The sequence below is a fragment of the Tursiops truncatus genome, chromosome 13 (genome assembly GCF_011762595.2).
Source record: "Tursiops truncatus isolate mTurTru1 chromosome 13, mTurTru1.mat.Y, whole genome shotgun sequence".
NCBI classification, from domain to species: Eukaryota; Metazoa; Chordata; class Mammalia; order Artiodactyla; family Delphinidae; genus Tursiops; species Tursiops truncatus.
Genome location: NC_047046.1, coordinates 14052949 through 14124427, shown reverse-complemented (window position 1 = coordinate 14124427; position 71479 = coordinate 14052949). Strand labels below are relative to the sequence as shown.

Genomic DNA, 71479 nt, shown 5'->3' with positions numbered 1-71479 from the left:
AAGATTGCAACATCTGTTTTGCTAGCAGACTCTCTCCCTTGTTGGCTTTGATGAAGCAAATGGCCATGGTTGGGGGGGCCCACACGGCAAAGAACCAAAGGTGTCCTCCTGCCAACAGCCAACGAGAAACTGAGGCCCTCAGTCCTACAACCTGCAAGAAACTGAATTCTGCCAACAGCCACGTGACCTTAGAAGTGGATCCTTCCCCAGTTGAGCCTTGAGATGAGACCACAACCCTGTCCAGCATCTTGATTTTGACCATGCAAGAGACCTCGAATCAGAGGACAAGTGAAGCTGTGCTTGGACTCCTGACCCAAGGAAATGGTGAGATACTAAACGTGGGCTACTCTAAGCTGCTAAGTTTATAACTAATACGAGGTTCTCTGTAGGGTCATTTTTATTTTTGGCTTCATTGGGTCTTCGCTGCTGCACACAGGCTTTCTCTAGTTGCGGCGAGCGGGGGCCACTCTTTGTTGCAGTGCGCGGGCTTCTCCTTGCGGTGGCTTCTCTTGTTGCAGAGCACAGGCTCTAGGTACACGGGCTTCAGGAGTTGTGGCACGTGGGCTCAGTAGTTGTGGCTCACGGGTTCTAGAGCGCAGGCTCAGTAGTTGTGGCACACAGGCTTAGTTGCTCCGTGGCATGTGGGATCTTCCTGGACCAGGGCTCGAACCCCGGTCCCCTGCATTGGCAGGCAGATTCTTAACCACTGCGCCACCAGGGAAGTCCCCCTAATAAACTTCTCGCACACTAAACCCCACCTCAGGCCCTGCTTCTGGGAATCCAACCTGTGACATCTATCCAATACCCATGCGTTCCCTTTTCCACTTTGTTGACGAAACCCTGATTTTGTTGATTTGATCCTCCTCCAAGGGACCCTATGCTTCCAGGGAGGCAGATCTCAGCCCCTGGGCTGCATCCTGCTTAGACTAAGCCTATTGTGAAAATCCTCTTCTTGCCAGTGATCCTTTTAGGAAGAGACTCCTGAGCCAATTCTGACCAGTGAGATTTGAGGTGTGTGTCAGGGCTTCTAGGAAAGAGACACAGGAGGGGCAGCTCCTGCTCTGCTTACCCTGGACATTGTTAACTCATTGTAGAAACTGTAACTGCCGAAGTCAGCCGGCACCCACAATAGATCCTAGATTGGATTGACGTCACTGAGTTAATCAACCCCGGTGCTGCCCTGCCTTGAGACTGCTATGGGACAGGTTTTCTTTAGGACAGCCTAATGCATTCTAACTAAATCAGTTTAGGTTGCCACTTCAGAGGGGGCATTGGAGAACTGAATGAAATGATGCTGTGGTAGCCATGAGAATATACCTCACATACCCCCAAACTACAGGGAGAGTAATTGACCAAGGGTTCCAGCTGCTGCACTTTGAAATCCATCACCAGATTTGCACCAAAGCGACAATTCCCTTGAGCTGCTTCTCCAAGGACTGAGCACAGCGGAGATACTAAGGCAGATGTGTTCCTGGGAGATGTGGGATTCCTCTGATGAATGGCTTTCATTCACAGACTCCCCACTGACTTTGCTGAACCTTTCTTAGAACTTCATTGGAGGCATGGACGAATGTGTGTCTAGTTAGATAGATGATTGACAACACTTCCTTCCTTCCTGCCTGATGCCTTTACACCCAGATCTGATGTTTCTCAAACCCTGGCCCATAGACTTAAGCTAATATACATGGTTGTTTTAAAGACTTTTTATTTCCCCTATGTCAATGACAGCAAGAAACCTGAGACACCTCTGGCTTCTTCCCTAATGTACCTGACGTCTCTGTAAATGGGAAATGGAGTGAGAACGTACATTTCCTGAGTGTTCCTGTCATCCACTGAGACCTTCCCATGGAATCACAAACAAGAGTGCCAGGCTGGGATATCTTAGGTTTCCTTTTGGACCCGTGAGGCAGAAGTTCTGGCCTTCAGCTCTGCCAGTGATTTGCTATGCGACCTATACCAGCCCCTCCCCCTCTCTGAACCTTAGTTTTCTCCTGTGTCCAAGATGAGAATTGAATGAGACGGTCTCTGAGGCTCCTATCCTTCCTATCATGCTCTGTCATTCGGGATATGTTCAGCTGCAAGTAACAGACAAATAAACCATAACAGCATTAAAATATATTGTATATTACAATGTCACTTAACAAGAAATCTGAAGGTAAAAATTTCCAGAGCTGTTGTAGCTGCTCAATAATTTTATCAAAGCTACAGACTTTTTCAATCCTTTCTCTTCACCATATTTAACATGTTGGCTTTCAATCTCATCCTTGTTGTCTAACGGTCACGTGATAGCTGCCAGAGCACCAAACATCACACTTCACTCCAGTGTCTGACTCAGAGAGGAACGGGCCAACAGCAAAGTGTTTCCTTTTAAAAAGAAGGAAATTTTTCCCTAGCAGCGCCCCCAACAGGATTCCTCCACGATTTTTTGGCCAGGACTGAATCACATGGCCACTTCTTGCTGCAAGGGAAGCTGGGAAAGCTAGTACTTGAGCAAAAAAAAGAATGGGATTGCCATGGGCATATTGCTGCCTTGATCAGGGTAAAAAAAAAAAAAAAAAGGCAAGGAATGACAGTGTTTGCCTGAGAGGCCTCAAATGTGGGTATCCAGTGAGACAAGGCTGCCATGCATGAAACAATTTGAGGCCACATGTGGGCACATATCAGTAAACAGGGCAAACACAGAACACCTGAGTGCTGAGTGGGTGTAGATATTCCAGCAGTATTTGGGGAATGGGGTGGGGGGGAGTCAGAGGTGGCAGCTGGAAAGGAAGGAGCAGGAGACCCCGATGGGTGAAGGGTCCCCTCCTTCTGTAGACGCCTTCTCATTTACTGTACTGAAATGCCCCATGCCCTCCTCACTAGACCCAGAGTGAGCTTTTCATAAAGCTCCCCTGCTGGAAGTCCTGCCATGTTTCTCCATGTTCTGAAGAGTAAAGACCAAATTCCTTACCCTGCCTCCAGGCCCCCTGTACTCCAGCTGCACTGACTTTTTCTTCCTGTTCCAAGAATTGATTAAGCTCAGTCCCACCTCAGGACCTTTGCACATGCTGTTGTTCCCTCTGCCTAGACAACAATTGTCCCCCTATTTTGCTAGTTAACTCCTACTTACCTTTCAGATTGCAGCTGAACAAACTTCCTCAGAGTAGCCTTTGCTCCCGTCCCCACACCATGACATAAATCAACCTTTTTTCCAGGTGGTTAATCTGAGTCTGTCTAACTTTCCCACTTCCCAGCACACATACACTTGTCTTTTAGCTCCAAGAGGGCCAGGGATGGTGTCCACATTCCTTACCAAAATCATAATGGAGTGAAGAGCCAAGCTACATGGATGTAAATCACCGCTCTTCCACATATCAGCTGTGTGAACTTGAGCAAGTTCCTTAACCTCTCTGTGCCTCCTTTTCTTCACGTATATAAGGATAAGAATAAAATCTGCTTCATAAGGTTGTCTTAAAGATTAAATGACAACATATATTAAAAGCTGAACCCAGTGCCTGGCATATTGTGTATTAAGTATTGTGTAATATAAGTATTGCTATTAGAGTAATGGGAATGTGGATCCCCAGTACCTAGCAAAGGCTGGCACATAGTAGGTGCACAACAAATACTTGTTAAGGAGAGAAATGAATGTTTATTCATCTCCCAAAAGGCAGAGATGATTATATGCCTTTTCATTTTTTTAATCTTCATCACTCTGCACGGGACCTGGCGCTTAGTAGGTGTGCAAGAAATTCCTAGTCATCCCCACTGCCTGCCACTGCCATTTCAAGCCCTTCCCTTCTTCCTTCTCGAATCCAGGTGGAGCTCTTCCACTCCTTGCGGTAGGGCAGCCTCCCCAGCCCCCTCTGATCTTTCCCACTTTGCCCAGAGAGGCAGAACAGCTTTGATCGCTGACAGGTGCCTTCTAGGAAGAGAGAGAGAGAGAGAGAGAGAGAGAGAGAGAGAGAGAAATCCAGCAATTTAAGCTCCCTGGACATGACTTATTAATAAAATGAGCAGCTCTCAGCCTCTGCTCCAATCAGCTGTCCGTTGCTTGGGGCAGATGCGGAGGCTCAGGGCAGCTGCAAAGCTGGGGATAGAGGAAGGGGAGCTGGGGAGAAGCCGCTGCCTCCAGATATCAAATACGTAAGTAAGCCCAGGCCACAACTGAGAAAGGCCCGATGCCCTTGGCAATAATGGACCTCTCTGGATTTCGATGGTCTTAAGTGACTATAAACCCAATTCTCTCCTCTGATTTCCTATTATTAATGAAGTTTTACTTACACAATCATGAATACGTTCTCCTTGTTGAAAAAAGTTCACCTCGCAGATCAGGTCACGTGGACCTCACCTCATCTTGGTCCATTCAGCATCTCCCAAGAAGTAACCTCGGACCGCATTTCAGGATGTATGTATCTTTCTAAAACTCATCTGATGCTTGTTATACCCTGTACGTCATACAGTAGGTAGCCTTAGTTTGCATGTGTATATATTACTGGTATGTAGACTTTTCCAGTGGGGTGTGTTGATTTGCTGTGTTTTGTTTTTTTCTGAAGGACAGCACGTTGAACCTACGATTCTCTAACTGTTTTTTTTTTTCATTTAGTGACGTGTCTGGGAATGTTGCCATAGAGCTGCAAACACATCAACCTCACTCTTTTTCACTGCTGCACAGCACTCCTGAAGGTGGAGAGAACCTAGTTTATTCAGCGCTAGCTGCATGTTAAAATACCAAGGTGTGTGTGTTGGGGGGAGTCTTTTATATTATGAACGCCCGGGCCCCACCCCAGACAAATTGAATGAGATGTAAAGGCAGGAACTAGGTATCAGAATGTTACAATTCCAGCGATTTTAACTTGCAACCAGAGTCAAGATTGATTCATTTAGCTGGTCCCCTATTCATGCATATTTAAGCTATTTCCAAGCCCTTTGCTGATTTAAAAAAAAAAAAAAAAAAGCCTTCTGGGCGCTTCTTTGTACATCCTCTCTTACGCATCTGTGCTGGTATTTTTCCAGGACAGGGTTTCTCAGCCTCTGCACGGTTGACATTTGGGCTGGGTAATTCTTGGTTGGGGTGGGATGCTGTCCTGTGCACTGTAGGATGTTGAGCGACATCCCTGGCCCCCACCCCCTAGACACCAGGACATCACGCCGATCAAAAACGTCTCCAGATATTGCTAAATATCCCTTGGGGAGCCAGATCGCCCCTGGCTGAGAACCCAGAAGGGAAGGGTTCCAGAGGATATATACTTTTTCTTGGAGTCCACATGGCTCTAAAGTTCCGGCACTAATTCACAATTTCCAGGAATATCCTGCCAGCCAACAGCCTGCCCCTTTGTCTCTGTGAGTCTGGACTTAGAATTTGGGCTTGAACCCTGAGCGTCTCTCCCTTCAAATACCTCCTGCAGCCCCGAAATCCTATCATGTTTGGAACACAATTCTAGAATCTAGAATATGAGCCTAGAGGTCTGGAGTAGAAGGGACTATCAGATAAGGGTGAGAAGGAACCGATTTCTTTATTTTCTGTATATCTTTCCTTCCTCCTTCCTTTCCTCCTTCCTTCCTCCCTCCTTCCCTCCTTCCTTCTCCTTTTCTCTTTTATTGTTTTTTGGCGTTTTTTGCGGTACGCGGGCCTCTCACTGCTGTGGCCTCTCCCATTGCGAAGCACAGGCTCCGGACGCGCAGGCTCAGCAGCCATGGCTCACGGGCCCAGCCGCTCCGCGGCATGTGGGATCTTCCCGGACCGGGGCACGAACCCGTGTCCCCTGCGTCGGCAGGCGACTCCCAACCACTGCGCCACCAGGGAAGCCCCTCCTTTTCTCTTTTAAGGAAGTTCTGCTGAGGGGAGGGGAGGATACTTCTCTCATCCCCGTGCCCACCTCAAATTTCGAGCCTACACTTTTCAGGCTTTTGAAGACCACGGTCTGTGTCCGGGTGGCTCTCTGAGTTTTATAGGTCATGAAAAGGATGGACGAGAGGGAGGAAGACAAGGTAAGCGGTCCTAAGAAACAGAAAGAAGATTCCCAGAGGCTGTGTGCATGTGCGCTTGCATGTGCTTGCCTGTGTGTGCATGCGTGTGTGCGTGTGCGTGTAAGAAAATTAAATTCACAGGCTGGGGAGGAAGAGGAAGGGGAGAAGCAACAGACGCAGCCAGCTGTGTCTCTTTAAGCAAGATAAGCGGCAGCCCCATCTATCTCCTGGACACTATCAGCCCGTTGTCGAAAGTACTTACAGCCCCTCCTGGAGAGGAGTGCTAACCAGGCGATGCTGGGGGAGGGGAGGACGTGAGTGAGGCATTTAGGACCGGGCACCCTGGCGGCCAGCTTCCCCGAAGAGCAACACACAGCTTGCAGACGGGGAAGGTCACCCCACCCCAGGCCAGGCCTGTTTTTAGCTCAGCACTGGCTCCCTACCTGGGCCCCGTTCCCAGGGGAACCACTTGAAACTGAAACTTGTCTTTCTCAAGTGGCTGGGGGAGAGTGTGAAATCCAGGAAAGAGAGAGTGAGCAGAAGAGAAAGGCTTTTTGCTGCTGTTCAAAGGGACCTCAGCCATCCGGCCCCATGATCCTTTAACAACCAGCTGTGGCTCTTACTGCCCTGTGAAATGGGGGCTATGATTCTCCCTGTCTCAGAGATAAGGAAGCCAGGCTCAGAGACATTAAGTAACTCACCGAGGGCCACACCGCTAATCAGAGGTGTCGGGGGAATTTGAACGTGGATTTCTCTCGGCTCCAAAGCTGACGTCTTACCTCTTGAACCAGGGTATTTCCTGCAGCGCCTCTGGATGAAGGATTTGTTCTCTATTCATTCAACAAACACTTTTATCGCCTAGGTGCCAGATTCTGGGTACTGACAATAAAGACTTGACCCCAAGTGCTTACTGATCTCTACAACACATCCCTCTACATTAAGCCAGACCTGCAGAGACCTTAATAGCCAGATTTTTCTCATTTTGGCCCCTGTACCGCTTGATTTCGTCCAACTGTGATTGAGGGTGGCAGCACGTCCAGGGGACCCAAGAGAGACAGTCCTGTAATATTTGCTACTGGGCTCCATTAACGCGATGGTACCCTCAAGAAAATCACAAAACTACACAGCGCTACGTCATCTTTCTAAGAACCCAAGGAACATCTCCCTCCTTGTGTTTAGCAAACATCTCGATGTATTTGTCTTTTATGAACTCTTAGGCCTCTCGTAACTAACTATAATTCTCTCCTCGTTTTGGCAGCTCGAAAACTCAGTGCCAAATATATTTCTATTAACTACACAGGATGTTCCAGTTCCGAAGGCTGAGAAGCGACATATCCTAAAACTTAGTGATGTAAAACAACCTTTGCTTACATTCCTGGATCCCGTGGGTCAGTGATTCAGACAGGGCATGGTACAGGGCAGTCTCGGTACCGCGATGCTGGGAGCTGAGGGCAGAATGATCTGAAGGCTCTTCGCTCGCACGTCTGGGGCTGGGTGCTGGCCGTAGGGTTGGGGCTTCAGCTCTTCTCCACGTGGGCTTCTCCTCGTGGGCTGCTCCTCGTGGGCTCTCCCGATAAGCTCATTTGGGCTTCCTCACAGCATGGCAGCTGGGTTTCAAGAGTGAGTGTCCCAGTGCAGGGGCAAGTTAGGCAGAAATTGTATCACCTTTTATGACCTAGCCTTGGGAGGTCTTCCAACTGAAGGGGTCATCACTTGTCGCCTACCCTGGGCCTGGCCTGTGTTTAGCTCAGTCCTTAGTGCTGGGGAACATTACCCCACCACCATCTCATTCTATTGCCAGAAGTAAGTCCAGTCCAAAGTCAAGGGGAGAATCAGACTCCATCTCTTTTTTTTTTTTAATTAATTTTTATTGGAGTATGGTTGCCTTACAATGTGTGTTAGCCTCCACTGCACAACAAAATGCATCAGCCCAGACTCCATCTCTTGACGGGAGAAGCATCATGGCCCTGGAAGACAGCGTGGGACAAAACTATTGTGGTGGCCACTTTTGGAAAATACAGTCTATCACATGCGACCAAATGGAATTCACTGACATATACTCATCACTCTTGGCCTCGTTATTTTATTATTTGCCACCTGTGGATTGCGTGCATTTTTGCAGTCAAAGATTCTTGATGGAAATAGGCAGGAGATAGACAATGCCTGTCATCAGTGCCGTTTTCTGAGTGTTTGTTCTATGCCGAGAGCCGTGTCAATAGATCCTTCCTTACGCCTGCACTGCTTTAATTCACAAACAATCCTCTTGTCAATATTTTACAAGTAGAGAAGCCAGAGCGCAGGAAACTAAAGAGGTTTACCAGATCTGGCATGGTGGAGAAGGGGCAGAGGTGGGGCTCCATTCCGGGCAGTCTGACTCAGCTGTCGCAGGTAGAGTCCCCCCACGTGCCTCCATTCTCAGCCTTTTGAACCTCATCGCACACCAAGATCCTGACATGGTATTGTAGCATGAAGGCTCGACAAGATTCAGCTCTGTCCTCCCTCAACTGTCTCCTCCGACCACCGAGCGTTCTCGAGTGCAGCTTTCTCTGAGAAATAAGAGAGTATTCAACGACTTCTGCATATATATCAAGATTAACATTCTCTCCAAGTTAGATCAGCCAGGCTGTCGGGAATTGGGGAATTTGGCAGGAAGTCTAAGCACCCACTTCTTGCCAGGCTCTGAGCTAACTCTCAGGAATCTAGGCACGAGACATTTCATGTCACACTCGACTGAGATCTCTTGAAGGGCAGGGACTGTGCCATTTGGGCTTTGCAGTAGGTACACTGCAAGAGCCTGGCATCGGGGCTGGAGGAAGTAGAAGTGTTTGTCTAGTCCAGCTATGAAAACTTGGGCGAGTGACAGCCCCTCTGAGCCTCTATTTGTTCACCTGTAAAATGGGACTAAGAATGGTCCCTGCACACCTCCCAGGGCTATATCGGGAATCTTGTAACTGAGTAGGTCTCCCTTTTGGCCTTGACTTCTAAAACACTCCATAGCAAGTTTGGACCCTGTGCACGATAATCATATAAAATGCTTAGCATATAATGAACCCTCAATAATTGGGACTGTAAAGCACGCTAGGGCTTGAACGCCAAACTCAACTGAAGTTGATATCAAGAGGGAACAAGAGAATGGACGAAATCAAATGGAAATCTCCTAAAAACCTTTTTATAAACCTTAATCCTCCAAACCAAAGTTTTCGACCAAACGTCTGAGTTAGTATGTGTCGATCTAACGAAATGCTGTCAATGGCTCGGAGCTGGTAACTTCACTGGGGGTGTACCTGGCTGAGAAGCGTCAGGGGAGAGGGTAAGGTGGCAGCCTGTTTGGAGAATACAGGAAATTAGCCCAGCTGACCAGGTGTTGCTTTCTCTCTCTCTGCCCAATTAGCACCGACCTCTCATTTTTATTTTCCATGTAGGATGTGGCTGGTGAGTCAGAAAGAAAGGAGACCTTCATTATTTGCTCTTTGCTAAGTTCTTGGAAATATCGAGAATACTTGGCCCTCAAGACAAACCCAGCTCTGGGCCTAAAAGCTAAATCCAGATATGTTATATATTTATTCAAGGCAGCAATTGGCCAGGAAACGACTATAAAACACACATTTTGAATAAAAGAGAGAGATTTATGGTGCATTTTCGAATCTGAGTCATATCTCTCTGCCTCCCCCTAGGCCAGGAGTCCTTAATCACTAACATACCCCCAGCTTGTTCATTCGGTGGGCACAGAATTGCTTCCTTCTGGTCCTGTCCCAGTTAAAGATGTGATGGAGATCGTGCTACTTATCTGACAGTCAGTAAATGAATTGCCAATTCATTCTGAGCTTAGATGGGGCTGGTTTTTTCCTTGGGAAGGAAAGAAGGTGAGCTCCTTTCATATGTATCTTTGATCAGTCGCGACTTGACAAATTATTTTCCCAGGAATTTCTCTATCCTCAATGCCACAGGGAAAAAAAGGGATTTACTCTAAAAGAATAGTTTTTATGTTTCAGAAATTAGAGTAATGTAAAAACTTTTCTCAGGTTCCTTTATCTCTCTCTGTCTCTGTCTGTCTCTCTGTCTCTCTGTCATTCTCTCTGTCTCCCCTTCTCTTCCTACAAATGTTTTTTCCAGAGAAAGGAAGTAGATACCAGGCAGAGTTGGGAAAGGCTGCTGGCAACAGCTGGGCTTCGGGCTGGTTATTTCAACTTCACGAAAGTAACAGAAATAAGGCTCACTCCCTGAATACAGTTGGTATTGGGAAAGCAAAGTCAAATCTTCTATCCCCAGTTTCCCTTGTGACACCTGGTTCTTTCTCCTCTGGACTCTTGTTTTAGAGACAAACTTTAGCCTGAAGAATACCTGAATGCTGTTTCAACTATCGCATGCCCATAGTTTAGACATTCATTTACCTGAAGACAGGAGGCTACTTCCATATCAAGGTTTTATCCGCTATGGTACAATATTAAAGAAAAGCATGTATTGAAAGTATCAGTGGTACAGGGCCGCCATGAACAGTTGGGCAGGTGTGCACTGCACAACTTCAGGTGGCCCCATTTGGCTAGACTATCAACGTGAATGACGTGCTCTGAGGGGTGTTCCCTGATCAATCTTTACAAGAGTGGGTGGCAGCTTTGAAAGGGAACTAACAGAGGTGAAGGGAATATTGGAAAATCATAATTGTAATAAAGGGACAATCTGGGGGATCAAGGTGGAAAGAACTAAAAAAGAGTTTTGTTAGGGACTAAACTGAGTGTACGCTAGTAGTTTCAGTCTGTTTATTTCTCCACTCGAGATTCTCTTTCTGGGAGAAGGAGAGAGAGAGAGAGGCAATAAGACTTGCTTGGGTCAAGGGCTCCCACCCTCTTGTCTAAGGCCAGGGAGAGCTCTGGATTATACTGTTCCTCTCCTAGGGTAAGTTTTCTCCAAGCAGACCCTAAAAAAAGGATTTGAGTGCAGTGGTCTATTTGAGTGAGGGAGTGAGAAGCGAGATAAGGCAGGAAAGGAAACCAATGAAGGGCGTGGTAACGAGCAGGTCACCTCTGTGAGCCACTGGGACTCAGTCCTGCTAGGGACCCCGTAAGAGACTGCAGAACATACTCAAAAGAGTCCCGCCAAGGGGACAGAAAGCTGGGATATTTACAAGTTGGTACTCCGGTCCCTCATTACTTAATTCCCTGGCCAAGCACATTCCTAAGGCCAGAGAAAGACATCAAGCAAAGAGACCCCGAGGCAGGAAGCAGACAGTCACTGGTGTCTGGGAACCATTCGCCCAAGCTGCAGGTGACCCGGAGGATGGGCCCAGGAGACAGGGCTGGGCCCTGACAGCATCTGCTGGGCCCACACACAACGAGAATGATGTAAACCATCCCAAAGAACCAGGGTGCTATCTCCCAAAGAAGGAAGACCGATGCAGGAAGGTCACAGAACACCAAATACTCATCACACAAGGAATCCAGAACACATGCGGCTTTGTCCGGGCGCTGCCCCGTCTTCGCCATTAAGGAGCCTCCCGGCCTCCAGCAAGTCACCGCCTCCACTTTGGAGTTACCAACGCCTCACTTTCCTCTTCTCTAAAGGTCTGTAGGGTATTAATATCTCACATTTCCAGGACCCTAAAACTCAGGGTAAAAATGGGGCTCCTCGGTGCTTTGTGACCCCCTAGAGGGGGTGGGATGGGGGGTGTGGAAGGGAGACGCAAGAGGGAGGAGATCTGGGGATATATGTATATGTAAAGCTGATTCACTTTGTTATACAGCAGAAACTAACACACCATTGTAAAGCAATTATACACCAATAAAGATGTTTTAAAAACAATGGTTCTGAAGAACCGAGGGGCAGGACAGGAATAAAGGCACAGACATAGAGAATGGACTTGAGGACACGGGGAGGGGGAAGGGTAAGCTGGGACGAAGTGAGAGAGTGGCATGGACATATATACACTACCAAACGTAAAATAGATAGCTAGTGGGAAGCAGCCGCATAGCACAGGGAGATCAGCTCGGTGCTTTGTGACCACCTAGAGGGGTGGGATAGGGAGGATGGGAGGGAGGGAGACGCAAGAGGGAAGAGATATGGGAACATATGTATATGTATAACTGATTCACTTTGTTATAAAGCAGAAACTAACACACCATTGTAAAGCAATTATACTCCAGAAAAGATGTTAAAAAAAATGGGGTTCCTCTGGAAAAGAATATGAAAAATAATATACATATATATATATATATGATTATATAGAGAGAATATATAGTCTATATATACGGAATCACTTTGCTGTACACCTGAAACTAACACGACATTGTAAACCAACTCCAATTAAAAATAAATAAATAAGATTTTTTTAAACGGGGTTCTCCGGGTAGTGAGCTGGGGTTATAACACAAAGCACACCATGTTCTTGGTCTTCCCAGCCACCAGAAGCGTGAGAAAAGAAATTTCTGTCATTCAAGCCACTCAGTTACAGCAGCCTGAGCAGACTAATACACTGCCCTTCCTAATGGCCTGCCCTATGGATTTCAGACTTACCTACCAGCTTCCACAAACGCGAGCCAATTCCTTTCAATAAGGTTCTTAATACATATCTGTACATCTCTTACTGGTTCTGCCTGTCTGGTTGAAGCCCGGCTATAGAACTATTAAGGGGAGACCTGTAACTGACTTAAGGCACAGCATACACGCTCCTGGCTTTGGAGCAGAACCGAGTCACCCATCCAAGGACACCCTAGACCAACCTGCCCTCCGCCGACCCATCGGCTGATCACGGCACACAAGCCCAGGCAAGACTAGCGGAACTTGGCCATGATCCACAGAACCGCTCAGCTGATTCAACAGAACAACTCAGTCGCTCACTTAGTTCATGAGCGAAAATAAATGTTTTTCCACACATGCCTCTGAGGTTTTGTGGCCGATTGTCCTGCTTCCTTGATTGTGGCTAAAGACCTCAGGGGCTGTCTGAGGTGGCACACTGTCAGCGTGTGCTCAGCTGTCCCCCTTCACTGCATCGGCGACTTGAGGTGGGCAGGGAGGATGCAAAAGCGGGCACGAGAATCACCACCACAGAGTCCTTGACGTGCTGTCCTCCGAGATGCACATCTGTTGAGTCATTCATTAATTCACTCAGGACATAGACGACGAACACCTTCTCAACGAAAATACAGTCAGACGAGACTGGAATATTCCTGCCCTCACAAAGCTCTCCTGACCCCAGGAGAGAAAGCCTGCAGTGAACGAAGGAAGAAGGGTAAACTGTGATGAAAGTTAAAGAAAGAAGTCTCTCCTAGTGTGTCTCTCCTACAAACACATTAAACTCTCTCATCTAACCCCTACCCCAAGCCTGGAGGCAGATCTGATTGCCCCCATTTTACAGAGCTGTAGACTGAGGCTTGGGGAAGTGAGTACAACTTGCTCACAAACCAGAGGGTTAGCTGGGCATCCGATACCAGGAAGCCACCAAGTCACAAAACCTCCTTTACTTTCCCTGAGGTTGAAGGCTCCAAGGACACGCTATCTGAAGGTGGACACGCCATCTGAAGGCACACACGCCCTGGCACACTCCAGCTGCCCAACTTCTCCTGTTCCTGCAGGTCCTGCAGAGGTGGCTTGGATCCAACCATCACATAAGGGACTCTGGCAGCATCCAACGGTCACTCGTAAGCGGAGTGACCTTGGACATGTCACCTGAAGTCTCTGCTAAGGTGCTTTCTCATCTGTAAAACAGGAATCAGATTGGCCCCTACAATCCCAGTTATGGGACCATATAGGTATGCTGCTTGGTACAGGGACTGACACATACTATATGGTCAATAAATGAAAGCCACTCTTCCTATCGCTGGTACTAGTATCAACAGTAGCAGGGGTGTCAGTCTGATATGAAAATTCTGTCAGGAATAACCCTCAATCTACTCTCCAGGCTCTCTCTCACCCTCAGCCCTTACAGTTCCAGGAACAGGGACCAAGCATTCTTAAATTTGGACCTTCGGTAGGGTTAACATGCCTGACTGCTTTCTGAAGAGGTATAAGAATGCATTCTGAGGCCAGAAAAGGTGCTGGCTTGTCAGCCTTCTAAGATGTAGAAACTTCTGTTCCTTCTTTGTTGCCATAGAAGGTTCAGGGTTGATAACCACTTACAAAGCCAGCTACTTAGATAGTCTTCAATGTGGAGCCTGCTCGGGAAAGCTATGTTCTAATTATTGTTGAAGGCGATGATGGTGATGATGGTGATGATGGTGATGATGGTGGTGATGCCTTCCTAACCCCTAGTGAGCTTAAGTCTACTATAAAAATAGAAGAACATAGGGGTAGATTTCCCAGCAAGAGGAGGAAGAAGGGGCGGAGGAGAAGGACTCCTAACCATGATGATAATAATAATTAATACTCTTATTAGCTAAAAGTTATTGAGTATTTCCTCTACACCAGGTACTGTGCTCAGCATTTTACACTCATGTCTCATTGAATCATTACGAGAACAACTCTTTTGGGTAAGTACTCTTATCGTCGTTGATTCATAGATGATTAAATGGAGGGTCTAAGAGGTTAAGTGACTTGCCCAAGGTCACAGAAGCACTAAGCGATAAGGTGAATTTTATAAGCCGGGTCAGGTAGAGAACAAAGGTGAGATTCTTACAACTGCCTGATTCAACATACATGTGTGTGTGTGTGTGTGTGTGTGTGTGTGCTTGTGTGTGTATGTATGTACGTGTGTGTATGCTTGTGTGTTTGTGTGGGTGGGTGTTATGTGTGGGTGTGTATTTGTTAACAAGGACAGTTTTCCCAGGACAATAGTTTAACCCAATAAGAGGACCAAGCCTGCAAAAATCAATCCCAGAAAACAGAGCCAGAGATACATCCAGATGCCTCCTTGTTTCTGAAGGAGAACATTCCACGCCGAGCAGGCGGCCGACTGGTACCCAGCTCTGTCACTGCCAAGGCCAATATCACCCCCGATGGAGTCTCCAAACTTTCATCCTCAAAGCAGACACCGGTGCCTCACCTTCCTCACAAACTCGATTTGGTCAACAAACAAAAAATAAACTAGATTTTATTTTACTAATGCTATTCCTAATTATAAAGAGAATTCATCTTCATCACAGAAAGATGGAAAATATTCAAACACACAAAGAAATTTTAAACGCTCACAATTCCCACCACTGTTATTATTGTGTTACACATCCTGGGTTTTTTTTTCCTCTGAGCATGAATGAATGCTGTTGTATTTAATAAAACTGAGATGCTGGTGGGCATGCTTCTTGTAACCCGTTCTTTCACTCGCAATGGATCTTGACATTTTCAAATCGTCTTCACAAATGTGGTTTTTTGTTTTGTTTTGTTTTGTTTTGCAGTACATGGGCCTCTCACTGTTGTGGCCTCTCCCGTTGCGGAGCACAGGCTCCGGACGCGCAGGCTCAGCGGCCGTGGCTCACGGGCCCAGCCGCTCCGCGGCATGTGGGATCTTCCCGGACCGGCGCACGAACCCGTGTCCCCTGCATCGGCAGGCGGACTCTCAACCACTGCGCCACCAGGGAAGCCCACAAATGTGGTTTTTAATGGCAAAGTGATATTACACTGTCTGGGCAGACATTAAATTATTTACCCCAACTCCATATTGTATAATAAGGCTGTCTCCAGTTTTGTATGATTAAAAAAACATGATAAAAAAAATCGTGATGAACGTCCCAGAAAATAAATATTTATGCACACCTCAGATTATGACCTTAGGACCAATTCCTTAAAGCAGAATAAAGCCAATTAAATGACTGGCACCTTTTTAAGGCTTTTTAAGGCTTTTCATCTGTTTTGCTAAAGTCCCCTCCCAAAGAGTTTATCTATCTTCATTCCAGCCAGGAGTTTATGAAATTTCCTATTTCCGCATTAGCAACATGTATTATTCTTTTTTTTTGGCCATGGCAGGCAGCTTGTGGGATACTAGTTCCCCGACCAGGGATTGAACCTGGGCCCTCGGCAGGGAACGCTCCATGTCCTAACCACTGGACCGCCAGGGAATTCCCTGTATTATTATTTTTTAAATATGGATTTGCTAAATCAATGAATAAAAAGTTTTATGTAACTTGCATTTCATGGATCAAAGTCTTTCTTTTTAAGTGTTTATTGAGCACGTACTGTGTTAGGTACTTAACTGGACATTTCCAGAGATATTCTCTCATTTAAACCTCATGACAGCCCTTTGAAGCAGGTAAAATAGCTCCTTTCAGTAACCAAGGAAGCTAAGGCTTGGACAAACTTAGGTTCCATGCTGAGCTTTGCCACATACCAGCTGTGTGATGTTATGGGTGTTCCCAACCTCTCTGAGCTCAAGAATACTAATGATCAGAGTCTCCGATGGCTCTGGTGATCCTCTGCCCCATAATTTTGAGTCCGTCACTTGAGTACTCAGTGTTGGGCAAGGCAGCCAGAAGAATGCTGTAACACTCCTCTCCCAGGTATTATACAAAGAAGCCTACTGGCTCACAAATGCAGTCCGCCATATGCAGCAGTGGGAACAAACTGGGAAAGACCTCAACACCATTAGTAGGTCCTCAGCAAGTAAGGGTGTCTATCTGTCACACAGGCTGGGACTCCAACACATGCTTGTTGAACAAATGAATGAATGCAGACTCAGTGATTACTACCCATTCATGAATCTGTTTTCTCATTTCTCCATCACCATTTCTGCCTCAGCCCCTTTGCACAAACTGTTCCCTCTGCCTGAGATGTTTCCCTCCCAACTTTTCACCTGGCTAATTCCTATTCATCACTCAGGACTCAGCTCCCCTAACCCAGGTTAGGACTCCATGTCTTATCTCTTTCTGACATCATGAACGCTGCTTTCATAGTTCTCCCCGCCTCTGCAATCCTTTACTTACGCAGATGATTACCTAAGGGCTGTTTTTCTCAGTAAACCATAAGGTCCAGGAGGACACAACCTCTATCCCTGTGTCCTCAGTAATTATCACATGTCCAGTCCAGAGCAAACATCCACTAAACATATTATAGAAATACAGTAATTTGTGTTGTGTCTTTTGACATCTAAACGACGAAAAAACCACATGAATCTTTGGATATGACATCCTTAAACCTACCAGTTCCCTGAAAATCTCCTTTATTACCACTGTCTGGAGCACAAAGAGGTCAACCTGCATCTGTTATGGGAGGACAGTGTCCCTTTTTTGATTTATGAAACTTGCTGTGGACATGCTTTTTTTTTTTTTTTGCGGTACGCGGGCCTCTCACTGTTGTGGCCTCTCCCGTTGCAGAGCACAGGCTCCAGATGTGCAGACTCAGCGGCCATGGCTCACGGGCCCAGCTGCTCCATGGCATGTGGGATCTTCCCGGACCGGGGCACGAACCCGCATCCCCTGCATCGGCAGGCGGACTCTCAACCACTGCGCCACCAGGGAAGCCCTGGACTTGCTTTTAATGATTTTTCCTATGGGGCAATTGTTTGAGTGCTGGGGATGGGGACATGAATTCCTTATTCTTACGACAGAAAGAGAAAAAGTAAGACTGCCTATCTTGTATAGTTGGTAAATTAGTTTAGAAGGTAATTTTTTCAAAGATTTTTTTGAACCCATCAAAGTATGTATCTGTTTAGACAGTCAGAACTTATCCAGTGAAACTTTCCTCATTCATTCTCTGTGGGGACAGGAAGGCCATTGACCTAGTTTCTCCATTGTACTTGAAAGAAGCTGAATTGTCATTTCTGTATAATTAATTCACACTTCCTGGGAGTTCTTTGCCTAGGAAAAGTCCAGAGGGACCTGATGAAGTGAACAATTTGGAATTAACAAGCCAGTTGTTCCTGTTTTAAGGGGATGTGACATATTCAATGGTTCTAGATCATTTGAAAGGTGTGGGAGCTGAAATTATAAAAATAGGAAAGAAACTGCAGCACCGATTTACTTATCAATTTGCTGCTCTGTTCTGCCCTCCACGTGTTAGACAGGACAAACTCACACAGCCTAAATTCGTGGGTTTTAAGTAAATATCCACTGAAGGTCTGTAAAGTTGCCTATATCGGGACCTCCAAAACCCTTGCTTGCAGTAAATTAACTCAAAGAGGGAGATCCTTCAGAACACCAAGGATTAGGTGTTATGTCTAGCATGGCCGATATCATTTTTTGATCAGCTGGGATTCCTGATGATTTTTCCTTTCTGATGCCGACCCAAATTCAGTTAAAACAAATGTCTCCATTCCAGAGACCTAAACCAGTGGTGAACACACTCAGCTCCATTACACTCAAGTACAGGATTCCAAATACCCCTGAGAACAACCGGGGAGAGCAGTTTCCTCCACCACATTTCCTCTCAAATCAGTCCATCGAAAGAACAGGGGAGAAAAAATGGGTGTTCAAGTCCCTGTACTTTTTTAAGCACATGGCATTTATTAGGCTTTAACTGGTACACAAATATACGAAACGAGTACTTAATTCTCACCCGCCCCCCGCCTTAGCAACATAAAAAGACATCATCGCATAAAGACACTCACGTGACAAACAGACACACACGCTCACGTACTTGAACATACGCAGTCTCACGTATTACCCTGTTCTCTTTATTAGGGTCAGTTAAAAAACACACAAAACAACACTTTTTTAATCAAGAAAGCAAAGCACATTTGAAAGGAAAAAAAAAAACAAAAACAACGCAAACTTGGTTTTGAGTATCCATAAAATTAAAAGCTTTGGGCCAGATCCCATGCTGGGTTTCATTTCAGGTTATTACTTAATTAGACCTCCTATTTATAAATAAATAGTACCAGTAAACTATTACATCTGAAGAACCCTGCAATAACATTTTACTTACACACTTTTTTTCATTCTGTTTTCTGCCTTCAGTAACCACAGTTTGGGCCTGCATTTGGTGCTGGTGTGGTGTCTTTGGAGAACGTTCCTCAGTGAGCACGTCTGGCTGCTTCTTTAGGCTGGTGGCTTTTGCCTTTGTATCCAGATTGGGTCGTCAGTGATGGAGGTTTGGAAGCTGGGGGCTGGCTTTGTTTTTTTTATCAGGACGAATATTTATTTTGGCTTTTTCACAACTCTTGTCAGCACAGAGCTTGCGCCTTGCTTATCAACAGTTCTGCCCGCATGTAAACCGGGGCTTTTTAAGTTTTTCAAAGCAAGCTTTCCGGTCGGGAAGCTATAGGCCACGTTTTAGCGGGCAGGAAAAACACGGAGCCGGGAACACAGGGAGGGTCGAGTAAGATAGGATGCCAGATGGAGTCTGGTGTTACCCTGACTCCACTGGTTGGTAGCAGGCGAAACTGGACTTCGTGAGGATGGGGAAGGGAGGACAAAATCGGAGACACCACATGGCAGAGGTAGGTAATTTCTTAGTCAAGGCGGAGGGTTGCGGATTTAGGTTTCGGGGTGGAGGAGTATTTGAGGGCAACTGCACAAATACATATTTTGAAACATACTTGCCTCAGACCTCCCCCAAAATAAGGGACTGGGTCCCGTTAAGAAAATGGAAAGAAAAAAAATATATTATTATTTATTATATAACAACGTCAACATTAACACCAAGACAGGGAAGGACTCTAACTACGCATGAGGATCAAACACTCCAGGAGGCAGGACTTTCTGGAGACCAAAAGAAAAGAAATCAAGGAGGGCATCTGGAGGTGGTGTGAATGTGGCCGGTTGATGAGTGCGGTGGGGGGGAGGGGCGGGGGGAGGCAAAGACTCATCTCCTCTTGGCGGTTTTTTAAGTCTTGAGACAAAACAAAGTCACATTTTTTGAATTGTGGTTTCAAGCGACTGATTACATCAGTGTTGGGGCAGGGTGGGGGGTTCTCAAGTGCAGACGTGAACATGGGGTGAAATGAGACATCTCGTCCTTGGGGTTCTCCCTGCGACTGTCCCTCTCCCTCTCTCCCCTCCCTCTGGAAATGGCAGTGAAGGAGTAGGCCTCGCCTTAGCTGCTGTCATTCCACTCTGGAACCATGCCGACTCCGTGCACGGCCGAGTGGTACTGATGCGGGGACAGGGTCCTTGGCACGCCGTGAGGGTACAGGAACTCTGACGCTTGAAGGCTGCCGGGGGACTGGAGGCCAGTCTGAGGCCCACACTGCCTGACCACAGGCTGGTGGGCCATGGAGGTCTGGTGCTGGAACATTCCCTCTCCGAGCTGCGGGGAGCCGTGGTTCGCCATGCCAGCCAGCCGGGGGACCAGGGGCCCCGAGGTGAAGTGAGCAGAGAAGTGCTGATAGGGTAGCCTGTCCATGGGCTGCACGGTGGTGACCGTGCAGCTGCTGTACGAGGACATGCTGGGCCAGGCGTTGCAGCTAATGTCCTCCAGGCTGGGCACGGGCTCGCTGGGCGGCACGGAGCTGGCATACATGCAGGCCTGCCGCTGGGCTGACTCTGTCCTATATGAGGCACCCAGGCCCTGCTGCTGGGGGTAGCCGGAGCGGTAGAAAGGGTCCTCTTCACTGGGCGACGTCTCCATGTAGGGCTTCTTGTAGGGATGGTCTGTGGTGGAACATTCTTCATCTGCTGAGACAGGAGGACAGACACCCGTGAGGCCAGATCAGCTACCCCATAGCTCAAGGCAGAGACAGCCATTTGGCCCAAGGACAGAAGAATTAAGTCCGGAAGATGGTTGGCTCCAACCTCCATTCTGATAAAAAGAGGATGGACTGTCACGGCTAAGACTTTGGGCTACGGAGTTCTAAGCAAACAGTTTGACCTTTCCAAGCTCAGTTTCCTTTTTTTTTTTTTTTAATAATTTTCAGTATATTCCCCCAAGAGAACATTAATGCAATCATTAGAAAAGATGCTTTGTATAGTTTCTAGTAAACTGGGGAAATTGAGCTCAGTTTCTTCATCTGTAAAATGGAAAGGGTCATGACAGCACCTCCTAGAAAGGGAAGTGTTGACAATGAAATGGGAACATATAGATTAAGTACTTAGTCCAGAGCTTGGTACAAGGGAACACTCAGTAAATAACAATTATTATCTTCCATCCTCCCCAGCATGTGAACTTCATGAAGGCAAGACATGGTCTGGATTACCCATCACTGTATTCCCAGAACCTGGGACGTACCTAGTGACAAAAATAATAACAACAGCATCAACAGTAATAACATATACAGCATTTACTCTGCCTGGCACTGTTCTGAGTACTCTCCACGAGGTCACCCGTTTAATCCTCTCAACAACCCCATGAGGTGGGTTCTCTCAGTCTCCTCATTTTACAGATGAAAGGAGACACACAGAGGTCAGGAAACGTGCCCAAGGTCTTATATGGCTGATAAACAGTGGAGCTAAGATTAGAATCCTAGGAATCTCGTGACAAAATTCCTGTTCTTCCATGCCATGCTAGACAGAAAGATACGCAGCAACTACTTGTGCAATGGATGGAACAGTGGATGGAAAAGTGGATAAATGGACGGGAGCCCGAATGAATCCCCAAATCCTTTCCTGATGCCTTATGTGAACAAGGACCCAGTCATGATCTGTTGAGTTGGTACCAATTCATGTGTCACCGTTTCATCGCTGAACAAGTCACTTCCCTTCTGTAAGCACTAATTAATCCCTAGTGGAGAGCAGTAGAGAGAGTTCTGTCTCTGAAAGAGGGTCTTCCTTAACCACTTTGGGGTCACTGACCCCTCTGGGGACTAACAAAAGAGCTGGGCTCTTTTCTATCCCAGAAAAATAAACTGAAACACGAAGTTTTGAGAACTGTACGTATAAACCAAAGTGATGCACACAACTTCAGGGGGTCAAGGACTCCCTAAAATGCAGACCTCAGGTTAAGAAACTTAGACATGCGTGAGTCTGAATCCGGCTCTTGTACTTAATGTCGGTGTGACACTAGCAAGGCATCTGCCATCTCTGGGACTCATTTTTATCACCTTTGAATCAGAGTTAGCAATACTTACCTCACTGGGCAGCTAAGGAATAAAATCGAGCATGTAAATCTCCCGATACCCATCACCAAGGGCAGCTCTTGTTACCAGGGTAACACCGCCTGTGTCATGGCAGACCTCGTCTGTAATAACACACCTCCAGGTGTTTCCTTCAAGGGAAGCAATACTTGGGAGTTTCTACCAAGATGTAAACCTCATACAGATTCATTCCTTGGCTGGAATTTTACTCCCCAAACTGGAGATTTTTCTTTCCTCACTTCCAATCTCTTTCTAATGAATAACGTTAAGAAATATGCCTGGTTGGGCTTCCCTGGTGGTGCAGTGGTTAAGAATCCACCTGCCAATGCAGGGGACACGGGTTCGAGCCCTGGTCCGGGAAGATCCCACATGCCGCAGAGCAACGAAGCCTGTGCGCCACAACTACTGAGCCTGCGCTCTAGAGCCCATGAGCCACAACTACTGAGCCCACATGCTGCAGCTACTGAAGCCCGTGTGCCTAGAGCCCGTGCTCTGCAACAAGAGAAGCCACCGCAACGAGAAGCCCGCGCACCGCAACGAAGAGTAGCCCCCGCTCGCCACAACCAGAGAAAGCCTGCGCGCAGCAATAGAGACCCAATGCAGCCAAAATAAATAAATTTATTTAAAAAAAAAAAGAAAGAAAGACATATGCCTGCTCTTCCCTGGTGGCGCAGTGGTTAAGAATCCACCTGCCAATGCACAGGACACGGGTTCGAGCCCTAGTCCGGGAAAATCCCACATGCCGCAGGGCAACTCAGCCCGTGCGCCACAACTACTGAGCCTGCGCTCTAGAGCCCGCGAGCCACAGCTACTGAAGCCCACGTGCCTAGAGCCCGTGCTCCACACCAAGAGAAGCCACCGCAATGAGCAGCCCGCACACCGCAACGAAGAGTAGCCCCCGCTCGCCGCAACTAGAGAAAGCTCGTGTGCAGCAACGAAGACCCAACGCAGCCTAAAATAAATAAATTTATTTTAAAAAAAAAAGAAAAGAAAAGAAATACGCCTGAGTTTGGCAAGTATAAAGAAAAATGAAACACTGGGACACTCCCACAACTGTCACCACTGTGATGGTTGATGGCATGTGGGCAGGACGCAGGACTAAGTAAGGAAAGAAAGAAGAGCCATGCTTTCTTAAGCACCTACTAAGTGACCTGACTCTAATCTCCTAGAGTCATTCCTCAAGGCGGCTGCTCTCGTTCTCATCTCTTAGAGGCAAAAACTGAAGCTCAGAGAAGTGACTTGCTCAAGGCCACGAAGCTGGGAAGGAGCAGAGGCTGGAATCCAAGCTGGGTCTGCTTCACCTTGCCGACCACACCTTGCCTCCAAGCTCTCTCGATTTCTACTACGCAAGGCCACTCACTCAAGTCATCCAACAGATACTGACTGAGCCGTTACCGAGTGCCAGGTGCTGGTCAACTGGTAGCTGTGGTCCTGCTCCGCACACATCCTTGGCCCCTCTCCATCCTCCCCTGCACAAGGGCAGGACCTGTAAGGGCAGGAGGCTGACACTGTGTGAAGAGCAGGTGCTCCTTGGATGTAAAGCTCCAAGTCAGTCATTCTCCCCACAGGAAGTCCTACGGCTTCACCCCGGACTATAAACCAACAGGTGTGGGTTCCACCAAACCCCTCTACTCGCATCATTCTCCGAGTGATACCCCCAGGTAAGTCAAAAATCTCCCCAAATAACACCTATCTACACAAAGGTTGTACCCACCTAACAGCAAGCAAACTTATTTTTAACTAGACTCTTTCTGCGACACATCTGGGACCCATAGGATGCCCAAACATCGGTCTAAAAAAAAAGTGAAAAATGCAGTCATCACTCTTCCAGGTGTTCTAGCTACATGGTGCCAACCATCCCGATGTTTGAAGACATTCAGATGAGCAAGTGTCCACATTTTTTCACTTTTCAACCGGGCGTTTTGAGGGCGTCTTAAAGACACTGCTTCTCTTGACTTATTTCTTTGTTTATCCTGGCCACCTCCTCCCTTGATCCCTTCCCTCTATTCTTCCTTCCACCCACCCCCTAAGGTCCATAAATCTGAATGTTTCCATTGTTGCTGGAATCATAACCTTTGGGTTTTCCATTTAACCAGGGCGTTCCCCTCTTCAATAATAGAAAGTACAGCTGCAGGGTACCCTGGCAAGAGGAAAAAAAAAAAAAAAAACAAGGCAAACTAACCATTCCCGAGTTTCTGATCGCCTTCCAGACTGGTTACAAGTAAAGAAGGAAGAATAATATGAAAAAGGCCAGAGCACATTTTGGAAAATCGTAAAATTACACATTCCAATCCTTAATACCCCAAAGATCTGATGCAGAGTCCTGAGAAAAACTCAATGCTGGCTTATTGATGGAAACAGGACGTGAGCATTCTCCAGTGCCTCTTGGTTCTCATCTCACTGTAAAGAAATTCCAAAGCCAGGGTCCAAATTTCACGTCGATCGTGATAAATGCTTGGGATGTAATCTCTGTGTTTATTTTCGTGATGGTTTGGTTTCTATCTTTTTATTGGGAGCCTGATAACTGATCAACAGCAAAGACCTCTGTCCCAGACGAGTCCTGTTTCTCTTCCACGGTTGGGGAATGGGCTGTAGTCAAGGGTCAAGTCCTCAATCAGATGAGTCCACGGCTTGGTTTCAGAAAGTTGCGTAAGGGTGGTCAATTATACTGATATAATGTCCCGAGCCCAGAGGAGTCCCTTGGACAATAGTAAACCTCTTCGTGATTCTGACCACGGATCACCACACGGCAGTGTGAAAAACCCTGGTGCCTTGCGTGTTTCTGGATGTTGTCGATTCTGGATAAAGTGACTTTAATGATGAATCCAGAACACAGATCTCAGGGCACAGTTACGTCTCTGACTCACTGGCTACGTGACCTTGGGCGAACCATTGGACCATTCCAGTCTCAGTTCTTGTTTGTACGTGGGGATAATACCTACATTTCATGTAGGAATTGAGATAATAACAGTGCAGTCTAGTTTCTATCTTCCTTGTACCTAAAGTAAGTATTCAAATCTTATCTGCCCAAGTAATGTGGGTCGACTCTGTTTTCCCCCTTGGAAGATTGGACAGATGGCTCTGTGAAGGTCATCCAATACTTGAAGGTGTTCGGGTGGATTCCAGGCTAGAAAACTCCCAGAGCTGCTTGCAAATCACTGATGCCATTGAGTAAATATTGTCACCATTCCCAAATGGGTCATTTCCCTTGCTGCTGGAGTTCATTCAGATGAAAGACCGTGGTGGAGTCTTCACAGACAGACCCTGGAGGTAGAGCAGTGAGCAGCCACTCCTCAGCTGAGTGACCTTCAGCAAGTCAGAAGTAGGACTCTAATTCAGGCCTTTGGACTCCTCAAACAGTGCTCCTTCGGCCAGATGGCCCCAACCTTTCAGCCTTCACGCAGCCCACTGTGTTCAGAGAGTAGGACAAGGTGGTAACCTTGACACTTAAGGATGGATGGATGGATTTGTGTGTGTGTTTGTCCCCACGCTGTTAGCTCTTAACTTTAAAGTGCAAAGAACTAGGATGGTATCGTGGGCAGATCCTAGATTGGGAATCAAAAGACTCCAGTTCAGATCTCAGCCACTATCTGAAGCCATGAAAGGTACTGACTTGTTTACTATCTGTCTCCCACAGCGAGAATACAAGTTTCCTGGGATCAGGGACCTTTTCCATCGTGCTCTCCCCTTGTCTTCAGCACACAGCACAGTGCCCAGTACAACGTAAGTGTACTGTTATTATCTACTCGATGAACGCATCCCGGATCGGCCACTCACCGGCCACATAACCTTGGGAATCCAAGCTCTTAGTCCTCTATTTTCCCCCCTGCAAAATGGGGATGGGAGGGCATCTCCCATGGCTCAAAGACTGCAGTGAAGATCCAGTAAAGAAAAGGAGGTAGAATCGCTCTACAAACTACGGAGACTGAGAAGATGCAAAACCCTTTACTCTCTCCAATTCCCTCTCCGTACCAGCGCAGAAAATGGCTTTGCTGAAATCTTTATTTGGGTTGCCTTTGGTTTCTAATTGTGGGGAGGGTAGTCAGGGTGGGAGGGGGAAAGAAAGACAGACAAGTGCTCTCCCAGGCCCTGGGGTCCTGGATTTGATTGAGTGGCATTGATAAAAGACCTTCCCAGCTTTTTTGGCTCCAACCATCGAGAGAGATAGTTTGGAGACAGCCGGGTCCAAACACAAGGGGCCCTCTGGCCGGCCTGGCCCTTTGACATTTCATTGGGGCTGCCTCCTGGGCTGGTTGGAAAGGAGACAGACAATGAGGGGAAGTCAGATAGTGGGGCAGTCAGGGGCCGGGTCGGGGGAAGCCACCCATGGAGTTATCACTTAACGGGAGTCCCAAACTGGAAGGAAACCTCGGCTGATTCCTTATCACTTTACAATGGAGGTTGATGATGAATTGCTTTTTGTCGTCTCCGAGGCAGGCAGGCAGGACAGACCGAGCTTGGCTGGAATGTTCTCTGTCTCTGGGAGCTCCTTTTTGGGGGGTGGAGGGAGGTGAGAAGGGCAGAGGTTTCTGCAGAGGTGAAAAGAGCCTGGCACCCCGAGTGCACAGACCTCAGTATGTATGAATTTGGGGCGGAGCGGCTCACTAGCTGGGTGACTCTGGGCAAGTTTCTCAATCTCTCTGAGCCCCAGTGTACGCGTCCGTGAACGAGGGGCAATTCTTCACCCTGTTATCTTCAACCAGTCACGAGGTCCTGACTCTCCCGACATCGCCAGCTCTTCTCCACACACCCCGGCCTGAGCCACCGTCATCTCACACCTCAGAGCCTGCAACAGCCTCTGAACGGGGCCCTGGCATCTGTTCTATCACAGCAAAGTGACCGCCTCAAAGCACAACCTGAATCCTGCCACTCAGGGCTTCAGACCCCTCCAATGGCCGCCCATCGGCGTTAGGCTAAAATCCGAACCCCCCAAAATGGCTCACAAGGGCTGGCGTCGTGCTAGCCCCTGCCTTACTTGGCAACCTCCCCTCCCGTCACTTTCCCCTGCTCTGCGCTCCAGCCACCCTGGCCTCCCATCCACTGCCCCAGTGGGAGCGGGCTCCCCATCTTCCGAGGGGCTGCACGCGTGCTCTTCTCAACGCCTGGACACCCATTCGGCACCCCAATCTCCTATCCAACTCCCACTCTCCGCAGACCTCGGCTGAAATTCTCCCCTGATGCCCTAGCCTAGTCCAATCGATACCCCACTCAGCATTTTGTTAACACTTTCCGTATCTCCGTTACAGCATTCGAGCATTCGATCGCCACTGTCATCAAACAAATCTATAAGAAGTCATTGAATATGTGAGCTGCCTGCAGCCGTGTGAGTTTCCCAAGGGCAGGGCTAGCTCACGTTCAATAGAGGACTTACAGGTACCAGGCACTCTTTTAGGTGCTCTACCTGGATCATCTCATTTCATCTGCTAACGATCCTGCGGGGTAGGTGCTACCGTCATCCCCATTCTGCAGAAAAGGTAGTTGAGAAAGCTGAGAAGCAACTGACCCACGGTCACACTGCTGCGAAGTGTCAGCCGCTGGAGCATACGGCAACGGACCAGCCACTGACTCTAGCTTCCCCAGGGGCCGCCTCAAGTGGATCCCAAGTTCACTCGAGGATCCCGCACAACACCCCCACGCAAACCAAGTCCTCGCATCACCCAAAGAGGGTCCATCAGGCTTGCGTTCAAAGCCTCCACCCTGCATCCTCCAGGAGTGCGTTTACAAGGATGCTGCTGTAAATACTGAACTCAGAACAGCGCCCTGATTCTTTGTAACTTCCTTCTCTTCTGCTGGTCTGGCATTAATTTAATCGAAAGAACTCTTTAATTCAAACCTGGTGAGCTCTTAATCAGCGTGTTCGACCCAGCCTCAAGAGCAGATCTCTGGTGGACGATGAAATTTGGAGACCGTAGCCCATAAGCAAAGGTAACGGAGGCACATAGGGCGGTGGTTCAGGGCCCAGGCAGAGTCTGCAGACCAGGCTTGGGTTCAAATGCTGCCTTCAAGAACCATTAGCTCACAATTTTCCCTCTGTGGGCCTCAGTTTCCCCGTTTGTAAAGTGGGTTAATAAGAGTACCTACTTAATAACGTTCTTGAAAAGGCTGTGGTCTGGAACCTAGGCAGGGCACCCTTAAATATAATATAAAACAGAACCTCTGTGCAGGGACCTGTGTTTCATGGGACATTCTTAACCCCTGCTTGTGCCTGAAGAGGCATGTTTGCAGGCATCTGGTCTCCAGCCCATCTGGCAGCGGTCGTGCTGGGAGTTGGGCCAGGGGGCCTGACGGGGTGATATTGCGCAGGACTTCCAGATCCAAGGAGCTTGGATGGGCTTCAGGTAAGTCTGGAAAGCTCCGTCTCACCCAAGTCAGCTCCCCAACCCCAGGCTTGGAGCCATGATAGCTCTTCCCTCTTTCAAAACGTGATTTTGGTAAACGTCAAATCACCAAACCGTGATCGTTTCCTGATGTCACCCCCGTTCCAGAGAAAGCTGCAAAAGTATCCTTTTCCATTGGTTCTGGTTAGTGAGTTGTTGGGTTTTGTTTGTTTGTTTTTTTAAAGAAAACCCATGGGGGACTGCCCTGGCGGTCCGGTGGTTAAGACTCCGTGCTTCCACTGCAGGGGGTGCGGGTTCGATCCCTGGCTGGGGAAGTAAGGTCCCACATGCCATGAGCACAGCCCAAAAAAAAAAGAGAAAAAAAAAAAGGGTCCAGGCACCAGGCACTGGGCTTTGACAGGCGTTGTGTTGGCTGCTAGGGCTGTGAGGCCCAACAGGGCCACTCTAAAGATGGAGCCGTGAGCCTGCTGGAGCGAAACAGGGCCGGTTTATTAAGTCAACCCTGTGCTGAACACAGGACAAGCATGATTTCATGTCATCTTCACACCGAGTCTATGAGACAGGTCCAATCACGGGCCCGAACCTATAGATGACTTTTAGTGATGTTTAGAGTAACTTTTAGTGATGTTTGCTAAGTAACTCGCACCTAATCATAAACATTTGAAAATGGCAAAGGTAGGATTCATCTTGCTTTTCTGACTCTGAAGACCACAGGCATAAGCACGAGGCTACATGGCCCCCTCCCCTTATGTCTGTTATCCCAGACCTTCACCTAGATAAGCAGCCTTCTCTTCACTTCCTCCCAGGACTCACTTTCTGGAGGGATACCTGTCACTTATTCCTTCATAGCTGTCACCCAGCTTACCAAGTACCAACTGCTCTAGGGAACTTAGCATCACTTACAAAGGGAGAAAGTGACACACAGCAGGGCTAGGACGCCTGCCTGAGGTCACACAGGAAGCTGGGGGCAGAGTTGAGACTCAAATCTGTTTCTCTGGTCCCACTGCCCGCATCAACGCCTTCAATTCTGCCTCGAAAAACTGTCAGAAATTTCGATTCTGCCTCGAAAAACTGTCAGAAATTTCCTTCCTTAACCTCCACTCTGGACTCAGATAACTTAGGAAAAAAAATCATCCATTTCTCATTTAGCAAAGGAAACGAGGTTGTGTCTCAGACCGCAGCCTAGTAGATTTAAAGAGGGGTTGCACAGGAGAGAAAAATCTATTGTGATTTTGTTCTCTCCCTCCCTGCCTTTTTCGGTATTGATTTGATCTGGAAAGTAAAGAAGAGCTCAGAATCCACTTGGGAGAAACCCTGCACGTGAACTAAAGGGCACATCCAATTCCAAGGAGGTTCCCTGGAAGCACACTCCCTGACGACTAGTGGCAACATAAACTCAGCTTGATCCTTTTGGGGCAATACTTCCTCTTCAGCAGGTAAAAAGAATGAGGCCACTCTAAGTTCACGAAAAGGTATCTACGATGCATTCTAAAGTTTAAAACAATGCAAATTGCAAAACAGATGCAGTATGATATCAACTGTTAAAACTAAAAGCAAAACTTTTTGTATTTGTGGGTGTGTGCAAGTGTAAATAAATAAATGGGTCTGAACATCTCAAATAAGTTTTCCCCAAGGAAGGGGGGGGACGCGTCAAAGGAATCTTTAGCTTTACTTGAATGGCTTGAATTTCTTGCAATCTCTTTGTAGTTTTGTATTGCTTACATTTTAAAAATAAATACACGTAGTCATGTGTACTTATTTTTTCAAGGAAAAGAAGGAAGAAGTACAGACAGTGGCCAGGACGGCAGGCCTGTCACACTCACCTTTCCTCTTGGTGCAGTGGTAAATCTGGCCATGCTCCTGGGGCAGCGGGTACGGGTTGGCTGGGGGTAGGAGGTCCTGGGAGGGGCCAGACACACCATTCTCACACTGGTACTGGGATCCCAAGTTGGACGAGGCGGAGAGAGCTCGAGGCTCACTGCTGAAAGGACTGTGGTTGGAGGCCACTTTCTGTCTCACTGTGCTCCTGGGAACCACGGGATATTCTTTACTGAAAGAGAGAAGATGTGAAGTATCACTGATCAGTGGCCTGACAGAGATCCTCCCACTGGCTGAACCACAGGGTCAAAGACTCTACCAGAAAACTCACAGAATAAGAAACAAAGGGATCTTTGATGAATGAATAATCCAGTTATACTCAAGTGCATCCAATGCATCCTATCCTATACATATATATTTAGTCACCACTTTTCATGTCTTATACGTTAGGCGAGTAGATTTATGAATAGTTCTATACATATGCAGAAAGATAAATGAGCACCCCCAGTTGAGACCCCTCTCAACAATCAATAAACACACATGGCAGTTGAAATATTTCAACCTATTCTAGACGTCTTTGAATTCCCTAATTCAAAAGCTAAAGAGCTGAGAGCTCACTGAGACTTAACTTCTGGGTCTCCATCTTTAAAATGGGGCTGTGGCCTTTGCCCAACATTAGTAAAGAATGGTAGCTGACCACCTGGGGTGGCCACGTAAGAACCTAGGTGACCCTAATCTGAATAGTTTGCTCCTCGTGCCTTAGACTTTCCTTTTGAGTTGCCGTACTTGTCGCCAATGACATAACACTTAACTTCTCCGTGCCTTGTTTTTCCCATCTGTAAAAAGGGGATAATGAAAAACCCCGGGTTCAAAGGGTTATTGAGAGAGGAAATTAGTTAATACACGTGAGAGGCTTAAAACAGTGTTTGGCACAACAGATGGTAGCCATCGGCAGGACTGTCACAGTTTTGGAGGCAGAGTAGAGGGAGAGAGAGAGGGGGAAGGAAAAGGAGAAGAAAAAGGAGGACAAAGGAGATAGAGAAGAGAGCATGGAGACTAAGACCAGGCAGATCCAAATTCAGGTCCCACCTCCACCACTCACAGGCTTCTGGGCCACAACCTTTCTGAGCCTCAGTTTATGACGCCATAGGTACAGCCTCCTCCAAAGTGCTCAAAATCTGGTCCCTCACACTCATAGGATCCGTCCTCCACATTCCCTTCCCTTCAGCTTTCAGACCATTTTTTTCCACATAAGAGTTTGGGAAATTCAACAGAAACCTCTCCTGGAAAGGAAGAAAGAGGTGCTGAGCATCACAAGAGTCCCAAAGGAAGCCAGGTGGGTGGGGGAGGGATCAGAGTGAGAGTTTGCAAAGGAGCTGAGAGGAGGGACAGCTCAAAGGTACAGGTAGAATTGAGAGAAACATCCGGGGTGTATAAGAAGAGAACGGCCCAACCCATAATATTCCCACATGCACAAAGAGGAGGGGGCTGCCAACGTTTGGGATGGGGGAAGGAAACCTTGTTCAGGAGAATAACTAGTACAGTGTGTAGGCTGATGGAAGGGTGATTTGCCCATCTATTCTGGAAGGCAATATGATATCACCCTTTTTTTTTTTTTTGGTCACGCCACATGGCTTGTGGGATCTTAGTTCCCCGACCAGGGATTGAACCTGGGACCATGGTGGTGAAATCCCCGAGTCCTAACCACTGGACCACCAGGGAATTCCTGAGAGCATCCATTTTTAAAAATATACAGGGACTTCCCTGGTGGTCCAGTGGTTAAAACTCCACGCTCCCAATGCAGGGGGCACGGGTTCCATCCCTGGTCAAGAAACTAAGATCCCATTTGCCATAAGGCGTGGCCAAAACAACAACAACAGTAACAATAATAATAATAATAATATACAATAACATGGAGCGAGCAATCCCATTACGAAGGATTTTCCCAAGAAGCCATCAGGTCAGTATCCAAAGATGTAAGTATGAGGATTTTCTCTGCAGCACTGTCTGTAACAAGGGAAAAACCAGAAATAACCTAAATGTCCTCATTAATGGTAGCGTCAGCTTTGATAGAGCTAAACGATGGAATATTATGCAGCCTTGAAAAGGATGAGAAGGCTGGATATGCACAAATTCAGAAATCTGTGTGAGCTGAATTAAGTTAAAGAAGGGGGAAACAACATGGTCTAGATTATGAAATGAATCCCAGAGGTTCCCTCCAGAAGTTGGGGTTACGGGAGACTTTTTATTTTTTTATTTTTTTTATTTTTTATTTTTTTGCAGTACGCGGGCCTCTCACTGTTGTGGCCTCTCCCGTTGCGGAGCACAGGCTCCGGACGCACAGGCTCAGTGGCCATGGCTCACGGTCCCAGCTGCTCCACAGCATGTGGGATCTTCCAGGACCGGGGCCCCCTGCATCGGCAGGCAGACTCTCAACCACTGTGCCACCAGGGAAGCCCCGGGAGACTTTTTAGATCAACTTATTACTTTCTGTACGTCTGCACGGCTTGGCTCTTTTTACCGTGAGCGCTTACGAAGTTTAGATGAATACTTCCATGTTGAAAACAATCATTACTATTACCATCAGTTACCTCTCAAGATTGTTGAAATTACCCAACAATACACTCTAGAAAATGTCTGGCACATAGTAGAAACTATCGTGACTGCCGTTACAAAATGACTCGTGCTTTCAGCCCATAAAATTTCTCGGGAGGGAGCAGTGCCATAAGCCTGTCTGTCTCCTGAACTTGGAGATCTTAACTTTGGGGAAAAACTTAGGGGTGTAAACTTAAGATTTTCAAAATGATGTCTTTGTTTTCACTAATCTTGAATTGGAATTTAGTATTTCTTCCTGTTTGGGTGTCAGCAACAAGCCACAGTTCAGTTAGCAGCCCTAGCGACTGTCATCAACAGAAACAAAATAGCTTCACATCCCGTTGCAGCTGTATGTGTCTCCAGACACCATTTATGCTCATGATGACTACAAAAATACAGTCGTTTTTGACCTGCCACTAGATCCTGTTACTTAAGACGTTCGTAAAGTGCGCATGTGACTATATCACCATTTAGAAAAGATTTTGACACCTGTATTTTAATATAACTGGCTTCCTTGGCAATCAATGCAACTTATTTTACACATTTAATCAGATTAATCTAAGAAGTGATCCCCAAGCTTCACCAGACTGCCAGAGAGGCCCACGGCCTGAAACAGAGTAAGGACGCCTCCCTAGAAGAAATATGTATCAGGAAATCGCGAACTTAGCTGTGATTTTTGCCATGAACCGACTATATTTTAACTTATTCCATTTTTAAAACGAATTCTTTATCTAAATATGTTTTGCCTCACTCTGAGTAGTAATATACGTGCAATGAGGGGGTTTTGGTACTAGTTACAGTTTCTCTAATGCAATTTAAAGTAAATACCTATTAAAATCAAAAGGTACACCTGGGGCTTCCCTGGTGGCGCAGTGGTTGAGAGTCCGCCTGCCGATGCAGGGGACACAGGTTCGTGCCCTGGTCCGGGAAGATCCCACGTGCCGCGGAGCAGCTAGGCCCGTGAGCCATGGCTGCTGAGCCTGCGTGTCCAGAGCCTGTGCTCCGCAACAGGAGAGGCCACAAGAGTGAGAGGCCGCGTACCGCAAAAAAAAAAAAAGGTACACCTGAAATCATCTTGCATATGAAGAGCACTACACCTAGCACATTTTGAAGAATGCTGCATCCGCCCACTTCGCCTCTCCATGACCCTATGAAGTGGGTACTGCTTTAGTCCCCATTTTACAGATTAGAAAACTGAGGCCCAGGCAGATTAAATAACTTGTCCAGGATCACAGAGCTACAAAGAGACACCACCAGATTTCTAACCCAGCTGTCCCCGAATTACTTGTGGCCAATCTCCTACTGACTTCTTTCCATTTTAAAACATAATATGCTTTTGGGGGTGCGGGTGTTTGGGGCCCAAGACTCCTCTCTCACTTCTCCCATCCCTCAGGGGGATGACCATGTCCATCCTGGGCCCCCGCCTTTGTCATCTGAAAGTACGTCAGAGTAACCAGGCAGGGGACAATGGCGTATCTGCCAAGTTTCCAGGAGGCTACAGACACCCTCACGACACCCAGGGGTCTCCTAGCCCAGCTTTCCCGTGGCCTGTGTCATCTCAGAACTAAAGATGGCGCCATCCTGAGCAGCGTCACTGCTCAGACTCTCCTCCTGGGGCCAGGAGGCTGAAAGGAATGAAATTAGCTTTACGGTTCTCCCTTGGCTGCTGAAGCTACGTAATGGAAAGAAAAAAAAAAAAGAAGAAGAAGAAGAAAAGAAAGAAAAATTATTATAATAATAAAACATAAAAGTTGTCAAATCTCACTGGCAATTCTATTTAGGTCTTGCTTAGTTCAAGTACTGGACTGTCAGAGATCCAACAGGAAGGGGGGAATCTCTTTTCATTTGATATTCTTAATGGAGACCGTTATTTTTTTAATTAAAGAAAATAACTCTTAAAAAATGTTGGCTGAGGGAATTTACAAGAGAATGTATCAATGGACTCCGTGGAATTCTCCCTTCCAGCACTGCCAAATTGCAAAATTACTCCCTGGAAAGGCCAAATTCTGCTTCTGATTACTAACACTCACAGAAGTGGGAAAGGCATATTATCCCAATAACCACTTGTCCCTCTCAGTTTGTTCCTCTCTGAAGAACTTGAAACATCATTCCCACCATCAATCACGCACATCTTTGATGCCTGAAATGCAACATCCCCAAATCCATCTGACAGGTGTCAAGATTGAGGCATGGAAGAGTAGAGTGACTTCTCAATCAGGATGGGGCTACAGAGGCAAAGAGGAGAAAATGGTACCAACAAACAACATTGGCATCTTTTTGTTTTTTTTTTTTTGGCCACAATGCTTTCGGGATCTCAGTTCCCTGACCAGGAATCGAACCCATGCCCTCGGCATTGAAAGCGCCGAGTGCTAACCACTGGACCGCCAGGGAATTCCCGGGATTGTTTTTCCTGGACTCATCAATGGACCAATCAAAGGAACTCAGTGAGTAGCAACACAGCAGAAGTCTCTAAAGTCCCTATGACGAGAAGATAAACTATCTTCCTCCACAGTTTGAGAGCATCATTGAAGAATCCAGGACACCAGAGAATTAAAGTGAAAGTTGAAAAGCCCTCGTGCGTCTGGGAAGAGGGCAGCAACTGGGGACTGTTTTTCCACGACCCTCATCCTCGTCTTCCTCTTCAACGTCCACGTTGTTCTCTCTGTGCGTCCTAATGTCCCAGCTACTGTACTGGTTGACTTACATGCTTTCCTTCATTTGATCCTGGCAAGAATCCCATTTCATCACTACGATTAGCTTTACTTCAGAGATAGAGAAAATAAGGCTCAGAAAGGCTAAGCAACTTGCTCCGGATCACCCAGCTAAGAAGAGGCAAAGCCGAGCTGCGCTCCAGGTCAGGGCTATTCCAAAGCTCTTGCCAACTTATACTTGATAATAGGGAATTGCTGCCTTCCCATCACTGCTGGGATGACACAACCATTCTGTTACATAGAGTATCCTCCTCTGTGATGCCAGAGTTAGATATTGGCTACACCAGGCACCATCAACCTTTACCGGTCAAACTGTCAATCAATCCTGCTTTACCAAATGTCACATCCCACTGCTCTCCACTGTCTCCTGCAGACACAGACGCGCTCTGCCCAGTCTGGACACCAACCAGGGTTCTGAGTCCCTCAGCTCACTCTGGGTGTCAGGGCTGCAGACCAGCTTCTCCCCAGCTCCGCCTCCCTCCCACATTCTGTTCCACGTGAGCGGATGCCATGAATGACACCATTGTCGCCGGGTCTGGGTTGTAAAACGTTACAAGGGAATATTGAAATCCAAGGCCAAACGGCGTCGCAGCCTGCTAACGAACGGCCCCGAGAATGTTTTCCACTGCAGCCGACTGAATTGGCCTTTTCACGGGAGCAGGTGGCAGAGGTTCTGGGGTGCTGGGAGGTTTCTGTTGTTTTCCCCTGGCGATGCTTACCCAGTTTCTGGCAGCCTTTCTCAAACGACTAAAGCAGCGCACTGGGGCGAGGCTGGGGACTGTGAAATCTCTGTTCTCGAAGAGCAAATTCCTCCTCTCGCTAGCACTTCAATCTGCTATTAAAATGAAAAGGGGGGCCCCAAAGTCCCATGAGAGCCTTCCCGGTTTATTAACTTTCTGATACGCTTGGGGAAGCGATTCTGATCTAACGTGTGTGGACACTCAAGGGACAGGAGGCAGCTCACCCCAAGTGGGTTTTTGCTCTGCAAATAACGAATCGCTCCCTCCTCGTCTACAAAGTGCTTCACGACCGCTTTATGACTCGGATCTCACCACACCACTGAGCTGGAGAAAAGCACGGTGGACGCTGCTCCAACTCGCTGGCGAGGCCACGGGGACACAAAGAAGTAAAGGGAGTTTCCCACCATTGATTCAACCAGGGCTGTCTGATGTAAGCGACAGCAAGAAAATCAAAGACTGGGACTTCCCTGGCGGTCCAGTGGTTAAGACTCTGAGCTTCCACTGCAGGGGGCACTAAGACCCTGCATGCCACATGCCGCGCCAAAAGAAAAAAAAAGAGACTCAAAGACACTGCCCTCTCTAGCCATGAGCACCCACCATTTATGACAACTTTGGTTGGCAACCTCTTAAATCTCATATATATAAGTTCATACCAGGGTGGTCATTTCAAGTTGCAGCTCTGAAGTTAGGTTGTGTGGGTGTACCTTCCTTTGGTACCCAGCCACCAACTTGGCCACTGTGGGGCTGGCTAAATTCTTCCTTTCTCTGAGCCTCAGTCTCTCGTCTGTAAAATGGGAATATCAGATTCGCCGCCTCTCAGGATGGTCGAATGATACAACGTTTGGAAAGGCTTAGCATATATTTCAGACACACTGCTCAATGAACACGAGCTTATAAACCACACAATTATGTTTTGAAGCAGAAGTTCTTACCTTGCAAGGGCTTCAACTGATCTATGAATCGCCCCCCCAACCCCTACTATCAGATGAGTAGAGCTTGTCAGTTTTTCTAGGGAGAGGTCCATACTTGCATCGGTTACTCTGAAGGGGTCTGAGATTCACAAAAAGGTTTTGAGTAACACTACAGAAGCAGTCCAGAATCGAGAGAAAAGTCCTGGACCAGTTATGTGGGTGATTCAGGATATCTCCCTCTGCCTCGGTTTCTCCCTTTGCAGATGGGGATGACAAGGCCCCCGTCACAGTTGAGTTGCGAGTCCCAAGGTAAAAGCTGGATGTGAAGCTACAGTCATGAAAGATCAAGGCAAACTGAACCTGTGGCGGGCTCTTAGTAACAGTACATGAGATAGTATTCCCAGGTATCTAGTACTAAATTGAAGAGCTTAATACTTTACCGATTTTAGTTTTAGTTTTGTTTTGTTTTGTTTTTAATGATTTTGGAGGGAGGATGAGAAGGTAGAGGGATGCCTTCTGAGGCTGGGCCTCGGTGCTTCTGGAAGCCAGAGTGCAGAGGGACTGGGACTAACCTGGGACAGGGACCTTTCTGAAACTGCTTCCTGTACTCAAGGGGTTGTGTTAAGGCCTCCTGTGTTCTGAAAGGAAGCACGGGGGCCCCTTGGTCATATGCAGAATGACCGTCAGTGAAATGATGACCTTAAAGTCACCCCAATGCAGCCACTTCTGCAGGAATACTAAATGTTCTGTGGACTAATATAAAAGTCTGCCTCTTGCTAACACATATATATGGAATCTAAGAAAAAAAAAAAAAGGTCATGAAGAACCTAGGGGTAAGACGGGAATAAAGACACAGACCTACTAGAGCATGGACTTGAGGATATGGGGAGGGGGAAGGGTAAGCTGGGACAAAGCGAGAGAGTGGCATGGACATATATACGCTACCCAACGTAAAATAGATAGCTAGTGGGAAGCAGCCGCATAGCACAGGGAGATCAGCTCGGTGCTTTGTGACCACCTAGAGGGGTGGGATAGGGAGGGTGGGAGGGAGGGAGACGACGCAAGAGGGAAGAGATATGGGAACATATGTATATGTATAATGGATTCACTTTGTTATAAAGTAGAAACTAACACACCATTGTAAAGCAATTATACTCCAATAAAAATGTTAAAAAAAAAAAAAGTCTGCCTCTCCCCCTTAAAAAAAGACCAACCAACCAAAAAACACCTACGGGGGAATGGGTCTCTAGGAAAACAAATTCCTAATGTGAGAACGTTAACCACTATGATGGGACAGGTGAGAGACAGGGCTTAAGGTGGGGATGGGTAGAGATAGGGAAATCTCTCCAGAGAAGTGAGTTTCAAACGTGGCTGCACCCTGCAGTCACCTGGGGAATGTTGTTTTAAATACTGATGTCATTGCTCTGCGGTGCAGCCTGGACATTGGGAGTTTTAAAAAGCTACCCAGGAGGAAAAAGCCTTAAGCAAAAGGGTAAACACTGTATGATTCCTTTTATATAAAATTCGATCACAGACAAACCTAACCTACAGTTTAAAAAAATCAGAATATCGACTGTTTCTGGTGGGAAAGTGGAGGAGGAATTAACAGGGGAAGGGCCTGAGGGAACTTTCTGCGGTGAAGGAATGTTCTGTATCATGATACGGGCTTGGGTTTCACAGGTGTGGGTAATTGTCAGGATGTGAACGGCGCAGTTAGTTGTCCATTTCGCAGTATGTAAATTTTACCTGAAATAGACAATCACGAACAAAAACTGAATCCTAGTTAATGGTATGCACGCTGAAGTACACAAGGATGGAAGGTACTCAGGTCTGCAACTGAGTTTGAAATGCATCCAAAAAAACAAATAATATGGATGGATGGATGGATGGATGGATTGGTGAATGGATAGATTGGTGGAAGAATAAATGTACGTATGAATTGATAGATGGATAGATAAATGGATAGATTGGTAGGTGTATGGATGGATAGACAAATGGACAGATTGGTGGATGGATGTGTGATAGAGCAAATGTATAGCAAAATGCTAATTGCAGACCCTAATCAGTGGGCATATGGGTGGTCACCGTACAGTTCTTCCATGTTTTCTATATGTCTTACGTGTTTCATAATGAAACACTGGGACGCACTCCAGGAACTCCTAATAGTCAGCCAAAGTTGACCACCAAGTAGAGAAAAGGGTCCTTTTTTATAAAACAGCCCAGCACAAGAGCTCTATTTCCAGAAAATAAGATCACACATTACCTGCATGTCTTTGCTCATTCTGTAGGGCCAAAACAAATTATCCAGGTGTGACCAGGGGACCCTTCCACAGATAACTTGTTACAGGGCAGTTTCGGACCCCTTCCCTAGAGCCACTGATTCGGAACCTCTGAGGTGAGACCCAGAAATCTGCATGTTTCACGAGCCTCCCCACCCCCAGCTAATGCGACGTCTGCCAAAAGTTTGAGAAACACGGCTTCAGTGTGGTTTGCCCTTAGACACTATCCCTGAAGAGCAGGTCCGCTGGGGCAGGGGCTGGGGAGGACAGGGGTGGGTACAGTGTTGCAGACGAATGGGAAACCTTAAACGATGGTGGACATGATGGACAACCAGGACTCAGGATGGGACCCCTTGGGACAAACCTCCATTCACAGGTTAGGCTGGCTTGGCCTCCCAAACATAACCCCCCTCTTGTTTTACATAACTTCACAATTTCCTGAGAGAAGCCACGTGCCTAGCCAAAAGTACAGCGAGAAGTGGGGATTTAACGCCATCTCCAGGACGCTGTCTTGGAAATCACGCCTCATTAATTGGACTTCCCCATCACCTTTAACCACAAGCATGAGGATACAAGAGCACTGAGCCTTTCATTTGAAAAAGGCCGTCTGAGGTTAGGCGGCCTGATTTCATTTGAAATCAGGAAGGAAGGGCTGGAAAAGGAGGGACGGCTCCAGTAGAAGGATTTTAACTTTTGAAGGGTCCCGGACCCCATGAATCCCTTGAAATTCTTTGACATTTTTTTCTATTTATATATTTTGAGTTTTCCAGCGTTCCTTGCTAATTAGATTTTCCAACGGGATCTTAGATTCTGATTAAGAAGCCCCGCCCTAAAGGTAGGAGAGGAGGAGGTGACATGCAGTGCAGAGGGCGGGACAGTGGTGGATTTCTCACGATGGTGGAGAGACGTCGACGGCCTGGGGCTGACAAAACCAACCTATTGGCTCTACCTGGGACATCCTGGGCTCTAAGCTTTTCTATCTGCTCTCTGGTTGAGGGGCTCAAAATCCAGGCCAGCCGAACAGAGACTCCAAGTACCCCAGCTCTGGAGATGACTTCCTGCCAAGGTATCGGCAGTCCAGTAAAAACCTGAGGAAGGAGAGGCAACCGCAATTCTCCCACGAAGAGCTCTGAAGCCACCACTGCTACACTCTGCTAGCCTCCCAATAATACCCAGTAAATGCTGTGTATGCTGCAGAGACCAGGCGCTGCTCACGGCCACTCTGTGGGCATTAAAGCAGGAAGTGCCCAAGGAAGCACTTTGCTGCTGCTTGTTCAGATTCTGGGGCTTGTCATTCCGAAAAGACCGGTGGCGGCCCGACAGGGCGGAGGGGCATTCTCTCCATCCGAAAGAAACAAAGCTCACGGCCAGGCCTCTGCACCTTAACTGGCAGTCAACCTGGCCTCTGGCTTCACAAGGGGAAGGACCCCATCTCAGCACCTAACATGATCCAGGGTCACTCCAGGCCGGGGACCGTGACAGGCACTCCTGGGCGCACTGGGGCAGTGTTAAAACAAGTGCGCACACTCCTTGACCCTCCTTCTATCGAGAGGAAGGATCCCTGCCCTTCCTCCTGGAATCTGGGCCCATCTCAGTGAGTCCCGTTCAACCAACAGAATGCAGCAGAAAAGACACTACAGCTTCCCAAGGCCTGGTGAGCAAAGACGCTGTGGTTCTCCAGGGGCAGCCTGACACCACGGAGGGAGTCTAGCTCCCCTGAGAGCACCATGCCGGACCGGTCACATGCACACACTCCAGTGGACAACCCAGGTGGGCTCCCAGCCGAAAGGCAGAGTCAACTGCTGGTCGTGGGGTGTATCATCTGGGACGTCCAGCCTTGTCTGGCCTTCAGATACCTGCCGTCCCCACCAACACCGGACAGCAAGCAACAACCGCCCAGAGGCATCCTTCCCAAATTCCCGACCCACAAATCCTGAACTAAACCCAAGTGTTTCCCTGGGACTTCCTGCTTCACCTCATGCACAGGGACAGCGAGCGATGCCTGGTCTTTCCACCATAAGTAGCACTGAGGGAGCATTCCTGAGGGCTAGCAGGTTGCAAGCGGATGAAATCTGGAGCGCTGTGATGGCCTCTGAGCTCCCCATGGAAGGACCGAGGCTGCCTGTACCTCCTCCCCTCGAGTGGGCTGCGGAGGCGTCGGAAGCTAAGTGCTACAGCTCTGGCTGTCCCGGATTTAGCCTCACACACACACAGCGGACGGCACAGCTCAGAGCGCAGGGCTTCGCAGCCGGTCCATGTGAAATTTAGCAGTAATTCGTTTCGTAGCAATAGTAATTAGGACACCCGCATTACCTCGTCTCATCCTTGCAACAGCTGTGGAGGTAGGTTCTATAATTATCTCCCATTTTACAGATGAGGAGGATAGAAGCCCCATGGAGTAGGGGAGCCCCGGGGCTAATCAGCGTGATAGTCTGGACCCCAGCTCCAGAGCCTGCTTTTCCATCAGTGGACCCTGCCCCTCGATGCACGGATTCATCTTTGCATCCCCGGGACCTGGCATAGAGTAAGCCCTGAACGAATGTGTGTTAGCTGAGGAAGCAAGCAACAGATCAAAAACTGAATAAAAGAGTATCTGGGCCACAGTTTCCCCTTCCGCAAAAGGAAGAAGGTTGGACCAGATGCCACCTCCCGGGATCCCTTCTACCTCTAGAACCCCACGCTTCTAAGGAACAGTGTTCCCTGTCATAGTGCCACGCCAGCCGGCTTCCAGAGATCTTCAGAGTCTGACGCCTCCTCCAGAGCCCAAGACAGGTAGATCCCTGTGCATTCCTTCCCTGATCCAACGCAGAAAACCCTTCCTCCCAACAGTTTCAAATCCCATTGCTGGGGCAATGCCTGGACCCCATCCTCTCCATAAAGGTGCCCTCCCCAACCCCAGGGCCCTGGCCCCGGCCCCATAGGCCAAGGAAGTTCCTGTTCACCTTTGACAGTGAAGCTCCCACACTTTCTCATCAAGGTGAGCATTTATTTAGGTGCAACTCCCAGATGTCTGCGATGTGCATATCACCTTGACAACGTCCACCAGCTGTCCTGCCATTTAGTTAACATTTTCTTTAAATAATCAGTCTTAACTATCCTTCCTTCCTCCCTCCCTCCCTTCCTCTTTCCTTTCCTTCTTCCCTTCCTTCCTTAGAACTTAGTCTCGGGGACTTCGCTGGCGGTCCAGTGGTTAAGACTCTGCGCTTAGTGGGCGCAGGTTCAATCCCTGATCGGGCAACTAAGATCCTACATGCCTCACGGCGTAGCCAAAACAAAACGAACTTAGTCGCATTCTAAACAATACTGTCTATGAAATCAGCCTGATGCAACTGTGTGTCTGTGGGCACCCTCTAAAATCATCTCATCTCTCACCAGGGGAGGGGACACTGCAATTTGGGAAATATTGGTTTTTAGGGCTAAGAAGTTTTTAAGCCGCAGACTAACCTTTCAAAATAACCTTGGCATGTATTTTAATCAGCCGGCTAGAGGCAGGATTTGTGGAATGATTTTATTCTCTTCTTTGTGCTTTCCCTTCGCGCCCCCATTTTCAGAATAAGCAGTTACTACTTCTGTAACTAGAAACCGCACCTCAATGTTGGAAAACTAAGACACCCTCTGCGTGTTCCAAACGCAGACTGCTGGGTGAAGAGAGAGGAGAGGGCGGTGAGTGCCCAGACATTGGCCAAGCTAATCCAAACGTTATTTATGTGGGATCACTGCTAGTGAAGGCTCAACCCTCCTTAACCCCACCCTTCTCCCTTCGTCCGATTGTTGGAATTAGAGGAAATTTCATTCCTCCCGCTTTGCTCCCTGAGCCAGCTGTCACCGGGTGTGTGGGGGACAGGAAACAGGATTACAAGATCAACAGTGAGCCTGCCGTTCCAGCCAGGCTGTTATCACAGCCGTCTCCGGAGAGCCATCTTCCCCACTTGTCACTACCTACTGCGAGCTGGGAGTTGGGACCACAGCCCAGAATAAATTCTGAACAAGGGTAAAACTGGGAGTCATGAGGAGTCTTCCCCAGCTTGGATCATTTTTTGGAGCGTGGTCTAGGAACCAAGCACTCTTCAGGCATTTTCTCACATAATTCTCGCAAGAACCCCAGAAAGGGGAAGCTATATTTATTTATGCCCATTTTACAGATGAGGATACTGAGGCTCCGTGGGGTGAAACTGCTTGCCTGAGGTCACATGCCGATAAACGCAGAGCAAGGATTGAACCCAGGTTTGTCTGACTCCAAAGCCTATTGGAACCTCTCTGCTCCCTCTCCTCCCCAGGGGCCATCTCTAGAGAACTGGGCGCATGACCCTGTGCACTCCCTGTTCCCCAGCGCAACTCCTAATGCGGCCACAAAGACACACGTGGCTCGGAGGCTGAGAGTTTCGATCCAACACGTCAATCACTGACTTCTGAGGACCAACCGCCTTGCCTTCCTTCCATCTCCAAGGGCCTACCCGGAAAGGACCCCTCAGCCAGTCTGCAGTAACTAGGGGACGGTTAGGGCAGCCCGTTCAGACCAAAGTACAGTCATCTGCCTAAATATCTAAGCAGCCGTGTTGTTCAGAGCTGTAACAGAGAGTCCCCAGGATCGCTGACATGTGAGCTCTCAAACACCTGTCCCTCCCCACCTGCCTTTCCTCTGATGTCCATCATCTGCCCAACCAGCTTCCAGAGCACAGGGGCCCCGGCCTGACAAAGGAAAGCAGTGAGGGCTCTTGGGAATAGACACACCCTGACTACGCAGTCTGTGGCCAGAGGAAGCTTCTCGGAGGAAGAAATAGCTACAGGGAGGCTTTAGTGATGGACAGGAGATGGAAAAGGAGGAGAGAAAGACAGAGCCAGACCAACTGTGGTGTTCAAAGGGCCAAAAATAATGGAAAGAAGACAGACTTGGAGCAGCTCCTTCAGCAAGATTGAAAGGGAGAGGGGACGCTGGTGAGGAACAAAGCTAGGGGGCGTGGCAAGGCTGGATGGGAAGGGCGTGGTCAACCACACCAAGGAGTCTGGACCTGACACTGAGAGCAATAGGAGGCCTGGGAGTGTTCTAGGCTGTGCAGTAAGCGTGTCTGATTTGCGTGGTACAAAGATGTCTCTGGCAGCTGCCTGGAGCACGTCCCCCGGGAGGGGAACAGAGCTGACATCAGGTCTAAAGAGGTTAGAAGGCTGCAGCAGGCGAGGTCAGTGGTGGCTGGAATAGGCAGCCTGGATGGAGAAAGGAGGCGACTTGAGAGATATGATAAGAAGGTAGCATCAACAGGGCCTGGTGACTGGGTAAGATTGAGGGGGCGATTCGAGCACCTTAAACCCATGATCCCACCTGCTTTTGACCTTGTGGGAAGGAAGGAAGAAGTGGGGGAGGGAAGAAGGTATTCAGTTGCAGGCTGGAACCAGTCCCTACCTGCACAGCCTGGATCCCTACCTGCAGGAGGACCAAGATGAGACTGTCCATCAACGGCAAAGCTGCTGTGATGACAGACGACCATGAGGATAGGATGGGGGTTTAGACGCCATAGAAATAAAAACTTGGCATCCCGAGCCTACGGCTGAAAATAGTTTGGCCTCTTTCACCTTTACGTGGTATTTGTTGTCAACTCTTGCAACGGCCATAGATTAAACCCAACTCCAGTTCTCAAATGTAGACACGTAAAGCCAAAAATGTTTCTAAATGATCATTTAAGAACTTGGTTATTTTCACCACAAAAAGCGTCTTACAAATCCACAATTGTGAAGGAAACCAGTTATGAATGCAGAAATTCATATGAGTGTGGTGTACGTGTCCCATCTGAGGATAATGGCATATTTATTTTTTAAAAGCATGCAAAATTAGGTCTGGTAAGCCCGCTATCTGAAAACAATTTCCACGGCATGCATTTCTAAACCCAATGTTCAAACCACAAAGCTGCGGCCTTTCTCTCTTTCTCTTTCTTAGGTCTCTTGTCCTCCTTTGAATGGCTACATCTGTCCATTTGCCCAACTCTCCCTTTTCGTGTCTTCCAGAAGGGATGAGGAAAAGCTTCCTAAATGACCTCGTTTTATTTTGAAATACTAAACCCACCAAAAAGAGAGGAAGAAAACTTTCTTGGTCAAAGGGATCAAGATGTATTTCTAATTCTCTTGCCATATGGTAAGTTATTTTGGAACTCTACCAAGAGGTAGAGAGAATATTTAACAAAATTGGCAACGCTCGTACAATCCTTTCAAATCAGACCAAATTCCCATTCTCCACAGCCCCTTCTATTCATCATATCAGCGACCGTGACCACAGGATATGTAAAAACACCGAGCAATTTTTATCACCAGCTTCCAATCCCCCATGCCTGGGACACCACGTGGTGTCAACTTTGTCTGTATATCACCCCCAGGAACTCAAGCCATTAACTTCCCTTTCATTTATCAAGAGCTGTTGCCTAAAAGAACATCATTCGTCGGCTGTGACTTACGGGAAGAAAGAGAGAGCGGACTTCACTTGAGGGAGAGAGACAACAGAGAAAGAGGACAAGATTGTAGCTTTTGTTCCCGAGGCAGATGGAGACCGTCACATTCCCTCCGACATGCTCTCCCCTAAAGCTACGCACTCCACGTTGCCTGATAGAGGAAACCACCTTTCTGGAGGGTTACCAGAAAGTGGGATTGAAGAGGCTCTTTCTCCTTTTTCTTGATGGCAAAGAGGACCCCATTTCTCTGTGCCTGCACTTCTGGTGTTGCCGACTCACCTGTGTTATTAGTGGGGGTGGGGAGTGCAGAGGCGGGGAGCGGAGGACACCATTTTCTTACCTTTGCATTCTCGACATTCTATGCAGCTCCATGTCATCGCTGCCCCGGAATCCTTTGGCAAAGGGATTATTTTCAATCTTTAACTGGGTGATCTGAAGGAAGGGGAGAGAGAGAGAAAGAGTTCCATTTTCACTTGATTGTTATAAGACTACCTCAGGACCCGGCTAATAATAAGTGTCATGGAAACGCAACCTTCTGGCAACCCAAAGAAGCAAGTGAAGCCCGTCACATCAACGGGACCCATCACTTCATTCGAAAGGAGGAAAATGTCCTAGATCAGATTGTATTTAAAGGGGAAGAAAACCTGGTTTCAGTTTGCCCATTAATTGGAGTCCTACTCTGCATCATTCTGGCTGGAGTGGCTTTTTTTTTTTTTTCTAAATCGTAGCATTTTGTGTTTCAAACACAATCTTGGCCTCAACACTTGGTACACCCCCTGCTCCCTGGAAAATTGTACCATGTTGACACGGTGTCAACTTCCTGCAGCGTGGCAGTCTCCATTGGGAAGGTCTTGATGATTGCTCTCAGAATCCTACTATGCCTCATTTCACGTTCATTTCATAGTTTCACAGATACAGTTTGCTAGCTCAGGTGGAAAATGGTGTCTAATTAAATAAAGACCAACATATAAAATTATAACGTATATGATAGCTACCAAACAGCTTCAAAACTCTTTAATTGTCTAGGTAAGGGGACTTCCCCAGCGGTCCAGTGGTTAAGTCTCCGCGCTTCCACTGCAGGGGGCAGTGGGGTTCGATCCCCGGTCGGGGAACTAAGATCCTGCATGTCGCACGGTAAGCGCAAAAAAAAAAACATTGCTTAGGTAAGGAAGAGAGAGCCCTCTTCTTGGAAATTTTTGTTGCACTATACAAAACTTAGTGATAGAACAGGGTCTTTGGTTCAAGGTCCAGAACCTTCATGGAAACCATCAACACATATTCTGTTAGCGTGAGCGTATGGTAGCAGGTCTAGGTAAAAGAGTGCATCCCTATGGAGTTTGCCAGAAGTATTTCCTAAAAACTGTGTGTGAACTGAATTTTTATATATATAATCACTTCATGGAAACCAGGGCAGCATTCTTCAGAGGCCAGTCATTCCAAGGTCACCTTCACCATCATTATCGTATCTACAGTCCCTGTTCACTGGTCTGCTTAATGTTTTTATTTAAATCAAACCACTTTTGATTTAAATTTATACTATAAAAATAATTATATCACTTCTCTATACGTCAAAGTGGAATCACTTGCTAGTCAATAAAAAGAAAATAAGTATATCAAATTCCCTCTACTGGGACTTCCCTGGTGGTCCAGTGGTTAAGAATCCACCTTCCAATGCAGGGGACACAGGTTCGATCCCTGGTCGGGGAACTAGCTCGATCGCTGGTCAAGGAACTAAGATCCCACGTGCCACGGGGCAACTAAGCCCGCACACCACAACTAGAGAGCCCGCGCGCTGCAACGAAAGATCCCACATGCCGCAACTAAGACCCAATGCAGCCAAAAATTAATTAATTTTTTTAAAAAATTCCCTCTACTGGTACCCCCGGAAAGTTCCAAGCCTAAGGCCTGCCTTCTCTTTGTTGCAAGGGGAAATTCGACACTTTTAGAGAAGTATTTATCATAAACTGGTATTGAAATAAGACTCTTCTCTGATAAATGAATAGAAAGATCATTGGAATAAGAACAATTTTCTTTGTGATCCCATCATCTTCAAGTACCCACAAAACCATCTCCTCTATCCCCAGTAGTATCGTTACAGACTTTGAGAAACCAAGTAATTGCTTTGCAAAACTAGGCTTAATCGATGAACGCACCCATAATTTGTCCATTTGGGGGCAATCATTCTGGTCTGTTCAGTTTTCTGGAAGAGGTGGTGTTATACAGTTTCCTTCTAACTCCAAGACTCTACCATGAACATAAAAATACTACATATGTGTGCGTGTTCACAGTAAAATATATATGTAAAATTAACATTTTTTAAATGTTATGTGATTCCAACCATATGACATCTTGGAAAAGGCAAAACTATGGCAACAGCATAAAGATCAGTGGTTGCCAGGGGTTAGGAGGAAGGGAAGGATGAACGAGAGAAGCGCAGAGGATTTTTAGGGCAGTGAAACGATTCATGATGTAGGATACATCATGGTGAAGACGTGTCATTATGCATTTATCCACACCCACAGAGTCTAGGGACTGCCCTGGCGGTCCAGTGCTTAGGACTCCATGCTTCCACTGCACCACGCTTCCACTGCAGGGGGCACGGGTTCCATCCCTAGTCAAGGAAATAAGATCCCACAAGCTGCATGGCACAGTCAAAAAAAAAACAACTCAGAGTCTACAACTCCAAGAGCGAACCCTGACGCAAACTACGAACTCTGGGTGATGATGTGTCAATGTAGGTCCAACAACGGTAATAAATGTCCCACTCTGGGGGGCGATGCTGGGAGCAGGAGGAGCTGTACATGCAGGGGGACAGAGGGTATACAGGAACTCTCTGTACTTTCCACTCAACTTTACTATGAACCTTAAACTGCTCCAAAAAATAAAATCAATTGTAAAACTTTTTAAATATGTCTGGGTATTTCTATGTATACACATTCCCTCCTCCTTCATTTTTTTTAACTGTACCCATTCCTGCAACTTTCTGATTTTGAATTAACTCTTCAGAATGAGTAGAAACGTCTGTAAAATCTCTTTGGAAAACAGCAGAGATTGGCACAATACTGTAGATCAATGATATTGCAATAAAAAATAAAAAATCTCTTTGGAAAACAGTCTTGAGCATGTGTACTCCTCAAGCCAGTTCTGAGTCCAAAAGCCCATCACCTAGTGGGGATTTCTTTCTCACTCCGGTTTTATGACAATAAAATGCAACCCAATTGACCATAAATCATTTTTTAAAGGGGGAGAGGGGAATTCTCAAAAAGTTAAGCAAAAATTAGATCATTTTGAAAAGGGGTGGAGGGAATCCTTATCCCGCCTTCTGTACCTCCCACCCACCCAGTGACAGAAGGCATCCCCTGAACATACTGAGAACAGTAAGACAATGAGGGTGTGGCATCAGGGCTGAATTAATGCCTATTCCATGACGTCACTGTTCCACCAAGAGCTCAGGATAAAAAAATTACCCTGAGGAAAAAAAAGAAAAGGGTGGCTTTGGTATTTTATCAGCAAAAATTTTCTACTCAAACCCATTCCTTGCACCTCAAACAGATTAACTACTACCTAATTCTTGCTCTTATCACCATAGCTTCCAAAAATACGATGGCAAAGGATACACACAGTTTGCTAGATATACACTTAGGTGTGTGGGTCTTACCTGTGTCTTAGTGTAGATGCCTATTGGACATAAGAATTACCCCTGAGAAAAGTTAACATGCAAGCTTAGGTGCAGGTAAAAATGTCCATCTGATTTCATACTTATTTGACACTTGTCCCCTCACTTACCATAACCCTGTCTATGATATTCCCTTCCTAACACAGAGCTAGTCACTCACGGGCACATAAACCGATACACCTGGATGTCTGAGTTCTACCCAAAGGCTCCACTGAAATTGACTTCCATTCATCATACAAATGTACTCCCTCCAAAATCAGCAGAAAACCGGATATCCGGGGGAAGGGCATGGGTGGGGGGGGGGGGAAACAAATATAAAAGCCAGCTCCAACCAGTGAGACAGAGGTTGTAAAAATTAATGAGAATAATTGTTGTGAATTCTCACTTTTGAAAAAAAAAAAAACCCTCTCGAGGGCCAAAAGTCTTAATTACGTCTCTCTCTTAGGGGTTCATTTCCTGGTCCCAAGCAGAAGGCTCGTACCTCATAAATACAGGCTCCACACGCAATGATTTAAGCAGGACGAAAATGCCTTTTAATGGCAAAGTAAGTTAATATCGGGGGAGAGACATGCTTGCATACAAAGCCATTGGTGCAAAAGCAGTGAAATGAAATGCCCATGTGATCTTTTTGTAACACCTAAATATTTCTAGGGATTGCTCTGGGAGCTGCTGACAACTGCAGCGCAAACCTTCCAAAAACATGTTTCACAGAGTGAACAGTCGCTGGGGAAGAGTCGAGCGTTTAAGTATCTTTTTCAAGCTGTCAATCATCTGAGGGAATAACTCCCAAATCCAGCTTGGGATCCCAGCTGGGCTCAGGAAATATGTCGTGTCATTGGAACCCCGTGGTATACAGGTGTGCGACAGCAGTGTAAGAAATGAACCCGGTCACGTACCTGCCTCCACCTGGTACCTGGCACCTGCCTCCAAATCAGTCTGGAGGCACTAAGCCCTTTGGACCCAAAATGGGTGGCTCGTATTTTTCCCAATTGTCCTGGCAATTTAATCTCATAGACTGCTTTTCCTTCCCTGCCCAATTATCCAAAGCGTAACGCTGGGCAAAGAGTCCTTGGATTGAAAATGCAACCACGGAATGAAGCAACTAAACCACAAAGACTAACATTTGTAGTTGTGTTTCAACCACAGTAATAAGAAGTTACTTAAAAATCTCAGTCTTTCAGATTCTAAAATAGGGTAGGCAAAGAGTTTTCCAACACGTGTGTTTTGGATGGAGTTGCCCCGTTAATAAACTGATCAACTAAGTAGTCGATCAATGGAATCATCACTAACACTGTGCTGATTCTGTAGCAGGTTCTGCACAAAACACATTCCATGGATTATCTCATTGTAATCCCCACAAAGACAATAACAAAAAAACAAAAAATAAATTCTCTTCTTATCCCCATTTTACAGACGGGGAAAACTGAGTTAAATCATTTGCCCAAGTCAAATGGGTCTGAACCCAGGCAGTCTGCCTGCAGATTCTCATCCTAACCCTACAGGAGAGTGAGGAACAGCTCAGGTGGCTTCTACCCATGAAGCCAGGAGTCTCAACATCCGTCCAGGTGGGACAATAAAGTAACAAAACAGAGTCCACAAATCACACTCAACCTGACCCGCTTATTTAAGTCACACATCATATATCCATGCGAGGAATGTCTGCAAGGGCCTGGATTCTACTGGAAAAATCTATTGCTTTAGACTTCCTCGTGACAAAGAAAATAGGTGTCTTTGGTACTCAGTAACTAAATACTGGGGAAAACCTCATATGGGGAGAGTGATTGAAAGTGCTCTCCTATGAAATCCCTCTTCTGGATGTCAGGCTGGCTAAAAAGACCTATATGTACAGCACAACCGGGCTCCCTGGCCCAACCAATGAAGAAAATCAGTAATTCCTGTGTGATCCTCAAATACAGCTATATCCATCACTCAACTGACCATGGTCATCATTTCATGATATAGGTAAGTCAAAGCACGATGCTATATACCTGAAACTCAAACAGTACGTATGTCAGTTATACCCCAATAAAACTGGGAAAAAAAACAAAAACAAAAACAAAACACATATATCCAAATACATACTTGGAGACCCACGTGTTGAGACCCATGAGCGTTTAGATACACAATCTCCTAGATTGTGTTCAAAACTCACACATACACACCCCATTGGACAGGCACTCCACACACACAGATCACCAAATATATTCACTGGAGAAGACTTTTTTTTTTATATAGAAATCTAGGGGATGTGGAGTATGTTCCCAAGTGGCTACAGTGATAGTTTCATGGGTATACACATATGTCAAGCTTAGCGAATCGAATACATCAAATAGTGCCGTTTACTGTATGAGAGTTATGCCTCAATAAAGCTATAAACAGAGAAAGCATGCGTGGTCCCCCAGATCTACCCACTCCTGATGGACCCCTAAGATCTTTACTACATAGAACTTAGGAATTTCCCCCAAAAGAGCTGAACACCCACGTGTTTCTTTAACAGATCACTTTCATGTGTCTATCACTTCCTGTCCCTGTGGATGAACATGGGTTTCCTTGGCAGAAAAAAAAAAAAAAAGATCCCACAGATTTTTGGACCCCCTGTCGGGACTAGCAGGCTCTAAGCGTACATATATATGAGGAACTGAGCATCCTGGTTGCTATGTTTTCCTTTTTTTTTTTTTCCGCCCTTGTGGCCATCACCACAAAGCTAAACATAGGTTTACAACAGCCATGGAGGAAACAGGTTTCTAGCAGCCAATCTCAAATTAGCCTGAAACAGTGCTGGAACTTTCAGGACACTTGACCTTACTTTTCCGCTCTTATTAGTTCAACGAGTGGGAAGAACTTAGAAAAAAAAAAAAGAATCCTTCTTTCCCTGTAAAAAGTAATTGCGTGGCGTGGGGGGATGGGGGGAGTGAGTTTTCTGCTGAAAGGAAGCTCTTCTCTCAAGGCCTGGGATCCCAGACAGGCCGTGTGGCCTGGAAGTGACCATCCATCACAGCTTGCCTTGGTCATTGACAATCTGAATTTGGAGATTACCCACAGCATTTCGTTACTGCCCTTGCTTCATGGGGGCAGGGGGCAGGGGGCGGGGGGCGGGGATTAACCAACACACAGACTGCATGAAATGACCTTCAAGAGGTGATTGGAGGCTTTAGGGTGCTAAGCCCATCTCTCACCCTACCCTGGCCTCTCCTGCCTGGCTCCACAGTCCCTATAACTTCCCTCTACCCCACTTTTCCCTTGCAGGTTGGGGAGGGATAGGAGCTGTAGAGGGGGAGGGGCCCCCCATCCCCACGTCCATCTGGGTAAGTCATCCACATGACCCGCCCTCACTGATCCCACGTGGACCCCCTACTTTCCCCTCCCACAGCCCTCTAACCCCAAGTCACTTCATAATACTCCCAACGGTCCACAATCCCACAGCGGCAGCGGCCTCTCCCCAGCCCCTATATCTTGCCTTTCCTGATTCCAGATCTTTCCGTAATGAGGCTTAGGAATCATTCAGTCCTGCCCTCCCCCCGCCAATAAAATGAATCCACGTGCACTCAGGTTTCTAAAGAACAGACATGAACCATGACGAGTCAAGACAAGCCCTTTCTCCTGGGCAAGAATAGAAGATACTCCCCCCCAACCTGCGGTGATGGGGCTCCCTGTTCCAACATCACGGTCAAGCCTTGAATGGCCCAAATCGGGGCCTGGATTTCGAACGGCGTGGAGGTCTGACAGTGACACAATCCACCTGCGACATCCCACCTCTATACCACACTACAGCCACCAAATGATGCATTGGTCGCGTGCATGCCTCCCCTCGCCAAGCTGTATTTTTGCAGGATCATATTTAAGTCCCCAGAGCTTTGATCCAGGCAGCTGGTGACACAGGTTACTCAGTTTTTGCTTTTGTTTTAAGCAATGCCAACCTTGCTTTCGTATGTGGTCCAGGGTCAGTAATCGCTGAAACAATTAAGGAAGCATCTGGGAAAACCCAAGCTCAAGGTTTCCGGCAACTTTGCCACTTGCCCCGATTGGAACTGAAATGCATCCAAAGGGCAGAGTGGAGGAGGGAAGGAGACTGACCCCCCACAGAAAAAGTGGTCCCAGGAAGGGTAACACCACGTCCCCACCCAAGAGCACGGAGCCGGCCAATACGGGGACCTTTCTTCTCACTGATCACTTCACGACTGCAGCGAGATGCCTCCTTGTTACATTTGAGTACCGAACATTGATACCACGCGGTCATCTATGGTTTGATCATTTCGTTTCTATCTGGGCTGTGTGTGTGTGTGTGTATGTGTGACTTTCGTGCCAACCGCATGAATGTAGTACAAACAGCTGTGATCCTTAGTCTGCAGCTCTGCCCCTGCCCCGGCCCACCGAAGCAGAAGTTGGTGCCCACCGTGCGGAGGAATAAAGGTGCCCATAAACCCACTGCGATTCGTGCCAACAAGCGGGCGGCCCCAGGCCCGCCGGTTCCTGGGTACTGGGCTCACCTTGTGGTTCTGGTAGGAAGTCACCGCAATAAACGCCGTCTCAGGAAAGACGTGGGTACAGAACGCAGTATTTTTTGAGCCAAATCCATTATTTTCGTCCGCTTTCACGATGTGTAATCTTGGCTGGTATTTGTGCATGGAATTTAGAATAATCTAAAAATAATAAAGAAAATGAGATTGTAAGAAAAATCAAACCCCTTTGTTTCCATAAAGCCCCACTCTCCACCCCAAAATTACGTTCCTTATATAGGCTCTCGGAGAAAAGGTCCCATTTTTTTCTCCTGTTTTTGAAAAGAAGCCAGTGATTTCATTAAAAAGAAACATTTCAAAAATGACAATTTCCATATGAAAGAGCCAGGGTAATATTCCAGGAATCTACCCAGAGCACACACAGCAGTAAATCAGAATGCTTAATAAAGTTAGTTTAATAAATTAACTCCCTGCGTAGGGCATGTCCCCCCCAGCGGGAGTGATGCAAGTTTGGGGCAAGGAATTGGTGCCCGCCTCGAGGAAGCCTGGGCAAAAATTTTGGAATGAAAGGACAGCAAAAACAAATAAACAAACATATATATATATAAAAATAACTAGCCCTGCCCAAGAAAAAAAGGCTCAAAGAGATGCAAAAGAAGAGACCAAGCATTTGCAGAACTGGAAGAAATATCAGAGGAAAAAGAGAGGAAAATGGTGGGAAGGGGGAGACTCTAGGGTGTGAGTTGGGTGGGAGGGAAGCACCCACCCCACCCCTAACATCAAACAGGGGTCTGGTTGCCCTTGAGATTCCCTGTCTCCAACTTCACAGTATTTCAGGGTCCGCCACCGGAATTATCCCCAGACCTGGCCCCAGACAGCACTGTGGCATCTGCTTTGGGGGGAATATTTCTCTCCTTCCTTTCTATCTTCTCCATGTCTTTGGGGGGGTCCCAGGGGCTAGTGGGGGGTCTCACGGTTGCAGCTCTTCTTACAGACACCATTGTGAATATCAGGAGGGGGTGTGCAGTCACCACACTCTTGCTGGAGCGGAACTTTCGGAGAAGATGCGCATCTTTACTAAAAACAACTGAGTTTGTTGTTCTTTTGGCGCCGTGCTTTTGATGCTCCCGGGAAGCTGGTAACGCTAATATCTCTCAAAACGTCCTGATCTATACCCACCGAATGGGCGAAGTGCCGCGTTTCACGAGCTGAAAAATCTGGCCTGCTTTTACCCCAGGACCGCAAACTGAGCGGCGGAGGTAGTCTCAGTGTCTTTGATTGGATGACCCTGGGGCAGGGTTCTCGGGCCAACCCTTGAAACCGACCTGGAGGAGGGGGAGGGGAGCGCGGCCCGACTAGGCCGGGGGAGGGGCGAAAAGCTCGGGACCCCGCGGCTCCCCGACCCCGGGCCGCGCGGCTCTAATCTCCGGCCGCCGCGGCCCGGCCGCCTCCCTGACCGATAGCGACGCCGGCCGGGGCGGCGTGGCGACAGAGAGACGCAGCGGGGCCCTGCGGGCCGGCGCGGCCACCATCCCGGCTTAGCCAAATTGCTTTGACGGCTGGGGACAGTGTGGAGACATCAGCGCGAGGGCGATCTAAATGGCCCTTAATTTCATTAGGGCGGCTCTGGACTCAAAGTCCGGAGTTTGGGGTGGGAATGCGTGGCAACTGGGCAGTCCGGAGCGGCTCAGAGCACCGCGCCTTCCTCCGCGGAACTGGAAGGACTTGAAACTCACAGGGGCGCCCAGGGCTCGGGACCGTGCGCGCGCCTTCCCCGGGGGTCCACCCCAAAGGCACACCCGGGCTGCAGAGGGAAAGTTAAGGAGCCCAGACCAAGGTGCCACGGAGGCCCAGCCTCCAGAAGGACGCGGTCCTGGGAGATGCACGCAGGACCTTTACAAAATGGTCCTTTCTCTCCCCAGCGCTTAACCTAAAGCATCCGCAGGGACAGCAGGTACACCGTCAGCCAGCCAACACCCACGCAAGGTGGAGGTCACGTCTGCGCTGGGATGCACCCCGAGCTGGCCGCTGCAGGCAAAACACCCTGGTTGAAACGCAAAGGAGGCCCGGCATTCTGCCTAGAAACGCACCCCCCCCCCCAGCCCCTTTCCTCTCCCTTCCTACAGCGTAGAAGGGGAATAGGCCTTCCTTCTCTCTTCTCCAGTGGTCAACAGTCCGACCTCACACCAACCACGTGTACAGTGGCATTGAGCGCATCAGTGGAGGGCCCTGGTCTCCTTCCCACCACAGACTCAGTGCTTCAGCCCTAAGGCCCCACAAGAACGGATTTCTCATTTGGACCTTCACAAACTGTCCTCCCTCCAGATCAAATGCATCTGTACCCCGTCCCCTCACGTCCCCAAACTGGGAACCCTGTGTGTTGCTTCCCCAAAGTGGCAGGATGCAGGTCACTTCTGCAATTAGAGAGACCTGGCCTCAAATCCCTGTTCCCAAATACAAGCTGTGTGACCTCAGGCAGGTAACCTCCCCTCCCCCGGACTCCATATAAAGGCTGTGTATTTCCACCCTCCTCTCTAGGCTGCTATGAGGATCAAATGCCCTAAGACGAACCGGCCTCCTTGTTTGGTGGAATCATCAAACTAAGGGTTGCAAACTCTGAATTCAGAGACTGCGTTCTGTCCCGGTGATTATTTCCAATGAAGAGATTTAGGGACATTTTCCCTCAAATCAGTGTTCTGTTCATTTGTTTTTCTTTGGGGGAAGAGAGGATGATACCCTATAGAGAATCTACTAGAAGCTACACATTCTCTTGGGGGGGGGGGGACTGCACACTCAAGATCCTGCAGTTTCAGGCAGCTCATCAGGCCCCTCTCTCTCGGGGCCAGTCCAGATTCCAGGTGTAGGACCCTGATCTTGGTTTGCCCACTCTGGGCATGGTGGGAGGAGGGGGGAAAGCTGGAAGTTGGGGAAAAAACAGATAAACCCAAGAGCGTCGAGCTAAAAGGGGCAGGAGTACCGGAGTTCGCCTCTGGTGGGTTGGTTTCCCCATCTGTAAAAGAGGAAGCAGGGGGCCTCAGGTCTCCCTTTCAGCCGGAACATCCCCATAATATGGCAGGATTTGCAAGGAGGTAGGTAAGGTATACAGCTCCCATCGTGGTCCAGCCTCTGCAGTCTGTGCTGAGTACCTGCCGAGCTAGAGGGCCCATGTTTTCTGCAGGACTGAAACACTACTCCCCACCCCTAATCACAGATGGGGCTGAACGAACAGGAATTCCAGGCCCAGAATGAGCTGCCTTAGTCACCCCATGACCCCTGTCCCTCAGCAAAGGCAGGTGGGTGGGGTACTGGTAGCAGGGATGCAGGGTGAGAGCCCCAGGCCAGGAGACCAGGGGGCTCGATCGCCAGCCACCCAGGAAAGACACACCCAGAGCGTGGACTAGTGGACCACAGGGAGGACTGCAAAGGGGAGATGTCTGGGTAGGAGAGAGGTGGAGAGAGCCAGGAAGAATTAGAAGGTGTGAGAAATAAGAGAAAAGGAAAGAGGAGAGAAAGGGGAAGAGAAAGGAAGGCCAGGTCAAGAAGGGAGAGAGAGTAAAAGACCAAGGCAGGTGAAATGGAGCAAAGAAAGAAGCATGGGTGGGCGTGAGGAACGAAGAAGAGAGAGACAGTCCTGGAGAAGAGGGAGAGAGTCAGGTGAGGAAGAGAAGGTGTGAACCTGAGGATACGAGGAAGAGCTGCACGAGGTACTCACATGCCCAAATGGGTCCAGGTGGTTGTTGGTGAGCTTGAGTTTCTGGAAGGAGACGAGCTGCCGCATCCAATGCGCCCCAGTGGCCGGCGAGTCCGGGTGCACGTAGAGGCGGCCCGGCATGGCGGGCTCCGCTTTGCCCGTCACAGACCTAGACCAAGGAGAGGCGCCACCCCGCCTAGACTTAGTGCACCGTGGTGTCGGCTGGTTCTTGAGCAAAGCCACGGCTGCCGACTACGAGAATGATCTGGAAATGGCCTGACCCTCAGGTCTTGCTTGGGCATCTGCAATGCCAGACGCGCAGAAAGCCTGGAGCTGGTGTCCAGGCGAGCGCTCCCACCACCACCGCCGCCCGGCTCTTTCTCCTTCCACCTAATTCCTCCCCCAGCACCAAGGGCGCCGTGGGGAGCCTCGCAGCGTCTCTCTGCCCACGAACAACTGGCGGGTACTGGAAGCCTGGATGTGCAAAAAAGTCTCGGGAACACTCCTTGAGGGCTTTCCAAAGGGGCTTCGTCTTCAAGCCTCTGCACTCTTGGCAGCCGCGGGAGCAACGTACCCAAGGAATGCGCCTCTCCTCTCTTGCCTGTTTAACTCAAATACCCCGGACTGATTTTGCAATTTCATAAAAAAGGCATGTTCAAAGCAGGTAACTCATAAAAAATAACTGTTAATGGTTTATGCCCCCAGAAATAGCTCCAACGCTTGGTAACAATACCCTTTTTAAAAATCCACAACCCTCCGGTGCAGCAACAGACATCGGCACTTTACTTCCTCTGATCCTCAGTTTTCTCGTTTATAAAATGGGGGCTAATGGCTGCTCTTTTTTTTCTCAGGGTGAGGTCAGGAGGATGCAGCGGAAGGGGCAGCAAAAACCTCTAGCACACAGTAGGAGCTCAAAACAATGTTTATTGGTTCAGTGGGGAGAGGGAAGTTTGGTCTGCACGGTCCTCCCTGCCTTCCCCGCCAGCCGCTACGGTGCCTACCATTTATTATCTGCGAACTTGTATCTGTGGTCGTCGGCGGGAACGATGTCCATAAGAAGAATGTACTTCGTTTTGGGATTAAGGCCGGTCACCTTCACTTTGTAACTGGGAAACATCCGCCTAGGACAGACGAGGAGGAGACACAGAGGCAGAGGGAATTAATGCAAACATTCTGAAGAGCGCGTCCACAAATTTTAATGGAAGAATCGATCGTGGACGAGAAAAGCGGCCCCTGCTCCGCTCTTGCCAAGATCCATCCCAGGTTTCCCTCCAAGTTATGGGGAGGAGAAAGGCCAAGAGATGAGAAAGCAGGCTGGGACTATACCATCTACAAGAGGAAATAGAAAGCAGAAGGCGAGGACTTCTACAGACTGGTTTCGAGGAAGCCCTGAAAGGGACCCCTCATTTCAACTCTTGCTAAAGACTCTTTTCAGAACCAGACACCTACTTTTTAAATTTGGGGTCAGGAAAAGGCTTGTTAAAAAAAAAAAAAAAAAGGAAAAGAAAAAAGTTGGCTTCCTCCGCCCAGCCAGGTGCTTTGGCCGCTCTGAGCAGCGCTGCGCGTCACGTGGCCACCCAAGTGGGTGCTCCCTGGGGCTGCCCGCGCGTGGGTGCCCACGGCACGTCCCGGCTTCACTCCGCCCCCAGGATACAGCTCGGTGCGTGACCTCTGACACGAGTGTCGCGCAGGAATTTCTCCCTAAATGCCCCCACCGCATCTCCGAGGCGCCTGGCACTCCTCCTTAGAGAGTCCAAACGCTTTGGCCCTCCTCAAAGAAATTTAGTTTCGGAAGGAACCGGGCCGTGCGCGAGGATCTGGTGCTTGGAAGGAGGTTCCGCCGCCCCGCGTGTGCCGCGCCCGGCTCCCTCTCCGCGCACAGGCGCACTCCCCGTCTCCATCCGGCCTCGGGAGGAGGGCGCCCCGGAAAGCAAGCCTTCCCAAGGCCGCCCGGGGCGCAAGGACCAGTTGCTGGAACCTGGCTCGCTCAGGGATGGCGGGAAGGGGTGGGTGAGTGGAGACCTCTCCCTCTGGCCTTGGAGCCTCGCCTCGCGGTGTTTATCTGCCCGAGCGAGCGCGCCTGGAGGCGGAGGCGCCGGAGGCTTCGCAGGCCTTTTATAGTTAAATCCCGTTGGCTCAGGCTTGGGAGGGAAAAAGGAGGCCCCGGCCGCCCTTTCCTTCCTCGGCGGAATGGGAAGAGGACCTGAGTTCTTTGGTATAAACAGAACGCGCCTCCTGTTCGCTCGGGCCGAGCGGGGGAGCACACATTGTTTAATTTCAAATAATAATAAATGTCACTGTTGTCAGTTTATTGCGAGAGGCTTGGGCTGCAGAAGCGGTGGGCGTCTGGCGAGGCGGCTCCACCCGCCCCTTTCACACACTCGGTGGCTTCGGCCTACCGGATGCTCGGCTTCACACGCCTGCTGTGCGCAGACTGGGACTTTCTGCCCTCCGGGACGCGGAGGGCCAGTCCAGCACCGGTAGGGACGTGGCGGGGTTGTCCCCGCACCCGGGCGCACTCAGACGCCGAGATACCGAGTTGCACGACCCTCCTACCCCCTCCCCCAGAAGTCTCGCATTTCTAGCTAAAACTGTGAGCTTTTAAGAGGAACTCCGGGGTGAGTGTCTTGATGAAACGGCCGTGTTTATCGGTGTCTGTATATAGAGCCCGGCGTAGCCCGGTTCCCTTTCAAAGGCTTCGCCTGCTTTCTATAAACAATGAAAGAGGTAGCGAATACATTCAACTGATTCCGAGTTTGGCGATCGGGTGGGACTCTGGAACCGCTCCAAGGTCAGGGAGGGTGGGAAGGAGGGTCTGGGCCAGGAATCAAGTCTGAGATCCCATGAAACCCAAACCCCGTCTCATCTCTGTGTGTCTCTGCAACTCTCTGTTCTCCCGTTGGCTCTCCCACCTCATCCCTCCTTCTCTTATTACTAATCCATCCAGATAGCACAGCCTCCCAAGCTCTTGCTTCTTCTTATATACGAGGTGGAAGAAACGCCCAGGTCCCTGAGCTGAATCTTTCAGGCTTTTCCCCTCACAACGGGAGATCACTGGAGGAATTCACCGTTCTCCTCTTTAACCAGAATAGGGTCAAATGAAATATATTCATATTCGCTCGCTCTCGCTCTGTCTCTCCCCCCCACCTCTGGTTCTATTCTCCCCTTTTACTGGTCTCCCACACCTTTCTTAGTCTCTCCCACAAGTTCCCTGTACCTTCTCCACAGAGGTGACCATCTCACCTGCCAGCCTTGGTTATGATCATTTCCGTGCCCACTTCGTGGAATTTCAGCCACAGTTCTCTTTCATGGAGAAACACCTTGATCCCTTCCATGCCCTAGAAGAAGGAGAGGAAACGTCAATGAGCCTTCCCTCCCCAAACTCCCCCAAAACACAGAGCTTTCTCTTCCTTCCCCCTCGAGCCAGTGGGCTCAGAGGCTGAAAACGGCCCCCAACCCACGGCAGCACTGTCTGGGCTCTCGAGCAGCCCCTGCCCTGTGTATGCTCTCTCCCGGGCAGGTCTTAACCCCACAGTGCAGAGCTGTCTCCTTCTAATGTCACCAACGCAAGGCTAGAGAAAAAAAACCCAGCCATCAGGGTGTTCCAGAATGTGCATGGGGAGGACGGGGCTGAGAAAAAAATGGGACCAATCCCCATCCGCTTTAGCCAAGGGGCAGCTAAAAGGAAAAAAAGAAACCCAACCTCAATCCTGAAAAACCCACCCAGGATATTCTTATGCAGACACCCAGATGTCCACACGAAAAGAGACAGACGTGCACTGCACATATGCGTGTTTATTCTCACCATGGCAGTGCATAGGTAGACACAGGTGAAATATAAAATTTTAAATATTTATATAATAGGTTTCCACAATCCCAAACAAAAATTAATTCTCAAATGTCTCTATTAACATACGTCCTAGGCCTTCCTCGCATCCAGCTTCGTTCATTTCAAGTTGTTTGGATTATGGGCAAAGCGATTTAACATTTCTACCTTCAACTACAAGTTATTCTACAAAACCCATACCCAAAAAATTACATACAAAGTCTTCGTTTCGCAATAATTTGTAAACGTCTAACAAGTACATTTGTTTTCCCCTGAAAGAAAACCTCTTAAGTTTCTGAAAACGCGTGCCCACTGTCTCACTACAGATATACGCGCATCTTCCTGAGATGTGAAGGGCAAAGGAGAGAGACAATGAAAAAGCCAGGAAGGACATCTAAATTCCAAAGAAGGGTTTTAGCTGTGTGCAGATATCTTTTCTGGTCAAGACACCCCGCTTCCAGCCCTCTGACACCCCATTCCAAAACCATCAAGGTCTGCGGACGACGCCTTCAGCGCCCAGGGCGCCGGGGGTGAAGGGCACAGGGCGAGAGGCGAGGCTTCACGCTCGGCTCGGGCCCAGCTTCCAGCCAGGCGAGCCCGGGCTCCCCGCGCCCTCCCGGCCCAGCCGTGCGTGCTCCCCGCCGCCGGCCCCGCGGAGCCAGCCCACCAGGCCCCGGCCGCCAGACAAACGGTGCAGCGCGCGAGGTTGCGCGGTGGCGCGGAGGAGGCGGGAGGAGGCGAAGGCTACGAAAGATCTGAAGAGGGGTCAAGCCATCGCTCATGCCGGCCTGAAGCGGCCGCTGACCCGACCCTTAATGAGGCGTTCAAGCCGAGTTTACACCTAGTGCAGCAGGAAAGAAATGATCTGGGCCATTGTTCGCTGGCCCCAAACAGCCGGATCTTTGAGGCTCCCCTAACAACTTCAATGTATTTCAAAAATCCTCTGGCCGTAAAGATAATCGTCACAATAAAGTGGATGGGACTATACTGGCATTTAGGGAGGCACGGCAGAGAAGGGTGGAATTGAGCAAGGATGAAAAGAAAAGGGGCAGATCATGGGCACTGCCCGCCCCCCTTGCCCAAACACTCGAAAGAGGGACTTTGGTTCCTGCAAAGGGCCCCGAGGCCCTTCTTACCTGCTGGGTGAAGGCGGCCTGCGGGGACGACGGGGACTTGCTGGGGGCCCCTAGCGCGCTCTCGGGTTTTGAGTCACAGGGTAGATCCTTGGAGTCTGGTTCCAGGGGTGTGTGAGCCAGGCCAAAGCCCTCGTCTGCGTCGGCCATGGTGAGCCCGGGGCCCTGTGACCGCTCGGGGTCCTGCTCTGAGGACGAGAAGGAAAGAGAAAGACAGATGGCGGGGGACGGGGGGCGGGGGCGCAGAGGAAGAGAAAGAGAAGGTTGGAAGCACAGTTCTGGTGACAGGAGGGGGCAGTGACTAGGCTGCCACCCGCAGTTTCCAGCTACCAGCGCCTCCGTCGCCAGCTGAAGGAAGCTGCAGAAGGTCCCGTTATGATTATCATTACTATTACTTTAAGACCACGCACAGCCTCTTGCGAAAGACCCGCGTCACAGCGGGAGGAGGCGAGGCCCGCATCTCCCCTTCGCAGGCTCCCCCGCGATAAGCGAGCTGCCCGTCAAATTTGTCTGGACTTCTGGGAGAGCCAATAAAGATAAGGCCTGGGTATTTTTGGAAGCCATTGGGTACGAACCAAAAACAAAACAAAACACAAACCCGGTGCCCTTCTGAGATTTTTTTTTTCTTCATCAAATTACAAGAGGCCAGCAGAGCCCCGTTTATGAAAACTCACAAGAGGAATATTTTTCTGCAGCAGGCAGAATGCCTGAAAGAACCCGCCTCTCGCAAAAACCAAAAACATAGGAAAGGAAAGAGCTGGAGATCCAGAAACCAGGTCTTGAGAATTCACGTTCATCTTCTATCAGTCACAGGCCTTGAAATGAAAAGTCCTTTAACATTGAGTCCTCCCCTTTTCCCCAACCGTAAGCAACATGAAAAGTAGAAAGGAGCCAAACAGAAAGGGCAGGAAAGCGGCGGCGCAGCGGTTCGGAGGGCGGCGCGCGGCTGGGTGCCGGAGGCCAGCGCTGGGGGCGCGTTCTCCTCGTTTTCTCGGCTCTCCAGCCCGAGACGGGCATTTTGTCGAGCGGCCTGGCCGAGAGGAGTTTCTCCGAGCTTCCGTCGGGCCTGGCTCGCTGGAACTGCAGGCCCAAGCTCGGGGTTGGCGACGCCAGAGTGGTGCCCGGATAAATCCTGGGCTTCCGGCATTGAACCGGCCACTGAGGTCCGACACAACTTGCAGAATGGCCCAGGGTTACAGGCATGTGAGGTTGGAACACACAAAATAACAGCTGCAGAACGGTTCAAGCCTGGAGGAGCCTGCCTCCTGCTCTGATCTCCTTCCAACATCCTCTACGTTCCCAAGTAGGGATTTCCTCCCTCAAAAGCCGGGAAGACTGGGAAGGAGGCGCAAGAAATGCATCCCCCCTCCCCCAAATCTTAGCAGTCGCTTGGGCAAAAGGCTGGATCCCACCCCGGGTCTGCAGTGGCCGGAGACCCAGAAATGGTGCCGAGGAGAAGACCAGCTTCTGAGGCCCGACTCCCACCCAAGCCGCCTCTTGCACCACGCCCTTGGGGTTTGGGGGAGGCGGTGATAGGAGCCCCCGAAGCCTGCTCATAACAAAAGAAAGTGGGGCTGGCGTGCCCCACGTGCGCTTCCATTTCACCGCCGGCCACAGGGACAATCCCACCGCGAGCCCTGGCCGGGGTCCCGGGGAGCTCGGGGCTGGCGGGGCCGAACGAGATGCGGCTTGACAGAACCGGGCCGCGCGTCCTGCAAACCTCAACGCCTCTCCCCCAGCCCCGGCCGCCTCCTCGGCTCCACACGCCGGGCAGCTCCGGGCCGCGCAAAATCTCCGCGAGCCGGGCCCTGCAGAATCCGAGGCCAGGCTTCGAGTGCCGCGTTCCGCGCCTCCCTGAGCCGCTCAGCCGGCGGGCTGCCTCCCCAGCCTCCCGGGCCATCTGCGGAACTGTTACCTCGCTCGGTGAAGCCGGTGCATTCACTGCATCCCTTCTGGCTCCTAGCAGGGAAGCCGGCGGCGAGGCGGGGGCGCGGGCATGGTGGCTCCGGGGTCTATGGGGGGGGGGACTGCTTCCCCAGACCAGCGGCTACCGCTGCCTACAAAGGAGGACCCACCGCGGGAGCCTCGGCAGTGACTGCCCACAATTCAACACACACCTCCTCCGCTTGCGCTCGCGCTCCCTAAAGACTTCCAAGTCGTCAGGCGCCAGAAGGGCTCCGAAGGAAGCGAAACAAGCAGCCTCCGGGAGCACCTCCAATAATATAATCTCAGTGCCCTGCTTCTCCCTTGTGCCCGCAGGGAGGGAAAACTGGGAGACAAGAGGGAGCCTGGGAATGGTCGACGTCCTTTCTGAGCGCAGCTTCCAGGGTTAAAGTTCCGGAATCCGAGGTAAGAGTCGGTCTCTCTCCCTCTCTCTCTCTCTGTCTCTCTCTGTCTCTCTCTCTCTCTCTCTCAGAAATACAAGCCGACTCAGCTGAGCTCGGTGACGTTGGGCTGCCTTGATGCTTACAAAGTACTGAAATTGCCTATCCAACTAGCTCCCACTGCACGCCGCCTGCCTCTGTCTGTCTCTCTCTCTCTCCCTCCCCTCCTCCCTCCTCCCTCTCCCTTCCCACTCCCTCCCCCAACCACCTTTTCCATTAGATTTCCCGAACACTCAAATCACAACACGACTCTCAAACCCAGACCTCGAGATCACCCCCTCCTCTCCACCCGCTCTCCAACCTCCATCCATCTCTGCTTCCCTGAGCGCGGCTCGGAGGCTGCAAAAAAATCCTGCACAAATCATCGCAAACCCGCTCGGCTTCTGCCCGGGAAGTAATCTGGGTGACGCGGCTGTGCAGAGAACGGAGTAGGAACGCACGAGGCGTGCACACACGCGCTGGGAGCCTCCTCTGCAGCCTCGCCCGCGTTCTCTCTCCACCGCTGACCTCAAGACGGAGAACTGCCTGACCCCGCCTGGCCCAGCCTGCCGCCGCTAGCCGCCCTGATATCTCCCCCCATCCCCACTCATCACCCCGACTCTGAGAGACTCTGGGGTGAAGGCAGGGTGAAGGTGCGTGGGGATGGGGGCCAAGATCAAAGATGCCCAGAAATCGCCCTGCGCTCCCACCCCCTCAGGGCCACCAGACCTCCCGTGCCCAGTTTTATTAAAATAATCAAACAGTCACTGGGGGCTGGCTGGGGTTTTCATCTCCACTCGCCTCCTCTCCCTGCCCTCCCCCTATCTGAAATGTATTATTTTGAGGGTCGAGTTGAAGAGGTCAATAGAAGCGTAAACACGGTCAGTAGGTCTTAGCCTGAGCAGACCCAGCTTGGAAAGTCAAGAATTAGTGCTTGGAACAAACGTCAGGGTCCCCGTTGTTGTTTCTCACCCATGTCTCTGTCACCCTGTTCTTTTCTCAGCCTCTGTCTAGAGATTCAAGCCTGCAGGCCAAGGTCTGGGGAGAGGGATGGAGGGAGGAGAACCGCTAGGGAGATCTGAGGCTGCCTCAGTGCCATCCTCTATGGCCCCGGGAACTAAAATCCCAGCGCAGGCCTGATGCATCGCTGCAAAATTCCTAAGTGGATTGTCCAACCCTAAAAGTGGGGCAACTGGGGAGAAAACCAACCCAAGCATTCTCTAGAGTTCTCACTCCACCTTCCAGGTTTGTTTTCAAACAGCCTTTTGCTGAGACAGTTTATTTATTTGTGAAAACACCCTCACCCTTCCAAAATGTCAGCTCGGAGGACTTTGGGCTCGCTCAGGGGGCGACCCCCGGCCAACGACGGAAAACAAACATGGCTTCAGGAAAAGCCTGCATCTCCGCATCTCTGGCAAAAAGGAAGGGGAAATCCAGAAAGAGCTCTCCAATCCCTTTACATTCTCAGAGATTTGCGGATAAAATAAAGTCCCATAAATAATCTGCAGGTCCCTCCCGAGAGGGAGAATCTGTACTCCCCCAAGTAATTGCCTGGCCCAGATTCACTTAGTTTGTGAAGTGCAGATTCTGCGGGCCACCAAGTTAAATTGGTATTTTGAAATCTCAAGGGCGAATCTATTCTTGCCAGGTGACACTCTCGCGAGCAAGAGAGTGCATTCTTATTTCCACGGTGAAAAAAAAGAAGCAAGGCTGGGAGTGGAGTGGATTCATCTGGGCCGAGCTGGGGAGGGAAGCCAAGGGGCCGTGGGCAGGCCAGTGCTAAGAGAATCCTCTACCCCCCACCCCAGAGCTCTCCAGGGCGACACTCACCTCCAAAAATCCTACCTCTTCTTTCCAGCGCAGATGCCGAGAGTAACGCCTCGCTGGGAGGGGTGTGTTCAGATGAAGAGTTTGGAAAGGACCCCCCAAAAGAGACCCCTTTTAGGCCAAGCCTTCTTCCAGCGTCTTTCAAGAGTAGTGTGTACCTCCCAGCCCGAAGTTGGTTTGTGGTCTTCGACAAATTAAATATTACTGTTTATTACCAGGCATACCCCAATAAAATAAAGAGGCAACCAGGCGATACCGACTATCTCACCAGCCGCTGCACCTATAAGACTTGGAGACGTCACGAGTCACGCAACCGGCCCGCGCGCTGTCACGCTCGACTGGGGGGCAGCGGCGGGACGTTGAGTCCTCTCCGTCTTCGCCTATCACTCCCGCCCGGGTCTGCGCAGCCACAAGTCTCAGACGCCTGGGCCACGGGAATAAATAAAGAAATAAACAAATCCAACGCTCTCTGGGGAAATGGGGGTGGCGGACATCAGCCACAAATAGAGACAAGATCGATTTGCTTAGGGAGAGGGAGGGGGTCTTTTGGCGAAGGGAGGTGGGAGCCCACATCAGCCCATGGATTGGAAAAAAACCGAGTTGGCGGGGGCTGGGGGGGGGGGGGGGCGTTGGAATCGAGGTCTCTCGCAGGAGGTAAGAGTCTTCTCATTATTTAAAAACAATTTTTTCCCAGGAGGAGCTCTCAGCATATGACTATTGAGGCGCCTCTCCAGCTGATTAAGTTTGGGACGCGATAACTCACTGCCCGCTTGCCGGCGTGCATAGAAGTAATTACTGGGTTAATCGCGGAGGGGAAAAGACACAGAGACGTTTGGAGCAAGAGAGAGTCGTCCGCAGCGTTTCTCGCTTAGAAGAAGTCCATTCTGCGAATCCTCCTTTTGCTAGGTCGGGGCATGCAACTGGTCCCAGCGTGGCCCGGCGGGGGCGGGGTGCGGGAGGGTGATTTGTGCAGAGAAAAATTGTAGTGCCGGGTCCTGCAGAGGGACGAGGCGCTCTATTTTGTTTTGTAATGACGATTATTATTATTAATATTAGTCTCGTCAGGGGGCATACCTTCTAAGCAGCCGCGTGGCGGATGCGCACAAGCTTTTGCGCGCAACTGGAAACACACTAGGTTCAGTTGCGAAACGTACCGCATAGACGCCCCTGGCGGCGCTGAAAGGAGAGCTAGGCCTACCCAGCACGGAGCGAGCGAGCGAGCGCCCGGCCTTCTGGAAAGGGTAAGTTCCCCTCCTAGGGGCCCCGAAGGAGCCGGACATCGGACTCTGGACTTGCCCGCGGCTTCGGGGTTCGAGCCTGGGTTGCGCGCGTGCCCCCAGCACCACCCCACCCCCCCGGGCTTTCCGAAGCACGGCTTGGCCCCAGGCCGCGTCTGTCTGGGGCTGGAGCAGCAACAAAAAGTGCAGGAACGCAGTCGACCGGGCAGTCTCTGGAGCTAAGGTCTGGCCCGCGGGGAGACCTGGCAGTGGTTTCCAGCGCCGGACGCGGGCGCCCGGGCCAGTCGGGCGGCAGACTCTGCTGCTTCCAGCAAGCAGAACCCGTGTCTCTCCTCTCGGCCAGGCCGCAGTGACTTTCCCGAGCTTCGCTTTCATTTCCCAAATTATTAATAGTTATCTTTTACCCACTCCGAGGCCCTTTGGGTGCAGCGTTTGTTCCCAGATGCCTGAGAGCGCAACCCCAAATCCTTCGCCCAGAACCTGGAGATGGGTTTCTATTTGACCTCTGGGCCGAGGTGGGCCGGAAACGGAGGCCTGGGCCCCGCCGAGACTGGAAGGGGAAAGCGAAACTCCGAGCGGGGCGAGCTCTTTTCCGTTTCGCTCCTTTCTCTCGCATCCCTGGCGCGGGCCCCGCAACGACCCGGACCGACTCACAAAGGATTCCGTATGCTCAGCTTCCGGACCCGCTATCCCAGAGGGTCCGGAGGCCGCACCACTGGTAGAATAAACTGAAGACCTCAACTAGGTTTGAGAATCTCCATTATTTCCCCAGTCATTGGACAGTTAACTTGAAAGAGAGGCTTCGATCTGCAACCTTCCTTCCTTCTTTCGGAGGACCGATGCTTTCCCCGAACTGCCACCCCCATCCCTACCCCCATCTTCACCCCCACCCGCGCTCGGTTTTCTCCCGAAATGTATTTTCCTCATTTTGCAAAATTCCTGCCTTCATTTTAATATTGCAGTGGATAGGGAAGCAGAAGTTCCTATGTTAAAAATCGAAAACAATAAAAGCAAGGGCGACCGCTGTTGATCTTTTTCCTTCACTCTTGCCTTCTACTTTTAAGAAAGTCGCATTCTGGGGCTTCCCTGGTGGCGCAGTGGTTGAGAGTCCGCCTGCCGATGCAGGGGACGCGTGTTCGTGCCCCGGTCCGGGAGGATCCCACGTGCCGCGGAGCGGCTGGGCCCGTGAGCCATGGCCGCTGAGCCTGCGTGTCCGGAGCCTGTGCTCCGCGACGGGAGAGGCCACAGCAGTGAGAGGCCCGTGTACCGCAAAAAAAGAATAGAAAAGAAAAGAAAAAGAAAGTCGCATTCCAAACCACCGTATTTCTTTCCTCCCAAAAGAGAACTCGCTTAAGAATTCACCCCATTTCCGTTTCTCTCCGAGATGTGTCCCCGCCTGACTCGGATCTCTATCGAAGGCAAAAAGTCGGTAGAAGTGCAGATGGGACTGGGAAAATTAATAAGAATTATAACAACAGTAGAAATAATGGCGAAAGCAAACTTCGACCAACTCGTTTTGCAGAAGAGAGGGTCAGACTGAGGGTGGGAAATTCCCTCGTTTCTCAGGCGGTCACTTTCCCTGCTGCCTAGTTAAATATGGCTCTGTTGTATTTTTTTCCAGGACTGCAGTATCTTCCTTCCCCATGTTTTACTCGGTTCCTGGTTTCCTCCCTTTTGACCAGAAGTATCCGGGAATACTGGCGGTTATGATTATTTCAATATCCACTATTCTCCAATATTTCCACCAAGAATTAGTTTTGGTACTTACTTTACTGATCAGGCATGTTGAGGTTGCCCCCTGTGCTTTGGAAATATTCCCCTCCCTCCACTCCCCCAAGTTTGATGGACGAGATTTCCCCCACGGCCACCACCACCCCAGTCAGGTTAATGAAATAAGAAATGGCTACGGGCGGGAACTTCATTCGAGAGGCTCAGCCTGGAGCATCTCAGCGCCGGAGATCTGCAGAAGAACAGAGAAGGCAGTACCACACTTGGAGGCAAAGGAGCCCCTGTTGCTGCTCCGTCCACCTTGGCAAGTCCCCAGTGGAAGAGAAGGGCGAGGGTCTTGAGCTGAGAAAACCTGGATCACACACCCCCCCCTCCCGATTCCGTAGGCTGCTCTGAGCCTGAGAACTCCAATCGTACCCGCAGCCTAGAACCTGTAGGAAGGCCTCCTCATTTAGTCACCATGTCTGCAGGGTCACAATGTCCCCACAGCCCCGAAAGGAGTGGGGGGTGGGGAAGAGACTACATTCCAGGGCTCTGACCCTGGAAAGATAGAGATTTAGGCTAATACCTCCAGGTCTGGGATGCAGGCGGGATGGGGGGCGGGAGGTGGCTGTCTGGACACTCCCTCCCTCAGCTGGAGGGTGCGGTGGAAACTTGGGAGCCTGCTGCTCTCCGGGGCTCTGGAAAGACAAATTTTCTTTGGCAAAGGGAACGGTGTCGCGCTGTCGACACGGCAGACTATTTTTCTTGTTTCCTCGCAAGGTGGGGCGGCGGGCTGGGGGGAAGAAAGCAAGAAAGAAAGGGAAATTAAATCCACACGTGTTAAGCTTTGCTCAAAGGGCAGAATTCAAAACGGAGACGAAACTCGGATTCTTCCAGTTCTGGCTGCCCGCGGGCCTCTTTCCAGACAGCCCGGGTCTCACGGAGCATGGCATCCCCACCGGAGACAATTCGATCCGATGTTTCACAAAGCGTTTTACTTAAGGGGGAAGGGGCATGGTTTCTCTCCGTCTACCTGCGGAGAGGCAGAACACGTAACAGCAAAGAAAACACAGAAGATGGCAGTTGTGAGAATATTGACCTCCTTTAAGAAAGTTCAGCTTGCTATCTCCCCGTCAGCCCAGTGATTCAGGTAACACTCACCCTATGGCCGGGGTGAGCCAGGCCAGTGATTTTGGAAAACCCTAAGGTCTGATCAGGCTTTGGGCCTGTCTGTTTTAAGAGAACCTTAGAGGCTGTTTTGTAGACGCGGGAAGAGGCAGATTCATCTGCAGGGCTAAACCTCTCATCCCTTCCTCGTTTCTTTCTGGGAGAAACTTGCCGGAAAGGAGTTCTGCACCGGTGCAGGGGTGGAGGATGGAGGAGGCCACCCTGCCTGGAGCTGCGAGGGAAAACTCTAGTAATGACCTCGAGGAGGTGAAGGGAGATGGGTGGGGGCATGGATGACGAGGGCGGCCAAACCCCAAACTGGAAGGATCTATCACCAAAACGATTGCTTGGTCGAGACCTCTAATTTTTCTTCCCTTTCAGCTCGGGCCGAGAGCGCCCCAGCGGGTCGCCTCTGGGCTCCTTGTACTGGGTTTCTGGCCTTTGGGGGCAGCCTCGACAGCGACAGAAGGTTCCGGAAACGGGGACCCCAAACGCCTTGCTCCTCCGATACAGCCGTAATCACACCCGGAAAACACTGGGGTGAAACCGACAGAGGCTGGCCGTGGGGTGCAACTGACAGAGGTTCACGGTGGAAAAGTTCCCGGCAATTGTTTCCACAAGGGCCCTGGGTTTCCTGGTCGCCATGGCAACCCTGGAGTTCCCCTCGACCCCTCTCAACCACCGGGCGCCCGGAGGACAATCGCCGCGCACTTTCGCCGCGCGCCCTGAGGCCTGCAGGGCGCTTCCGTGC

General features: G+C 49.3%; 1 protein-coding gene across 1 annotated transcript; it reads right to left on the bottom strand.

Moving 5' to 3' along the window:
* Nucleotides 1-18274: 18274 nt before the first annotated feature.
* TBX5 (T-box transcription factor 5) lies at nt 18275-66924 on the bottom strand. The gene is made up of 9 exons (XM_033837905.2): nt 64339-66924; nt 62427-62611; nt 60708-60802; nt 58466-58585; nt 57486-57633; nt 53804-53956; nt 45981-46072; nt 29976-30202; nt 18275-20417 (listed from the first exon to the last, which is right to left on the bottom strand). The coding sequence occupies exons 2-9, from the start codon at nt 62571-62573 to the stop codon at nt 19840-19842; spliced, it is 1560 nt and encodes a 519-aa protein (XP_033693796.1). The 5' UTR covers nt 62574-62611; nt 64339-66924; the 3' UTR covers nt 18275-19839.
* Between the last annotated feature and the right edge of the window lie 4555 nt (nt 66925-71479).

Bases quoted from the DNA above. Each gene is read 5' to 3' on its own strand.
- TBX5 (XM_033837905.2), bottom strand. From the start codon at position 62,573: ATGGCCGACGCAGACGAGGGCTTTGGCCTGGCTCACACACCCCTGGAA. The intron at 46,073-53,803 runs GTGAGCCCAGTA...CCCTTCCTTCAG, and splicing joins CTTCCTACCAGAACCACAAG to ATCACCCAGTTAAAGATTGA. The intron at 30,203-45,980 runs GTAAGAAAATGG...TCTCTCTTTCAG, and splicing joins AGAATGTCGAGAATGCAAAG to TAAAGAATATCCCGTGGTTC.